At 38.9% G+C, this 72,089-nt stretch overlaps 2 protein-coding genes and 1 long non-coding RNA gene across 3 annotated transcripts in view; 1 reads left to right on the plus strand and 2 right to left on the minus strand.

The window, feature by feature from the left end:
* The window catches only part of LOC134679698 (uncharacterized), an 11,683-nt gene extending 5,009 nt beyond the window's left edge, over nucleotides 1-6,674 (plus strand). Inside the window, exons 3-4 of the long non-coding RNA XR_010100383.1 lie at nucleotides 3,225-3,341; nucleotides 6,366-6,674. This is a non-coding gene — a long non-coding RNA (uncharacterized LOC134679698). The remainder of the gene's footprint in view (nucleotides 1-3,224; nucleotides 3,342-6,365) is intronic.
* Nucleotides 6,675-26,372: 19,698 nt separating this feature from the next.
* LOC134679699 (serine protease inhibitor dipetalogastin-like) lies at nucleotides 26,373-37,886 on the minus strand. The gene is made up of 3 exons (XM_063538644.1): nucleotides 37,707-37,886; nucleotides 35,534-35,597; nucleotides 26,373-27,047 (listed from the first exon to the last, which is right to left on the minus strand). Exons 1-3 carry the CDS (start codon nucleotides 37,729-37,731, stop codon nucleotides 26,474-26,476), a joined length of 663 nt encoding a protein of 220 aa, XP_063394714.1. The 5' UTR covers nucleotides 37,732-37,886; the 3' UTR covers nucleotides 26,373-26,473.
* A 16,039-nt stretch (nucleotides 37,887-53,925) lies between these two features.
* Nucleotides 53,926-55,246, minus strand: LOC134672074 (uncharacterized). The gene is made up of 2 exons (XM_063529979.1): nucleotides 55,226-55,246; nucleotides 53,926-55,130 (listed from the first exon to the last, which is right to left on the minus strand). The coding sequence occupies exons 1-2, from the start codon at nucleotides 55,230-55,232 to the stop codon at nucleotides 53,926-53,928; spliced, it is 1,212 nt and encodes a 403-aa protein (XP_063386049.1). The 5' UTR covers nucleotides 55,233-55,246.
* Nucleotides 55,247-72,089: the final 16,843 nt, after the last annotated feature.

The following is a 72,089-nucleotide window of genomic DNA, read 5'->3' on the forward strand; positions in this document are numbered from 1 at the left end:
GGGACCCTATTACTAAGACTGCTGTCCGTCCGTCTGTCCGTCTGTCCGTCCGTCCGTCCTTCCGTCCATCCGTCCGTCCGTCCGTCCGTCTGTCACCAGGCTAGACAGTTGAAATTTTCACAGATGATGTATTTCTGTTGCCGCTATAACAACAAATACTAAAAACAGAATAAAATAAAGATTTAAGTGGGGCTCCTAATACAACAAACGTGATTTTTGACCGAAGTTAAGCAACGTCGGGCGGGGTCAGTACTTGGATGGGTGACCGTTTTTTTTTTGCCTTTTTTTGCATTATGGTACGGAACCCTTCGTGCGCGAGTCCGACTCGCACTTGCCCGGTTTTTGACAACCGGTCTGGCCTACTCCCTATCTATAGGTATTTAAATAAAAGTAAATAAATAAATTGCATTGTACATTTTCGGGTAGGTAGTTATAACATTTAGGTGAACAACCAAACAAATGGCCTGATGGCACAAAGTCCAGATGTATCAATACCCATTTGTGATGCCCTAAAGTCAGAATGTCTAGGTGTCGCCATGTTCAAAATGTAAAAAAGTCCACGTGTCATATTTCCCTTATGTTAAATAGTCATGGTGTCAAAATGTCCAGGTGTCATATTTCCCGTACTTATTTCAGGAATTCCCATGGTTTCAATAGCTTTTAGGGTTAAGGCAACGTTAGCAGAACTAATTGTCTATAAAATTGTATTTTTTTTTTCATTTAGATAATTTTAGATTTTCAAGCCACGCCTGGCAAATGTATAATGTATGAACCTACTTGCCAGTTATTTGGTCCGGGGGTCCAATTTAAGTAGTAATAAATTAAATATTTGTTCCATAGTTAAATTGGGAGCAGCGCCAGCGCCACCTTAAAGTGACATTCCATTTCCAACTGCAGCTGCAATACTGTTCATTTTACTATGGAATTTGACAATGACAGCGACGCGTTTCCATAGTAAAATGAACAGTATTGCAGCTGCAGTTGGAAATGGAATGTCACTCTTATTCATAAACAAATGAGCATTTCTCAAATTGTTTGTACATTTCGATCACATCTTAGATTTCTATAAATTATCCCGTATGAAATTGAAAAACCGGGCAAGTGCGAGTCGGACCCGCGCACGAAGGGTTCCGTACCATAATGCAAAAACAGGCAAAAAAAACGGTCACCCATCCAAGTATTGACCCCGCCCGACGTTGCTTAACTTCGGTCAAAAATCACGTTTGTTGTATGGGAGCCCCACTTAAATCTTTATTTTAATGCTGTTTTTAGTATTTGTTGTTATAGCGGCAACAGAAATACATCATCTGTGAAAATTTCAACTGTCTAGCTATCACGGTTCGTGAGATACAGCCTGGTGACAGACGAACGGACGGACGGACGGGACGGACGGACGGACAGCAGAATCTTAGTAATAGGGTCCCGTTTTACCGTTTGGGTACGGAACCCTAGAAATGGTATCCCGGTAAAGTACATGAAGCTGAACAACTTCCACTATATTTCCCAAAATGTCCCAAAAAGTTTGTATGAAACATTCCTTTTTTGTTATCAGATTTCCTTACACATTTCGCGATAGACCCGGTTATAAATATGTTGATTTAAATATTTTGACGCCAAAAACTTATAATATATAAAGTTGTTGGCCTATTTAGATCAGTCTTTTGTATTTTTTCACCACATCAACAGGCAAAGGCTCTCTTGATTGTTCAAAAACCGATAGCAAAGTTGCATTTTATTCACGTGTGAGGCAAAGTAATTAAATGCAAATTTTTAGTTGTTTTCTTATGTTTGCTGGTTGCATTGACTTTTAAATGACGATTTTTAATTCATTTGGATTTGATTTGGTTTGTTTTTGTTTGATATCTTACGGTTAATATTTTCTTCGGGTTGAAAAACTTTGTGTTTAACTCGGGGGCAAATTCTGTAAAACCCTCGCAACGCTCAATTCAATTTTGGAATCTTTCGCTTGCTCAGGTATCGATATTAGCACGTGCGGTTAAACAACAACTTTGATGGCCCCTTGTAAAACATATAACTATTTTCGCGTTAAAATGTCCTTCGTTTAATTTTCATTGGAAAAGAAAATATCTTTTTAATACAGTTGCTCAAAAAGTGCTACTTTACGTAGCTGTTTAGCGTGCGGAAAGTTGGTTATCTCGAACTAGTGCTTTTTACTTTTCCAATTTTTTTAAATTTATACTTGTTCCAATTCACGACTACTTATTGATGAGTGTTAATATTAGTTTCCTTTAAACGTCGTAATCAGCATAAAAACCTACCGTTAATGTAAGAATACGAAAAATATTACATATTTCATATTTAATTACTTACCTCTTCATCATTATAACACGTTTATTTTTTAATATTCAATATTGAAAATTCCGTTCTTAATAAGTTGACTGAATGGAACGGAATAGCTGCCAAACGCCCTTAGATATAATATACTTAAAGACGACGTCTAACCGAGCTGTCACTGTTACCACTTTTGTTTAGTGTACGATTAACAATGTTTTTCTTATTTTTTCGCAACTGTATTAAAAAACGTCGTTCGATACACGTGCGGAAATGTCATTCTTCACTCGTCCCGAGTCTTGCCACTCGCCTGCGGCTCGTGGCAAGATATCTCGGTACTCGTGAAGTAATGACATACCTTCCGCACTAGCATCGAAATATACTATTTTAATACAATTGCTCAAAAAGTGCTACTTTACGTAGCTGTTTAGCGTGCGGAAAGTTGGTTATCTCGAACTAGTGCTTTTTACTTTTCCAATTTTTTTAAATTTATACTTGTTCCAATTCACGACTACTTATTGATGAGTGTTAATATTAGTTTCCTTTAAACGTCGTAATCAGCATAAAAACCTACCGTTAATGTAAGAATACGAAAAATATTACATATTTCATATTTAATTACTTACCTCTTCATCATTATAACACGTTTAATTTTTAATATTCAATATTGAAAATTCCGTTCTTAATAAGTTGACTGAATGGAACGGAATAGCTGTCAAACGCCCATAGATATAATATACCTGTTACCACTTTTGTTTAGTGTACGATTAACAATGTTTTTCTTATTTTTTCGCAACTGTATTAAAAAACGTCGTTCGATACACGTGCGGAAATGTCATTCTTCACTCGTCCCGAGTCCGCACTAGCATCGAAATGTACTATTTTTTTTCGGCTATGTAGGTATCATAATAACATAGTTTTCTTTTCATTAGATAAAACCGTAAAATTGCTGCACATGGGTAATTGCTATTCTGTGTTGGACGACTATGATGATGAGAAGTAATGTAATATGACAAATAATCAAGATGTTAATATAATAATTTCTGATGGTAAGTAACCTAAGAGCCACAAAACGCTCGCTACGCCCGTGTGTATAATTATACGCTTGACGCTGACGCTGACGCTTTATAATTTTTGGGAGCCTTACGAAGGATCTATGTCTGAATCCCTAAAGTTATTTCTCCTATCTTTGCATTTCCTAATATTATTTGTCATAATGATCAGTTGTCCTAACACTAAAAACCCTAATTTTGGTTTCCTTAATTATTTATTACTTAACCTAATTAAGCATATTTTCTTTTTTGCGAGCGTCGCAGTTCTAACCCTAACCTAACCTACTTTTGTGGCAGCAAGTTCTAATACCTAACCATTTTTCAGAACCTTACATTATGGAAAATAATCGTTATGACAATTTGATCGTTAGGACAAAGCAGTTAGGGCAAGTGACTTTAGGACAAACGTTGTTAGGGATTCAGAATGACACCCCTTACGAGTCCTCGGATATCAAATTTTAACATGACCATACCAAAAATCAAGAAATTCAAGATGGTGGCCATTTTTTATAATTTTGACTATTCGTTGTCAATTATTAAGGTTCCTCTCGGATCCCCAGATATCAATTTTCATTATGATTAGAGCAAAAAAAAGAAATTAAAGATGGCGGCCGTTTTTTTACAGTTTTGACTTCAGTTTTCTTTTAAGGAGACTTTCGAATCCTGAGATATCAATATGACGGTTCATACAACAAAAAACATTAATTTTCATAAAAGTTAATTAAACAACCGTTAAATTTTAATGAGTAATTAAGGCTAAGTGCAAAAATAATTGCTAATTACAGCCCCTAATTTTAATCAATGCCAACTTTATTACATTTCATTCCCATAAGCATTGCCATTTCACTTTTATTAAAAATGTTCCACTTTTTTGGTAAGAATAGAAACTAACTAACTAGGAAAATTAATTTCTTCGCGTAGAGTCTGGCCAGCGAGTCGTGTCATAGGGTATTTTTTTAAATTCTTTATATGGCAACTTTTTTTCCTATCAAAATAAGCTGTCATTTAATTTCATAGTAATTTTATTGCCAGGTGCGGTTTTTATTGAAATTCCTGCGTTTTTTTGTGCCAGACTCGCTGGCCAGACTCTAGCTCTACATTGCGGGATAAATATACCGGGTGTGGCCTGTAACACGAGCAAATAATTAAAACATAGATTGTACTCCTCAAACGTTGAACTTTTGTTCAACAACTTTTTAAAATTATGAAGTATTCAGACTCTCTACTTTTCATACAAAATAAATTTATCTTCAATGGACGCCATAGCCACGCCATATCGTTGTGTTGTTAGTGACGTTGCTCGTCAAGCCTTAAACATAACAAATTTGCAATACATTGCGTCTTTGAATAACCTTTAAAGTGTATTAAAAATCAAACTACAAGTTATTTTCAAAAGTCGCTGAACAAATGTTGATCACTATGAGGAGTTACAGCCTACAGTTAATTTTTTTTCTCATATTACAGGCCACACCCGCTATATTACAGAATAGTAGATTCATACTAAGGCAGGCGTGTCTCACTCCGCGATTTCGTCGCTTTGCTACAGGTAGCTAAAAGCACATCCGTTCGGCCCCAATTTTGGGGTTTACCGTAACCCGCGCGTGGCGCTGTCGCCACCTAGCGGCCATATCTGTGCTGATCGTAACAGACGCGTTTTGTTAGAGAGTGAGTCTTCTGTACTTAGTTAGTACTATTATTTATTCTGTGACTAAGGGAATGAATGAATGATTTTACCAGCTGAGCATAGTTGAGGCAGTTTATGAACAAGGGACATCAGGCAAGCCCCGGCTCCGGTCCAGCATTACCGTGGCGGCATTATTGCTGCGGCCTTAAAGGGGCCCACTGATTATGAGTCCGCCGGCCGGTATTGGTCTGTCAGTTAGAACAAAATTTTGACAGTTCCGAACAACTGGCATGCCGATACCGTCCGGCGGACTGTTAATCAGTGGGCCCCTTAAGGCGGCCCGGTTCCGGTCCAGCATTACTGTGGCAACATTATTAAGAAGCTGGCGATGTTAAGGTGACATTCGAATGTCAACTGCATCTGCATTAATGTCGCGGCGTCGTTGTTGCCGCCGCTGTATCAATCAATGTTCTTGATAACATGATAATGAATTAACATCGTATAAATGATGTCTCACGTTAGACCGGGCCGTGTCCGGGCCGGAGCTTCCAGCGCATCGTTTTGTATGGAAACCTTCACGTGATCACCTGTCATGTCATAGAAAAGTAAGCGCCGGAGGCTCCGGCCCGGACACGGCCCGGTCTAACGTGAGTCATCCTTAACTGTCAATGTGTTTCATAAAATTTGTAATTATATTACTATCACGATACAGCGTGCAGCGGCGGCCGCAAACCTCAAAAATCCAAAAAGCAACATCGATTGACACTTGCGGGAGAGAGTGAGCACTATTAAGGTGACGTTCCATTTCCAACGGTTGCTCCAACTACCGTCGCGACGTTACTATCAATTGGGATTATAATTTTCCATATTTTTACTATTTCCATAGAGAAATTGACAATAACATCGACGTGTCGGAGCTGTGGTCAGAAATGGAATGTTACCTTAACACCAACGCGTTGCTACGGCAATGCAGCTGTCGTTGGAAACGGAACGTCACCTTTATATTTGCAAAGTGTGCGAGTATGTTTGCACACTGCACTAGTCACAGATTGACGCTGCCCGCCCCGTCCAACGCTCCGCTAAACGCTAATAACTCGGACTACCTCATCATCATCATATCAGCCAGAGGACGACCACTGCTGGACATAGGCCTCCACAAAGAGTGGCACAAAGAGTGCCACAATGACCGGCCTTGCGCCACCCGCATCCAGCGGACTCCCGCGACCTTTACCAGGTCGTCAGTCCACCTTGTGGGGGGTCTACCCATGCTGCGCCTTCCAGTAGGTACGTGGTCGCCACTCGAGAACCTTTCCGCCCCAACGGTCCCCAATGGTCCCCTCCCACTGCCGCTTAAGCACTTCTTCACACTAACTACCTACTATAATTTTTTTTTTCAGTGCTAACTCTTCTATTAGTAACTTTTCTCGAAACAGAAACAAAACCACTATCGAAATATTACAAAACACCATCTATAGAAACCTGGAAAGCCTCAGTCTTGAAATTCATTAAGGACGAAGCTCTGCCGATTCTGGGCGAACCATCAGCCTGTGAAGATTGCCCTAAAGTGTATCTACCAGTATGCGCAGTGAATGGAAGATCCTTCGCGAATAAATGCTTTATGGTGTGCGATAATTTCAAGAATAATGATGGTCAAGAAACTAGCGTTGACTATATGGGCGCATGCCATGACTATAGGCTTACCTGGGAGATGGATGAATAACACATCAGCCAAATAAAAGATATATTTAATTACATATATAACTTCATTGTTTTTAGAGTCTGTGCGGAAAGAGAAGAGTCGTGAAATGTATGAGATCTAATACATTCTACGACTCTAACTACTCTTTCCGCACGGACTATACCTTAAATTCCGACGTACGACGTCTTTCCGTGACTACAGAGCTGGTGCAACTCCGCTCAAACGTCGGAATTTAAGGTAAAAACAATGAAATTATATCGCGGTAGACCCGTTTGTGTAATTACATATGTGTACAAAACGCGAGAGTTTAATGTGTTAAATAAAGGATAGACATATCATATATCTTTACTATTTCATATCTAGTGAATCTCTAAATAATTTCCCGAATCGCCCCGAGTTTCTGTCGCGTCAGACAAGGGAGTTAAAAGGCTGGCCCAGCAAAGAGAAAAGTGGCGATTAATTTGTGTGACTTAGCAATCACAACCGACAATAGTATAGCTCTTAAATATTGATGATGACACCAAATAACATAATGAACTGCACTCACCTTTCAATGAACCACGTGTCTAGATTAAGGAATGTAGGTCACAAAACACACCGGAAATACACCACGCTCCCAGGTGGCTGTGTAAGCAATGCATGAAACTCTGCATCCCACTTGCTGATGTCGGAAATTATGAAATAGATGGTCCCAATGGCGGGTGGGCGCATGGGGGTAGTACCTCGATGTATTACTTCACAGCTAAATTAGCGACCAGTGCATGAAATAAATATTCAGACTCATTAACCATACTAGTGCCTACCATATTTTAGGACTCTTCTTCTTCTTCAACCTAGCGTTTTCCCGGCCTAGCGCCAGGGTCCGCTTTCCTGCTCAGTCTTCTCCACTTCCTCAGGTGTAAGATTCTTCTCTTGCATGTCCGCTTTCACGAAGTCCAGCCAACGCTTCTTAGGCCTACCGTGGCCGCGTGAGCAAGAGCCTTGGACAGTGAGATATTTTAGGACTAAACGATAAAAAGAACTAATTGCTATTTAGATTTCAAAGGATGGATTTGAGAATAAAAAGATCACATGAAACCGTTCAAATCTTTATTCAAGTCAAACTAGGTCGGCTCCAACCCTACACCTCTGACCTGAGAAGATTTAGCCCTATATGGGACCGGCAACAAACTCAGAGGGGCACATCTTTTCAAAACCACACATCCTTTCTTTATTTCACAAAAGTAAGCTTCTGATGAAACATAAGAAATTAAAGTACCACTTGAAATAAAAGACTGTGCTAATTGAGCTCTTTCAAATGATGTATAACACGTCATCATTACTTATTTTTATTTTTTTGGTTCGTGATTTTATGACCTCTAGAGGGCGCCGTGTTTATTATTTTGTGACGCTTTTAGCCTATAACCCGCGGACGATTAAGACGATTCGAATGACACATCGTTTTTTAAATTATAATAAGTACTTTAGAAGTTATGAGGGAACAGATGAACATACATACCCACATACATACCGGTCAAAATCATAACCCTCCTTTTGCGTTGCCGTAGTCGGGTAAAAATTAATTAGGTACGTAGACGTTAGCGTAGGTATTTATTCGACCAAAACATGTTTTTTGCCGAAAGTGAAATCGAAACTTTTGTAAACTTTTTAATATCGTTGAAAAGAAAAAATGGCATAAAACGAGGTGCTGTATGAGGATTCCCCTCATTAGGGGAATTGTGTTTTCTAGTAAACGAATAAATTAATAAGTAGGTACTTACATAAATCAGTATAATTATTAATATTGTTGTCCTACTTGTTTCCCAACTTCTGGTCGTTGACACACGTTCATAGTAGGTACGAAGTACCATTTCATTAGTTTCTTGGCCGAAGCCGAAACTACGGCCGAAACATGATTGTTTGGCCGAAACTGGCCGAATCTTCGGCCGGAAACCAGTATTTATATGTCAGTTTTGACACTGTCAGTGCCTCATGGTACGGGTATAGGAAGAGGTTCATATTACAGTTATAAACTTATAACTATACAAGATTTTAAGCACACATGATTAAGAGGAAAGGGGACGGCCGTTTGCCATACAAACGTAATTCCCACTTTCCTCTTTGGATATTATGGACATGGAAAATATTTTACATAATTTGATGTAGGTATACATATTAACCATAGCTATGCCCCTAGGCTTAACTTTTTTCGTTTATGTTAAAAAAAAATTTGATTATGATAAAAATTTGGAGCAAAAAGCAGATTTGATACAATCTACTATGATGATATACTACAACTACTACAAGTTGTGTGAAAATATTTTTAATAATGTTAATATGTTGAGAGGAAAATGAGGACCTCGTTTGTGCTAAAAGGCGATTTCGCGATTTCGCGCCATTTTTCTCTTAATATATAAATATACGAAATAACACCAAATAAAATTATATAAGTAGTTGTAAATGGCTGCACGTGTACAACTATCTAATTAAGGCTAAACATAGTTGTACATAGTAATTAGAAATTAAACACGAGTAATTAAGTAATTACGATTTCATGTACCTACATTAAAGTTACATTATTTTGCTATCGAAGGAAAATCACTAAACTAATTTAATAGTATAACCATAACCAATTTCAATTTAGTATATAATAGAAACTTACATTTGATTGCCATCTGGCATGTGCGTCCACCGTCATACAAGTTTGTTCCTAGGCCACGTCCCCTGGCAATGAATGCGTTAAAAGTTTGATTTTTAACAAGCTTTTATTAGGCCGACCTGTATGTAACTAACTATGTAATGGAATCTAAGTAACTAATTTAACCATCTTCCAAGGATCGTAGCGTCATGAAAATTAGCAGCTGTATGTAGTTCTGATGACAATACAATAATATTATGGTACTCTCGAACTGATCTGATGATGGAGACAGGAGGTGGCCATACGAACTCTCGACCTGTATGTACCTATGTAATAAGAATTGTCTCGATGAGTATTTAGTTGTCTGTCGTAAGAAAAGTACAGTCAGAGATAATTGCTTGTACCAAAAATTAAATTTTTGCCAAAAACTTATTTAACACCTTCAAAGGACTGAAGACTGAGTATATACATACATATATGTTTTAAATTTCAACTCGATTCCTCCACGCGTTCCCGAGATAAAGGGTGTTGACAGACAGCCAGACGTACAACAAAGTGGGTCCTTTAGGTTCCGTTTTTTACCTTTTGAGGTAAGTACAGAAAAAAAAAATTGAAAGATTAATTAATTTTCAGACTTGGTGCTATTTTTCATTGGGATATTTTCTCGAGAAGCATTCTTCCAGCAAGTAACGCCTCCCTCTAGAAGACAGGGAGTTAAGCCGTTTGAAGATAGATTACAAAGATATGATGACGAATACGTTAACTCTACTGTTAAAAAGATGAACATAATAAGGAAATACACGGCTTATACACACAAATTCGTGCAAGCTACTTTGCGTAATTTGAATGATTCGGTTCGTATTTCCGGCCCGATTTGAATAATACTTCTTATGGCTCCTCTACACGATGGGCCAGCGCCGGCCACTCCAAGGGACGCATTTATGCGTTAGAGGGAGCAAGTGATATTGCTATCTCATTCTACCACATGGCTGCGTCCCTTGGAGTGGCCGGCGCTGGCCCATCGTGTAGAGGAGCCATAAGATATATTTTTTAAAAAATGTACTTTTGACACTGGAGTGGCCGGCGTTGGCCCATCGTGTAGAGGAGCCACGACAGATCGGTATCGTACCCGCTGTGACTTCTTATAAGTGTTGTTCGAATCGGGCCGCTGTCTACAGATCAAACTTAAAGTACGATTCTCAGTATTCCCATCACCGAACGGGCGGAGTCGGAACGCATTTCACATTGTACAGTAGCAAGCCGGTCGGCTCCCCGCGGACGCGTACGGCTTCGGTCGGACGGACTCCGTCGCTTCTGCCATACAAAATGTATAGGTACCTACCATTGAAAATGCGCTCCGGCGCGGCCCGACTCGCCGGTACAGACCAATCTGAAGGTACCTACACTGGTATCAGAATTACATTCAAATATCATTTTGGTATCAGTTTAAATATGTTGAAATCGGCCTCATTTTAATAATTTAAGTCACAGGTTTATTGTAAACGTTTACCCCCTTATTCATAAACGCGCTATAAACCTCAATTAGGTAATTGAGGTCTTTATCTGTCATGTTGACTTACGTATTTGTAAGAAAGGGATAAAACATAACTTAACTAAATCAGGCCCGTAAAGTTTTATGAATAAGGGGGTTAGAGTCTAAGGGCTCACCGCGAACCACGTTCAACGTGTTGCCTCCCTGTCACACTTACGTACGAATTTACAAGTGCGACAGAGAGGCAACTGTGCGGAAAGAGAAGAGTCGTGAAATGTATCCCTTTCCGACCGGTTCGATATAATCCTGCAAATTACTTTTAAAAAATCCTGTCCGCAAGCAAATCGTCTTTTCGAGCTCAAACCTATTCCGGTCTAAACTGCAGATATTAGAGACACGTTTGAGTACTAAATGTAGGTCAATGGCATCAGTCGGTCGCAAGACAGTGGTGAAGATGGGGGCGTATTTTGGTGTGAGTACTTGAGTAAGTTCACACACACGTAAGTTCATAATTTTGGTATCGAAGTTGCTACTTATTACTTAATTATTACAGTAAAAGATTTAAACATTTTTTATACTTAACTCTTTATTCATAAACATTATTGGTAGGGACATTCAATGTCAATCTTAAAATCTAGTTAACAATTTACTAAACGATGTCAAAGATTACAATACAATACAATACAATTCAATGCAAATCCAAAAATCACTAATTACCTAACCTAAACTAACAACTAATAAAACTATCCACAATATTCGTTCCGAGACCCTCCAGATGCAAAGGAGCCCATCACGCTCGCCGCGTTGCCACGTTGAACCGCGATGGACAACCTTTGCATAAGGAACGACCCGGAGCGGGGGTCATGACCACCCTCCCAAAAAATCATGAAAAAGTCATGAAAGATTTAAATGAGTTTATTAAGCACAAATTAGAGCAAAAATATGTTACTTAGGGAAAACTACATGCTCGTAAAAAATAAGTGCACGAATTTGTGGGTTCGGCCGTAGCCCGTGAATCAATTGTCATAACTATTTGCAAGTTTGTGAGTATCCGGCTTTTGCGCAAAAACTTAAATCACAATAGATAGCATATGTTTGATCATTTTATAATATATTCCGTTTCTTAGGTTTGTATTTTTTAAGACGTCCATTAGGAGCCAGACAAATTCTTTGAATTTTGTGTTATGGTGATATAGGTATCAAATATTGAGAAATTGCATGACGACCTCATTCCCCTTATTCGCTTTTGGAATGGATTCACTACTTTTTTATCAGCAAGTGTATACCTATACCTACGTTGTATAAAATAAGAGTACTGATACATTGCGTGCTGATTTATTATGTAGTAAAAATTTAAAAACATACCGTAAAACACTATAACATTGCCCTTTATATGTAAAAGTAGTTACAGATACACTTTCTGAAGAAAGTGTGTCGGTAACTACTTTTAAGTTATTTCGCTTTTACTGAACTGTGACGCGGTGGGCAAAGTTATGTTGAAAGGGCAATGTTATAGTGTTTATATACGGTAACGTTTTGGTTGGTCAAGCATATAAAAGTTAATGCTTTTGGACCTATCTACCCATAGAATAATTATGTGGTCGTATCAAAACGCAAGTATTTAATTACCTACATTTTTGTCGCTTAACTTCAAACTCGGGTAAATCCATTCGACCCTCTCAGCAAACAGCAAATATCTACCCTATTACCTATTGTTAATACCAAAATCGCATAATCTGACAGATGGATTTACCCGAGTTTGAAGTTAAGCGACTCGTGCTATACAGGCTGTTACTGACCATGGGGCTTTAAATTCAGGGCTCGATTCTACGCGCTAAACTGAGCTACTTTTATTATGGCACCAACCCCGAAATCCCCAAAAATTGTTTTACTTTTTCATACATTTTGGCTGATCAGATGTCGACGTTTTCTATGGAATAGCCAAAAATTTTTCCTCGATTTTAGGGTTGGTCCCATAGTAAAAGTAACTCAGTTTAGCGAGTAAAATCAAGCCCTGGAATTAAAGCCCCATGGTCAGACACATACTGTATTTTTACAGATGCCGTGTAAGAAATGTCCAGATGTGTACCTTCCAGTTTGTACGGTATTACGTGGAACCTATACTACATATAAAAATAGGTGCATGTTTAGGTGCCGAAACGAGACGGATGCAGTAGAAGTGAGAAGGGGAATCTGCATTTACTGGTAGAGAAAGGAAAATCTTCCGAAACTCTCTGAAATAAAACATTTCAAGTGGATTTTATCGTGTATTAATTCTTTTAATTATGCAGTTTCTGTTCTCAATAAAATTGTAAAAAAAAGTGACATAATATTTTTGAACCAGTAAAATAGACATTTTTTTTTGTTGATAAGTGTTGCCGACAAGTACCGAGCGCTCGGGGTGAGGGCGCGCGGGGCAGGGACCCCACCAACCAGAGATCCGAATGCGAGTCATATCGAACGGACGTTAATTTGCTCATTTATTTTTCTTTTCGCTAATTATCCTAATATGTACTGTGTATTGTTCTATATAGTTTAAATAAAAAGTATAGTGCATAATTTGACCATTTTTATTGGAGAAAACCACCACAAACTACGACAAAGTGGTCTTCGAGCCGGATGTTCCATACACCAAAGCCAAAGATGGTCAACACACGTAGTACTACGAGACGTGAAATGGAAAGAAAAGAAGAAGAACGTAAACAGGCTTCAATCCAGCAGCCGCAGACACCTGTAAAAGATGAAGAACCAAAGAAACCGATCGACAAGACTATTATTTTAGAAACGGGTAGTCAGATAAAATCCGAACATTCCGAACAAAGAAAGATCGCGAAGCCGCTAAGTCATCGTTCTCGCAAAACTAGCTACCACGGTTCTAAAAGGTCATCATCGTCATCTATTGTGGCACAAAGGAAGAAGCTGGAGCTGGAAGCGGCTGAAGCAAAGGCTCGCATACAAATGGACTTGATAGATAAAAAACTACAAGTAGATCTCGCCAACCTTGATGAATACAGTCCATGTGAAGAATCTGAACCGTCAGAACAAGACCATGAGTCGGTTAAAAGTGATGTTGCCAGGTGGGTCGAGCGCAGCCAGCTGGAACTGGAGTCACAGCACGTCCCCGAAACTGGAAATAACCCGGGCGCGCTGTGTTCGTCGGCGGCAGTAGTCACCGGCACTGAGTTGCCAGTTCAGGAGTTGGCCAGCGCACTGAAGGAATTGGCCACCGTATCTGCATCCAACAATAACCAAAACGCAAGACTGCTGAGCCGCATCAGCACCCCGAAGGAATTGCCTTTGTTCTACGGTGAACCAATGGAGTGGTTACAATTCAAACAAGCTTTCGAGGAATCGACCAGAGTGTGTAGTTTCAGCGATATTGAAAATATGTGGCGTTTAAGAAAGTGCCTACGTGGACCCGCCAAAGAATCTGTAAACGCGCTGCTTATAAGTGGCACATCAACTGAAACTCTAATGTCAACTCTTGAGTTACAATTTGGAAATCCGGAATTAATAATATCGCGCATGTTAATAGAAATTAAAAAACTACACGCTCTGCCACCGGAATACCACAAAGAAATAGTTACGTTTTCCGTGAAGATAAAAAATTACGTCACAGCTGTTCGTGCCCTAGGTCGCGGAGAGTACCTGCAAGAAATGAGCATAGTCGGCATTATCTTATCTAAGCTACCTACGGTGTTGCTACCCAAGTGGAATGACTACAGTTACGCGCTAATTAAAGAAGGAACTAAATCTAAACTTGATATCCTCTCCGAGTTTCTTCACGAGGAAGCTATGAAAGTGTCAACCTGCAGTGCTTCTCTTATGCAAGTGCGATCAGACTATAAACGTAAAAACTATAGTGAAAACAGTGACTATAAACCCCAAACTATTTTAGTGCAAAGTGCGCAAACGGACAGTACTGATAAGTGCCGCTTTTGCCGCGTAGGAAATCATAAGTTACCAGAATGTAAAAAGTTTAAAAAATCACTACGCAAGGACCGTTGGCAGTATGTGAAGCGATTCGGTTTGTGTTATAAGTGCTTATTATCGCATCGTGATAGACAATCGTGCACGGCCGCGGCGTGTGACGTGGAGGGGTGCGGGCAGGCTCACCACCGGCTCCTGCATTACGTATCGGGTCAAAGTTCGCGCTCGACTCCTTATAACGTTGTAGAAGTGTCGGACACTAGTGCTCAAACAGAAACTGTTACGCATATAAACGTCAACCAGCGCGAAGTGCTATTAAAAGTCGTGCCGATATACCTTCATGGACCTAACGGTAAAATTAAAACGACCGGTATGCTTGATGATGGAAGCAGCGTGTCTTTCATAAGCACGGAACTCGCGGAGCGCGCGGGGTTGCGCGGGCGCCGTCAGTGTTTAAATGTGCGCGGCGCTTGGGTCAATTCAGAACTAAAGTGCGAAACACAGCTGATCGATTGCTCGATATCTACTAGTGCCGGGACAATGTTCAACTTAACCGCGCGTAGTACAAACAATCTGGACTTACCTGTACAAAACATAGGACTGGTTAAGTGCGGTAACTACAAGTACCTAGACCGTATAAAAAACTACTTGTGTGCTGAAAATCAGAAACCTGAAATTCTTATTGGACAAGACAACTACCACTTGCATGTACCACTAGAGGTCGTGGAGGGCGGCGAAAATGAACCCTATGCGACTCGTACCCCGCTGGGCTGGTGCGTGCATGGTCCGTGTCAACGTGCAGCTGTAATGAAACAAAGGGAAATACATACTTCATTACATCTTAGTCACAACTATGAGCAAGATATTGCAACTGAAAATAATCAAATTCTACGTGAACTGCAAGAAGACATGCGTCGATCTTTCTCCATCGATTCAATGGGCATATCAGCTAACCCTCGGCAGAACTCGGAGGACGTACTGGCCCAGGAGCACCTGGAACAAACCTCTGAACTTATCGATGGCCAATGGCAAGTTGGCTTACCTTGGAAGGATCCTCACTGTGTCACCGTCGACTCGTATCCAAATGCATTATCACGACTGAAAGGAGTTGAGCTAAAAATGAAAAGGAGTGAAGAGTATGCACGAAGGTATAAAGAACGCATACAACATTTGTTGGACAATAAATACGCTGAAAAACTGAAGAATCCAGTCACATCTACTAGAACTTGGTACTTACCTACTCATGGCGTGGATAATCCAAATAAGAAAAGCCTCCGTCTGGTATTTGATGGGTCAGCTAAAACAAAAGGGTTTAGTCTAAATAGCTACCTACATAAAGGTCCCGACCTACTAGTACCGTTAATAGGAATCATGTGGCGATTCCGCGAAAACAAGGTCGCGATCTCTGGCGATATCAAGGATATGTTCCTCAGAGTTAAAATAAAACCCGAAGATCAGCAAGCCCTACGCTTTCTATACCGAGATAAGCCCGAAGACCCTATAGACACCTACCTGATGACGTCACTCATATTCGGAGCCAATTGTGCGCCGTTCATAGCACAATTCATCAAAAATAAAAATGTGCGACGCTTCGAATCTGCATATCCGGAGGCGGCTAATGCTATATATACGCAACACTACGTCGACGACTACATCGACAGCTTACCTGATGAAGAAACTGCAATGAAGCTAGTCCGTGACGTCACCTATATACATGCGCAAGGCGATTTTCATATACGCAATTGGAATAGCAACAGTCAAACCGTCATCAACAGCATTCCAAAAGAGACTCTCGGTAATAGTGCAGTAACGTTCAAAGTCGGACAACAGTATGAAGGCGAGCGAACACTTGGATTGTTGTGGAATCCTAATGAAGATACGCTCGGGTTCGATGTCTCACTGAAAAAGTTATCTGAAAATATAATCCACGGTAAAGAAAGGCCTACGAAAAGAGACATTTTACGAGTAGTAATGTCGATTTTTGACGTGTATGGATTTCTAGCGCCTTTCACCATAAATGGAAGATTAATTGTTCAATTAACGTGGCATCTAGGCGTTACTTGGGATGAACAAGTACCTGACACCGTCTACGAAAAATGGCTAAAATGGATTAATCAATTAGAATTGATGCGCAAGATACGTCTACCTAGATATTATCATCACGCCGCTACGAGTGCGAACGAGATAGTCACAGAGTCTCCAAGTCCGAGCGAGATGGCAACGGCGTCTACTAGTGAGAGCGAGACAGCCACAGATACCGCGAGAGCGAGCGGGACGCGGCTAGTACCTGTTATCAGTGCAGCGGGCGGCGATGCGCCTGCACAAAAACAAGATTTAATAACTATGAATAGTTATAAAGATCTACAACTTCATTTATTTTGCGACTCGTCAATGAAAGTTATGTGCGCAGTAGCATACTGGCGCTGGCAAGAAAACAACACAGTTCGCACGGCATTTATAGTCAGTAAATGTCGTATTGCAGGCCTAAAGAAATCGACTGTGCCTCGATTAGAATTGAATTCGGCAGTTATGGCAGCTCGATTAGCCGAAACAATAATTAAGGAACACAGAATAAAACCAGATCGTCGTATATTTTGGTGTGATGCCTCAGTGGTTCTGTACTGGATACGAAACAATGCGCGTACATACAAACCTTACATCGCGAACCGGCTTGGTGAAATAGATGATTTATCACACGCGAGCGAGTGGAGATATGTACCTACGCACCTGAATGTCGCCGATATACCTACCAGAGAATCATACGACCGTTGTGTGTTGCCTACCGAGTGGATCCAGGGACCTGCATTTTTACAAAAAAGTGAGTACGAGTGGCCGCATAACATTTTGAATGCCGACGTAAACAATGACGACTTAGAATGTGTTATGACGATGACGTCGTGCAATAAGGAAAACATACCTATACCTGAGCCTACAAGGTTTTCATCGTGGTTACGATTACTCAGGGCTACTTTTATAATGCTAAAGTTTATAAACAAATGTAAACATATAAATGAAGAGGACGGCGCTGTTATGGAGAAGGCTGAAAGGTTACTTATAAAATATTCTCAAGCAGAGACGTTCTCCGAAGAAATCCTGAAACTGAAAAATAGATTATACTTACCTAAAACAAGTAGATTACTTACCTTATCGCCGTACCTAGACGAACACGAAGTCCTACGCCTCGGGGGCCGCATCGACGCCGCTGCTGAAGTCGGACCTGAAATAAAACGACCTTCGATCTTGGACGGACGAGACTACATAGCGAGGCTGCTAGTGAAGCATCACCACGTTCTCGCAGCCCACGGGAACCAGGAAACTGTTGTCAATAACCTAAAACAAAGGCATTGGATATTAAGATTACGACCGACAGTTAAAAATGTTACAAAAAAATGCATGCTATGTAGAATAAGGAAATGTAAACAAGAAATCCCAAGAATGGGAGACTTACCGCCTGCCCGCGTTGCTCATCATCAGCGCGCCTTTACCTACACTGGCGCTGACCTCTTTGGGCCTCTAGAAGTTACTGTGGGAAGAGGTAGACAAAAGAGGTACGGAGTTTTGTTTACATGTTTAACTGTCAGGGCAGTGCACATCGAATTAGTGAACTCACTTACCTCAGACTCATTTATAATGGCTCTCAGACGAATGGGAGCACGACGCGGCTGGCCGCAGTACCTATACTCTGATAATGGTACCAATCTTCGAGGAGCTGATGCAGAACTACGAAAGTCAATTCAGGAGTTGGACCAGGAGTACCTTAAGCGTGAGTCATTGAACTATGGGACTAAATGGACATTTATCCCACCCGGAAGTCCACATTGGGGTGGAGCGTGGGAAAGGCAGATCAGAACTGTTAAAGAATGCATGAAGATCGTGCTGAAAGAGAGAGCCCCTCGAGAAGAGACCCTGTGTACATTTTTGGCAGAGGTCGAAAGCATAGTAAACAGCCGGCCACTCACGCACGTCTCCGTAGAACCTGGAAGCACAGAAACTTTAACGCCTAACCATTTTCTTCTTGGCTCTTCTTCTGTCTTACCCCACCTAGGCGCTTACAACGACTCTGAATATTTTCTGAAAAAGCAGTGGAGAATCGCCCAACGACTGGCCGACTTATACTGGAGAAGATGGGTGAAAGAAATTCTCCCAGACCTGCTACCACGTAAAAAATGGACACAAGAAGTGAGGCCCTTACAAGTGGGAGACCTCGTCCTGATTGTAGACCCAGATGGACCTCGCTGCGCCTGGCCAAAAGGATTAGTAGAACAGCTGTTGCCAGGCAAAGACGGCCGAGTAAGAGCCGTTAGGATTAAAACCAAGAGTGGTGTACTTACCCGATCGGCTGCACGCGTAGCCCGTATACCAATAGATGGTGAGTGCTGCTAAGCAGCACTGGGGTGGAGGATGTTGCCGACAAGTACCGAGCGCTCGGGGTGAGGGCGCGCGGGGCAGGGACCCCACCAACCAGAGATCCGAATGCGAGTCATATCGAACGGACGTTAATTTGCTCATTTATTTTTCTTTTCGCTAATTATCCTAATATGTACTGTGTATTGTTCTATATAGTTTAAATAAAAAGTATAGTGCATAATTTGACCATTTTTATTGGAGAAAACCACCACAAACTAACAATAAGTTTATATTTTCATTCGATGAAACTAAGCTCGTTAAGTGTTTCAAAGAGCTTAAAGAAAAAGATTCCATAATAACCCATGACCCATCATAACTCTCCAAGTATGTCAACAATGCCGACCCATGAAGGGACGCCCACAAATCAAGGTAAGCTCCAAGTCAAAAATATGTCAACATCTTTGCACCTTACTTCTTTGTAATAAGGCGATAAATGTATAGTTATTCTTGACGTACGTTGAACAAAGTTAGCGTAATTCGTTTAGCGAACCGCCAACAATTTAGAGGATAGTTCCAGACATTACTGGTGTGGAGTGTTAATAAAGGAAACCACAAAAAAAATATTACAGAAGCATAATAGTAGAATCATTTTGTTGTACACAATATTACCCTTTTTATCAAAAATAGTAGAAAAATCGGTTAGTTTTCAGTTAACAGAGTATCTAGAGGCGAATGAAATTCTGCCGAAGAAACATTCAGGGTTCAGAAAGTCTCGTAGTACCACCACTGCCTTACTAGACGTAGTAGATAACATCTTAGCGGATCGAGACAGCGGTAAAAATGTCATGCTGATGCTGTTAGATTTTTCTAGGGCATTTGATACCATTAATACTACGATCTTACTTTCCAAAATGGCATTTTATGGATTTGATATACGTTCTCTTAACTGGTTACGACAGATAACACCATAATGAAACATATTAAAATAAAACATAAAAAGATAGAGTCTGGCTACTGAAATTTTACTTAAATGTTAGGCGGGAAATTCAAAAAATCTTGGGCTGGTCACACTTTGTGTAGTAGGAATTATAGTTTAGATACTAGAAAATATTTTTGATTTTCTATGCACACGCAAGGTACCTAAGGATATTTTTTTTTTATGAATGGGCTTACTCATGGCCACAGACTAGCCGAGGCGTAGACGTGGCCTACGATGGAGCGATGTATATAAGTTAAATATACGTTGACATGCACTCAAAAGTCAGCTCACATAATTTCTACCACTCTGTAAAGTACAGTCAACAACAAACACTTTCTCATCATATACCATTGTAACAAGGCGAAAAATAAAATGTAGTGTAAATAAGACCTTGCTCGATAATACCGTAATATTAATCTATCACCAAATAAAATACATAACTACTATGCCAAATATGGTAAATGCTAAGTATCAAAATATTTATAGAGCACCAACCTCCTAATTTGTTTACATTTGTTACGGAGTTGTAAACATTGCAGTTTTTCGTTATATAGGTAACGCTACACGTCGACTTCGCACATTGACGTAATTATCTACGATCTTAAATAACACTTTGCGAACCTCACTCAGTATAGACATTATAAATATTATGTAAAATATATCCCATGAAAACCGAAAACAATTTGAATGAATGACATAAATTTGACAACTGACTTTTAGCTTTTTTTTAAATCATAGACAATTGGTGATAATTTTTGGCTAGCCAGACTCTAAACAAAATTAATAATTAAGAAAACAGAGAATACAAAAAATATACAAGAAAAATAATTAAGAAAACAAACAAAACAAAAATAAACATAGACAAAAAATTTAAGTAAAATTATGAACGCGACCATAAGTACCGTACGTCAACGCTTGCCTTTCAGCCCAGTCTTTTAATGCTGTATGGGGATTACTTAAAAACCGGCCAAGTGCGAGTCGGACTCGCGTTCCAAGGGTTCCGTACATTAAGTCCGACTCACGCTTGACTGCACATTTCTAATAGGTTTTCCTGTCATCTATAGGTAAAGACTAAAGAAATATTTTGTGTATTTTATTCAAAAAATTTGACCCAGTAGTTTTGGAGACAAAGGGCGGAATGGTATTTTTTTTGGCTATTTACTTAAATAACTTCAATAACTATACATTTTAAAATTATAAAAAAATATATATTTAAAATTCTCAAAATGAGCTCTTTCATTTGACTTAAAGCACGATATAGTTTAAAAAACTTTATTTTTTAATTTTCTTATTTAGCCCCCAAAAGTGGCCCCCATGTTTAAAATCTATTTATTTACGTTACAAGTCCGTCTTTGGGTCACTAATTTACATATGTGTACCAAATTTCAACTTAATTGATCTAGTAGTTTCCGAGATACAGGCTGTGACAGACGGACAGACAGACAGAAACTCGAGTGATCCTATAAGGGTTCCGTTTTTCCTTTTGAGGTACGGAACCCTAAAAATGGACACGTTTCTACAGGTGCGTAACGTATCACCCCTGGAGCTGTAGGCGTTTATGTTGAAGTTCGGGCACGGAACCCTAAAAAACAAGGTGGACCGAATATCACGAAAATTTGAATGACACTATTAAGGCCTGTGCACACCGGCTGCGTGTGCGTGACGTGCACGTGCGCGTGCGGAGTTGTAGTATACAGATCCTTATGAGAGACGGCACACCGCTTGCGTGACGTGTGCGTGTGCGGCTCCAACATTTTAGCGGGCACGGGCCTTTATTCGATTGTTGTGGGGATCCTTGGGGGATGTATGGACCAAACGGACTCCAAAGTTACGTGATAACCCATCTACTTCTGTCGTGTAACGAGGAGTTATGTAACGAACCAAATGAGGTTATTCGGCTGATCTCTGCGATGCAACCCTTTAAGGCTTAAGGGTGCGGCTCAAGTCATGAAAAGTGCCATATTGATGGGTGAAAGTATGACTCACGTTAGACCGGGCCGTTCCCGGGCCGGAGCTTCCGGTGCACCGTTTTCTATGGAAAGCATCACGTGATCGCCTGTCATGTCATAGTAAAGTAAGCGCCGGAAGCTCCGGCCCGGCCACGTGACTTATCGACATTACGTGAGTCATCCTTTATGCTGGGGGAGACCGAGGTGAGTTGTGACAGAGGAGAGTTGAGACATCATCGATTTTTTGGAATCTATTAACTAGAAACTAGGTCGCAATAGTGCGCGTTTGTTAGTTCAAGTTACGAGCTAACAAACTCACACTGTTGGGACCTAGTTTCTAGTTAAAAGATTCCAAAAAATCGACGATGTCACAACTCTCCTCTGTCACAACTCACCTCGGACTCCCGTACCATAGGTACTAGGTGAAATATAAGGTACCGTTTTGATTCAGACTGCACCAGCATCATTGCAGCGCGACATTACTGCCGACTGCATTTACTGCCGCAAATGTCAAAATTGATGTTTTTACCCGGATGTGCAGTAACAATGTCTCATCGTAACTGCAGTAGGTACCTACCTAATATGGGGCATTATCTATGAAAAGGGACCTTATTGTCGATGGCGCTTACGCCGCGCTGCATCGCGCGGCATTGTTTTTATATCGGAGCATCGTTAATAATGTCGTAAGCGCCATCGACAATAAGGTCCCTTTTCATAGATAACATCACATATTGGTGTAGTCTGAATCTGGATGGTACCTCAACACTACGAGTACCTACTAAGCAGTGAATTTTGCATCAACGAGTAGGTATGTAAGATTTTAAAATCTGAATGGTTAAATATCGCATCCAATTATACCAATACAACAACGCAATTTCCATCAGCCATCTTCACCATTTAGATGGTTGGCAGTCCTGTGCGTTTCTTCAGAATCTCCTACCTCGCACAGCTAAAACTGTGGGATGTTCCGTCGCCCCCGGTAATTTACGACGTTTAAACCTCCTAGGACATACTATTGGAAGAGGGGAAACAAATAACGCAACCATCGCTTTCGGTTGGGAACCGACGGACAGAAGCCGTGGCCTCGGGCGCCCTGTACACTTGGCAGCCGGGGCCAGGTCCGTCACAAATGAGCTACGAGCGGTCGGGTTGAGCTGGAGCGAGGCCAGAGCGGTCGCTGAAGATAGGAAGGCGTGGCGCGAGCTTGTGAAGGCCCTTTGTGCCTCTGGGGTGCCTTAGGACAACAACAATAAACCTCCTAGAAAAGAGCGCACTCCTATCTGAAAAGGCTGGCAACGGACTTGCAACCCTTCTAGTGTTCCATGGGCAGCGGTAGTTGCTTACTATGAGTAAATTCGTCTGCTCGTTTGTCTCATGAAGAAAATCGGTCAAGTGCGAGTCGGACTCGCGTTCCAAGGGTTCGGTACATCTGCACATTTCTATTAGGTTTTCCTGTCAGGTAAAGTACTATTTTGTGTATTTTTTTTTCAAAATTTTAGACCCAGTAGTTTCAGAGATAAAGGGGGGGAGGGAGGAATGGTCGGACAGACAGACAGATGCACAAGTGATCCTATAAGGGTTCCGTTTTTACAAGCTTTTGTTTACTTTCACCTGACCGTTGTCTGTCGGTCTGTAACCAAATCTTGCAAGTTAAATTTGATCCATTTCCCGGTTTCCGATTGAGCTGAAATTTTGCATACATATGTAAGTCGGGTGACAATGCAATATTATGGTGTCATCGAGCTGATCAGATGATGGAGACCGGAGGTGGCCATAGGAACTCTGTGATAAAACAACGAAACCTTATTGTGTTTGGGGTTCTTAGAATTGTCTCGATGAGTATTAGTTGTAAAAAACAGTCGGCGATAAAAGCTTGTACCAAAAATGAAATTTTTGCCAAAAACTTATTTCCTTTTGAGGTACGGTAGGTACCCTAAAAACGCAACTCTCATGACTTGTCCCACCCGGCGCTACCCATGGATTTGCGTTATTATTTCCACAGTAGTGTTCGTGTTGCCCGTAATTAAATGTGGTCTGATTCAGTTCGCGGGGATATTGCCAACTTACATTGTTATTACTGCGGACTCTGTCTTAGCATACAGCAAAAATAATAGATAGTATATAAGGGCCCTGTCATTGTGAATTTTGTAGTCACAGTAAATTTACTGCCATCTATCGACACACGACTAAAACTCAAAATGAAAACGTATAAAATTATCAAAAAATTATAAATGATTTTGATCCATGTTCATTCACTCATATCTATATATACTGCGTGTATCGGAGGAGTTACGAGGTTTGCGACTATAAGTATTGTTGTCTAAGGTAGCAATTACTAATTTTCTTGAAATGGAGTTACGAGGTTTGCGACTTAGGCCGACGACTTTCTTCTGAATATAAGTAATTTCGCTTTTATTGAACTGACACTGTTGACAAAGTTATGTTAACCTTTTCGACGCCGTGTCAAACACAAAAGCTGTCACTTAGACGTCACTTCACCGAAGTGTCAAAATTGAAATTGAACTTTATGCTTATGCACGTAGGTCTATGTTGCTCTGTGGTCTGTAACCGATTAATCGGTCTTTGGCGGCGATCCTGCTGTGCGGATATATCGGTCATTGGCATCCAAAAGGTTAAAGGGCGAAGTTTTATACAATATAATAACAGATAGACATAGTTGTTGGAAGTGTAACGCTGGCCATCACATAATTTGAATTTGAAAATATGTCAAGGCCTGCCGGCGTATTATGGATCGCTTTATCCATCTTTATCCACGTGATAAAATAACTGTCACTTTTTAACACCGTGGGATAGAAAGTGACGGACACCGTTTTATCACGCTGTCACGTAGACAAGAACGACCATCCTATCCGTACTGTTGGCCTTCGTTTTCTTCCTGTCACTCGACAATAAATTTTTCCTTGTGATATGATAAAGTGTAACTTTATAATAATATACCTATTAAATGTTTCACTTCTCACTGCGTGTATCACTGTAGCTACATACAAAAATAGCAATGCTACATACAAACAAAAGCGATTTTAAATATAAAACCATCATTTCATCAACATGACAGAAAATACACATTTGTATCGGTATTAAAGTTGTTAAATTGATCTTTACCTATTTTAACATGAATCCATGAATGAACTAGTATTTATGTATAAATTGTATACCTAAATAATTACCATTGTATCAATGAAATTAGCATAAGTTTTAAATGAATAAATATTATCTTATCTTATTTACCAATCGCCTCGTGCTTGACCGATTTTTAAAAGTGCAGCAACTTCGTCGGCTCATTTCCTCCGCTGTAACTTCGCGCAAACTGCGGCAAACTTGGGGGCACTTCTTAGAACGAGATAACTATGTAGCCTATGTAGGGTAAGTCGGTCGGGGACGTCGGAATTTCAACTCGCTGTTTGGAGCCAATTGCAGAACGCATTTACCTTACTCACGATTGAAGTCAAGTAATTCTTCTCTTCTTCTCGAGGCAGAGGTGTAGGGTTGGAGCCGGTGTAGCTTTATTTGACGTTCATAAGCGCATTGTAATATGCCTACTTGAATAATAGACTATAGCTTTATCTTATCTTAGTTGGATGGTTCTCAAATTATGACTGCGGTCTGCCTCAATTCCGTCAAACTTTTCATACATTTAGTACTGAGATTTAGTATGATTTGATGGAGTTTAGACGCAGGAACGAATCTGGAGAATGACTGAGTTAAGTATGATTCACGCTAGACCGGGTTGTGCCCGGGCCATGGCGTCCGACATGTCATTTTTTATGACGGTTGATTGGTAATCACGTGGTGCTTTCCATAGAAAACGAAGCTCCGGAAGCTCCGGTCCGACCACGGCCCGGTCTAACGTGAGTCATCCTTTATAGGTGCTCGGGACAAAGTGTGAGGATTGAGATCGATGTATTGATGTAATATTAATAATGTAATATTAAAATTTCCTGCAAAATTCATAGTTCGGCCATACTAGTTTAAATGATAAGTTATGTAATTATTTAAACATTTATTCATCATGACAGTTTTATAGCGATATGTTTATACCTACCTAATTTACCATGAAATAAAAAAAAAAAAAGCAATAAGTATTTTAAAAATACAGTCATAGTCACCTTGAGTTGAGGTTGGGTTACCCTGTTTAAATGTGAACATGTTATAGTCTGTCAAGCCATTTCTGTCAGTCGAAAAAAGCAGCAAATTTACGAAATGTAGGCGCGATGGGTAATCGTCCCATTGAAAATTTGAATTTCGCGCCATGTTCTACTGACAAGCTTGTTTGACCGGCTATATTTTCCTAGCCATAGTTGTCATTCCAGAGCGACGGTTGGAAGGCTATACCTATGTATCATATAGGTATAGATTATAAACAAAATAGATCTGTGGCGAAAAATTATTTAATTTTATAAATAGTAAATGTTTATATATCAGTATCTTCCACATCGACCGTTAATACAAAATCTCCTGTCAAAGGAGTCTGCTACAGAAACTTAATACACTTTCCATGATAAAGAATTGTCTCCGTCCTTTTAGAAGTGCCAAGAATACATTCCATCATACAAGTGTTATAATACCACTTGCCACTGCTCATACACACGGGGTCATACACCTTTGTACAATTCGTACAATTGGTTCTGTAATGTTCTTCATATTCCAATGGAGGCAGAGATACTGAGCAAGCATTATTATCAGGGGCAGGTTCAACATTATCGCATTTCATTAAGCAGTCGTTATTATACCATTTGTGGTTCTTTCCGCATACCGGTTCGTAATAGCCCGGGCATAAATTCACACACTTTATTTTTGGTGGTACCGTTGTCGTCGTCGTCGTCGTTGTTGTTTCATCGATTCGGTTTTGCATGTGTTCGGGTCTGCATACGCCTTCGTACAATATGCCGACGTTGCTGTCGTCGCCGACCTCGCAAGCCATGAAGCAGGGGTTGTGGTACCAGTTGCCGTTTGAAGCGCATACCGGCTTGTAGTGCCTGGGGCACATTGTGCAGTTTTTGAGTTGTGCTGTGGGGAAGGCACCTTCCGTAGTAACTACCTCTGGTCTGAAAATGGAAGGAGAGGAAATACCAGTTGAACAATTCAGATTTGAGAATTTTTGGTAAATATCTCCGTCGCGGTGACGGAGGCGGCTCCTAAAGTTAGTTGCGTTAACGACTACTGCGACTTAATACACTTATAGGGCGAAAAATCTTGCGTAAAAATATATCAGACATCGAGGTTTCGTTCTCGACATTTTCCTGATCCAAAACTTAATCAGTCGTAGCGAAATTTTGGGAACGAAATGAGAAAGAAATTATCTGTGTCAAACCGTTTTGATTTTGCGTTTATTTATTGTTGCCGATTTTGTGTTTGTGGGGCATTTATTTAGCCATTTATTAGCGCTTTTCAAAGTAACCTAGCTCTTATAAAAACTATAATATCAAAAAAAACAAAACGTATAGATACATACGTACTGGTAATATTTAGCCGAACAGTTTTTAGATACAGTCAGTAGGAGGAAGCTGCTAAGCGGGCGAGGTGTTCAAAATGAAGTCAACACAACTTTATTTTTAAGACAATAAGAATGTGTGAAGATCATTTTGACCACTTCAGCAGCTTAACTACTTCTACGGCTGACACGGAGCAAGGAATATAAGTTATTATGCGACGCATGCGTTAATAAGGAATAACAAAATGATGTACCGTCTCCATCAGATATATCGGAGCTGCCAAGGTTCTCAAAAATTTATGAACACGCACTCGACAATAGAGGCGAGTTCGGATATTTGTCAGCACCTTGGCCGCTGAGATATATCTGATGGCGAATGTACTATGGAGCGAACTGAGTGTGCGTTATTACATAAATCCCATGAAATATTGAAACCTCAACTCATTTTACTACAATAAGCTTGAGTTCAATGCAATTAGGTACCTATATTAACTCTGGTTAAAATCGAAAATGTGCTCTGTAATCCGCTTAATGAGGTTTTGCTGCTGAGTTTAATATGTAATCAGGAAAATACTTTATTGATAGAAACAAAGAAATAAATTAACAAACATAATAAAACTTACAAAAACTATAGGTAAAAAATTTGCCCCAGATCGCCGTCAACGGGCAAGGTGCCCAGAAGGCTGGCCGTATTTCCCCGCTGTATAGCGATGCTAATACGCTGGGCGAAATAGTGGCCAGCCCTCTGGTCACCAGAAGCCTCTATTAAGCGCGCCGACAAGTCTTTGTACAGTCGACGCGCACTTGGCCCCCACGGCCCCAAAGTTTCGACACCAAACGCCGCAAATATGTAGCTGCTTCCCAGAGCGGCATATTTGCGGCGCTTGAGGCTTTCGGCTGAGGAAGCCGCAGCGCCAGCAGAATCCTTGGTGCTTGGAACATGGGACGGTGCCAGGGTATCAACGCAGGTAGCGTCCCAAACTAGCGGCCGACCCATGCTCCAAGGCACCAGTGTCATTCCGTCGGGCCTCTTGCCGTCATCCCTGGCCAGACCACTGGGCTCGAGGACTGCAGGTACTTTGGCACTAACAAGAGCCCGACGGAGGACATCATTTATACTGGCATGGCGGGGGATATGTAATCTCAGTTAACTTTCGACTCATTAATTGGTAATAATCTTCAATTTTTTTTAAATTAGTGCTAGGCCGTTACTGGGACTTTTAAGATGATTTTTACATTGACGAACGCTAATTGCAAAGTAAAATTGGATCGGAATGACAGATACTATGATAAGTGACGTTTATACATAAAGGGGCCCACTGACAGTCCCCCGGACGGTATCGGCCTGTCATTAGTTCGGAACTGTCAAAATTTTGTTCTAACTGACAGGCGGATACCGTTCGGCGGACTGTTAATCAGTGGATCCCTTTAGGCAGCAAACTTTTGGTCTAATTTGAGTCCATTTTTGTAAAAAATATTTTCCACACGGCTGTTTGTGTTCTAAACTAACAAAAAAAAACTGAAAAATATTTTGTCCCTATCTACTTGACATTAAAGTTGGTTAGAGAGGGACAAAACTTATCAAAGGTTTGCTTTATGAGTGGGTTATGTAGGTATGTTTTATTCTAGACATCGCGCCGAAATCAAGCAATCGTTACATAATTTATTTGCCTAGTAGGTCAGGAAATGAATGCACAAAAAACGTTGTAGAGGGAAATGCTCGGAACACAATTTTTGACTCCGTAACTTTGTTTGGACTAGTTGGTAGGAAAACATATCAAAAGTTCCCGGCTGTAGCCCCGGTGCTGGGGGGTAGAGGGGGTAAGAAGGTCTTATTTTTCAGTTTTTCGCTGATATCTTGGAAAATTTGCATCTTAGCGACATGACTACTAAGGCAAACAAAAAGCTGATAAAATTTGTTACAAGTTTTATTCAGTCAAGTTTTTCGATATATTGAATAGTTTTTGAGATATCCGCTCTTGAAAGTTTATTTAGGGTTTATTTGGGATTACAGAATCACCTTTGATTTCCGTGGACCTCAACTGAACACATTTAGTATTCGAATGTACGTAGTTAGAGTACACCACAGTATATTCCTTGAATCGGTTTGCTAGAATATTCTATGAGAACGGAGTGCATAGACCTAATGGGTAAAGGAAGGGCCCGAACAATTATTTTGCCACGTAACTTTTGCCTTTGGCTTCGTATCAAGTTACCCGATTAAATATTCATGAGCTTTTTGCGGATCTTTTTTGCAGGACAATTTTATTGTACAGTCACCATCAGAGGGCCTTTTGGGCCACGTTTGAACATAATGGTTATGATTTTTGGCAAAGTTTAATCCTTTTGCACAATCGATATCTCAGCAATTAGAACTATTAGAAGTCATAGGGCAGTGGGTGTCAGCACAAAAGATGTAGTTTCATGAAAGAACCTTTTACTGGCAAAATTTGTAATTTGGACAAACTCGAGTTAAACCCTTTTACACCGGTGGCAAACAAGCAAACGATAATTAGCCTGATGGTAAGCAGTCACCGTATCCTATGTATATATCATTTTACTTGAGAGACTGGCCAGAAAAAGCACTAAACACAGACGAATGGAAAAAAGGGGGAGGCTTTTGCCCAGCAGTGGGACACAGTGTGCTCTGAATAATAATAATATGCTATATAAGAACGACGCGATTGATCAGAATCCATTACTTTTCATGCTGACTGTACGTATATTGCTAAGTGGGTTGTTTTTTTGTGATTTTAGACAAATAAATAAATAATAAATAAATAAATATTATAGGACAATTTTTACACAGATCGACCTAGTCCCACAGTAAGCTCAATAAGGCTTGTGTTGTGGGTACTAGACGACGATATATATAATATACTTATATACTTACATAGAAAACATCCATAACTCAGGAACAAATATTTGTGATGAACACACAAATAAATAAATAAATGCCCTTACCAGGATTCGAACCCGCGCGGGACCTCCTGCTTCGTAGGCAGGGTCACTACCGACTAGGCTAGGAGGCCGTTAAATGCAAACAGATATAATAAAAATAATTTGGCCAAGTCCGAGATAGCTCGAGGCATTTAGTGTTCCGTACGGCTACCATCAGTTTGGCATTGACATAAACGATATCGTGAACGTAATTTACTTCCTATAGGTATATCTCTTTCGCACTAATATGTCAGTACGAGCGAGATGCATAGAAAGTAAATTACGTTCACGCCCACGGTAGCGTTTATGTCAATGCCAAACTGATGGTAGCCGTACCGCTCGCATCGTTACATTTTACAGAGGTTGTTTGCCTGTTTTTAGGATACCGTATTCAACTACACACACAGAACAATAGTACAAAGTGTCTAAGTGCGAAGGCCGAAGGCCGAGCTTTAGCAAAATGTCATCGCTTTAGCACAGAGCAATAGTACAAGTATCTAAATGTGAAGGCCAAAGGCCGACCTCCGCGTAGCCCGAAGGCCCGAAGCGTCCAGGATGTCAGTGCTTTAACACAGAACAATAGTACAAGTGTCTAAATGCGAAAGCCGAAGGCCGAGCTCCGCGTGGGGCCGAAGGCCCGAAGCGTCCAGGATGTTAGTACTTAAACACAGAACAATAGTATAAGTATCTAAATGCGAAGGCCGAAGGCCGAGCTCCGCGTAGGGCCGAAGGCCCGAAGCGTCCAGGCTGTCAGTTCTGTGTTTAACCACTGACATATTGCAGGCGTCGGGCCTTCGGCCCTACGCAGAGCTCGGCTTCCGGCCTTTGCATTTAGACACTTGTATTAATTACCTGTGTTTAGAACTGACCTCCTGGATGCTTCGGGCTTTCGGCCCAATGCGACTTCAGCCTTTGGATCTTGCGACTTACACACTTGTACTTAAAAATACTTGGAAAAGTTACGGGAGGCGCGCGTCTGTCGGACGCTTCGGATCTTCGAATCGCTCCTTCGGCCTTTGCATTTAGTTAGATTCTTGTACTATTGCTTTGTGTTTGAATACCGAAGTCGAGCATCTCGCGAATGCTTGATGTATTATAATAATTTAGAGTAAGGCCAAGCGCGCACCACGATTTTTTGTACTGCGATAATTTTGTCGCAGAAATGCAAAGTGTGTTTATATGTTAGTGCGCGCATATGCGACAAAAAAATCGCAGCGATTTTTAAATTGTGATTTGTCACATTTTTCCGCGATTGTTCGCGACGCGATTGTCGCAAAGTGAATTGCAGCATGCGGAGTTGTATGGCCCCGCGCGCACTATGATAATAAAATCGCACCCCGGCCGGACCTCAGTCGGCATTTCGCTCTCCAAACCCCAACATCTCGGCACCTGCATCTCCAATGGAGTCTCAAAATGAGACGCTAGATGTTGACCATTTAATTATGGAATCACCTTTGTGTTATAAATGCTCAAAGTCATACAGCAATCGCATATTAAAGACACGTTTCATGACAAGCGACTGGTCGACTTTTTCATTTTCATCGCAGTGCGCGCAGTGAATTTTCTGCGATATATTACAGCGCGATTCTAAAATCGTGTCGCAAAAATTAATATCGTGGTGCGCGCTTGGCCTATAATACCTTAAAATATGTTCCTTCAATTTGAATTTAGAACTCATTATTATTTTTTATTTGATTTTGTTTCTAGTTCTATGCCATATATATAGACTTTAATATTATTTAGAACTGCTAAAAAACAAGATCGGCTTACTTTAATTTAAATATTTCGTCAATTTTACCTTTGTTTCTAAAAACTGTGATATTTAACTGTCATATACATACCTACTATTAATGTCTTCCAAAATTATTTTCTCGTAACAGGACTGAGGGGCTACCGCGTAAACCGAAATTCGCAATTTGCGGGGATCTTTCTCTTTTACTCCAATGAAGGCGTAATTAGAGTGACAGAGAAAAATGCTCGCAATTTGCGAACTTCTATTTTCGCGGTTATAGCCCTGAATCTTGTTGCTCACCGATCCGTTCAAAAATATACATAAGTACTGAATATAATTAATAGATATTATAATTATACAATTAATACAGAAATGTAATGGTACTTAATGAAAAGGAATATTGTGTATATTGTTTCGACGAATCAGATACTCTCAATAAAATCTATACATGAGGCCAAAGCTGTTCATAAAATATTAAATGACTTTATTATCTCTATACGCCTTACTAACTCTATGTGTCCTATTGTGGAAAAAAAAACACAACGACAGTCAAGAACGGAATTCTAAATTTGAATTTTTCAGATTTTTGAGATGCCTAGTCCATTGCTTGGAAAGCCCGTTCGAAATTGAAACTTATTTGCAATATAATAAGGTCGTATTTTGTAGATCTCTCTCATACTTATAGTAGGCTATTGAGATAAAGTTAAATATCCCACAAAAATAAGCAAGCAGAATTAAACTTTGTGTCAAAGACATAAGTCATAAATTTAAATGCCAAAGTTTTAACTAAGGATGTTTCTCGCCTAATATGAATTGACCAGTGTAAGCATCAGTTAGCTAGCCCTAAGCAACCAAAGGTCAAGCTGCAGTTGAAAAACTAATAAAGATAAAGTTAAGCTGATAATTTTCCCGCCGTCTCCATGCTTCTTTAAGTTGGGTATTGACTGGTCAGCTGCCTGTTAGCTATAGTTTTCGCGAAAATCGCCAGGACAGAGGTGAAAATTTTTGTATGAAAACTTGCAACTTTAAATGCATTTTTTGACGAAACTATTGCAGTCTAAAATGAAGTCAAAATCAGTCCATCGACTCAATTTTTTGCAAGCTTTCTAATGGTACCCCACACGATTCTTACAAATGAAAAAAGTTTCAGCCTACCCCTCTCAACCCCCTAAACTTCCCCCTTTAATAAGAAATAAGCAGTTTTGACTTATATTCACAATATGAGTGGTGGTAATTGCTATAACTGTTCCAAATTTTAGGTATCTATGTCAAACGGTCTCTGAGAAAAACGTATTTAACTGATTTGCAAGACCGAAGTGATCCCATAAGTGTTCCGTAAACAAAGTTTTGTACGGAACACTAAAAACCGAGCAACTGCGAGTAGGACTCGCGCACGAAGGGTTCCGTACCATAATGCAAAAAAAAAACAGAAAAAAAGCAAAAAACAAAACAGTCACCCATCCAAGTACTGACCACTCCCGACGTTGCTTAACTTTGGTCAAAAATCACGTTTGTTGTATGGGAGCCCCATTTAAATCTTTATTTTATTCTGTTTTTAGTATTTGTTGTTATAGCGGCAACAGAAATACATCATCTGTGAAAATTTCAACTGTCTAGCTATCACGGTTCGTGAGATACAGCCTGGTGACAGACGGACGGACGGACGGACGGACAGCGAAGTCTTAGTAATAGGGTTCCATTTTACCCTTTGGGTACGGAACCCTAAAAAAGGTAATCATAGGACCCACAATAAAATAAACCCCGCAATTCTTTGCTTGTTTTTCGAAAACTAATTAAATATAAAATTGGAATCTGCCGCTGGACATCCTGTACAAATCAAGTAGATATTTTAATTAAACCTAATTTCGGTGCCTATGTTAGATGTGACAGAGATGTGGAGTCAAAAATATAGCGCCCTTCGAATTAAAATAGGGTTTTTAAAAGCTGGCAGCTTTCTCTCGCAGCGCATCAGTATTGCGATTCAGCGAGGGAATGCTGCCAGCATCTTTGGCACAATACCGCGGGAGCCTTTTTTAGATTTATTTTAATATAGATTTGTTTAGTTTTTAATTTTACATAGTATACAGGGTGGAAAAATAAGTCGGGCTCTGGAGGGAAACTACCCTAAATCCTTAAGTTGGCTCATTTTACTTTAAGGAGACATTCCTTTATTTTTAAAAAGAAGTACTACTACTGTTGTACCCTAATATGTAGTTTACAATTTTGTTTAATTAATTTTAAAATTGAATACCTATTCCATACAAAATGCGCTCTGTGTCCTGGTTATCCAAGCAAATCAGTTCACATAACATATTCACTCGACACGGTACCGCGAACATCTCCTGAGGGCGTACCGCGAACTACGTTCGACATGTTGCCTCCCTGTCACACTTATGTACGAATTTACAATTGCGACAGAGAGGCAACACGTCGAACGTGGTCCGCGGTAGGCTATCTGTAGTGAACTGTTTAACCACTAATTAATTTATGTACTTCTTGGTAACATACAACAATTACTATTTAAGTTATTTATTGACAGTGATCGGCGTTTTGGTTGCCAACCGGGGTGAATGGCCTCAATATTTAAATGTTTATTTAATTTAGTTTATTTTAAATAAGTTTGCCTCCATTTAAATGGCATTTTCTTCGAGCAGTTTAATAAGTATATTCGGTTAAACTAACATTACTATTTATTGCATATAATAAAAATAATACAGGAGAACAATTCAGATTTAACAACTTGATACCTTTTTGATCTTATTTTGATACGACTTGAAAATCACTCAAGCTGATTGGTGCATTTAAAATTAAGTGAAAATCGTCCTTACGATACGCGAAAATTACCAAGGTGGTAAGATCGTAGTGTAAAAATATGGGTGCACAAATCATCTCAAAAATATGTCCCACAGCCCACAGCTCTTATGTCAGTGAATTATACCGGGTGTGGCCTGTAACACGAGCAAATAATTAAAACATAGATTGTAATACTCCTCAAACCGTGACACTTTTGTTCAACAACTTTTAATAATTATGAAGTATTTAGACTCCCTATTTTTCATACATAATAAATATTATCTTCAATGGACGCCATCGCCACGCCATATCATTGTGTTTGACGTTGCTTGTCATGCCTTAAACATAGCAAAATTCGCAATACATTGCGTCTTAGAATAAAGTTTAAAGTGTATTAAAAATCCAACCACAAGTTATTTTTAAAAGTCGCTGAAAAAATGTTGGTCAGTATGAGGAGTACAGCCTACAGTTTAATTTTTTGCTCATGTTACAGGCGACACCCGGTATGAGTGAACTTTGGGATATATGTATTTTTGTGTAAGTTGTCTACATCCATATTTTTGACTGTATACTGACTGTACCAAAACTCTAACAAATAGTTCAATTCGAAGCGATGTACTTGAAAATCTCCTTACCCTTGCCTCAAACTGAGCTTCCGACCAGTTGTGAAATGAAAAGTGACCACCAGAGAAGAAATACCTGGAAATAAATACAAAATATCTATGATGGCTCCTCTACACGATGGGCCAACGCCGGCCACTCCAAGGGACGCATTTATGCGTCAGAGGGAGCAAGTGATATTGCTATCTCATTCTACCGCATGGCTGCGTCCCTTGGAGTGGCCGGCGTTGGCCGATCTTGTAGAGGAGTCATTAGATTAACATTAAAGCTAGACGTCCACACGCCCGAATCGCACGCATCGCACGCATCGGACGCATCGCACGCAACGGATCAGAGGGCCTACCGCGAACCACGTTCGAAGTCTTGCCTCTCTGTCGCACTTGTAAATTCGTACGTAAGTGTGACAAGGAGGCAACACGTCGAACGTGGTTCGCGGTAGGCTCTCAGGTGGACGCACGTTATATTGTCGAATTGACGTCACACTAATTTAGTGATGACATTGCTATTTAATTGTCACACTTTGCCATTGCAAATACCATGCAGAACAGAACTCTGCGAGATAACTAACTTGGTACAAGCAGGTGCTATCTATACAATTAAGCACATTAAACATGTAGGAACTTATTTGTTACTTAGAAGCATAAAAATATCAAATGCTCCTCTTTTGAAACATGCGAAATGTACAAATGACTCACGATAGACGGGCCCGGGGCGGGGCCGCAGCTTCCGGCGCTTCGTTTTCTATAGAAAGCACCACGTGATCACCGATCAGCCGTCCTAGAAAATGACATGACGGACGCCTCGGTTTGGGCCCGGCCCGGTGTAGTGTGAGTCATCCTTAAGTTCATAACGACCCCTATTCGACAAGCGACGTTTGACGTATCGTGTTGATCTCCCGTTGATGTGGGAAAAATCATAAGTTCTCGAATACGTACAATGTCAAAATTTGACATTAACAATCCACAGTTAGGGTGACAAGCAAACCAAACTGAACCACACTTAGTTTAGAGTTGAGTTTTGGTTGTACCAAATGATATTATCCACCGTTGATGGAATCAACACTCAGTATGCAATAAAATCAACTGTTGATTTGACGTGGATGCGAAATCTGACAGTTGTACATGTCGAATTTGGCCCCAGAGTACGGACAATAGGTATATCGTAAAAATAAATATTGTATGGAACATGATACAATTTTTTTTTACAATTTTGAATTGTTTATACGACAACGGTTAAACTCACTTGAATTTTTAGTTGCTATTAAAATATATATGTCTATATAGTAATTAAAATATGTCTCACGAAAGTTTAATATCGAACAATTTTGAACTTGCAGTTTTTTAGTATAATCTGAAAATTTTATGAAGATACCGTGTACATAATATAAGTTTAATAAATCTTGTCCTATTTTGAGATATAAATGATTTTTCATGGTTTTGCGATGATTTGTCCGATCACTGTTCATAACATGCATCGATGTTCAAACATCAATGAAATATTTCCTCTCTCTAAACCCTAGCTACGTTCGTATGGAGTATTCGCAATTTCACATACCTCTGAACACATCACGAAAATAGTTGTCATATTTTCAATAAAATTGAAACGAGATCCAGTAGCAGTGTAATTTTTTTTCATCAGATTTCTATAAAATTTTGTGTATACATAGAGTTCTTTACTTCGTACAATATAAGCGTCATTTCACCCTATGTCCAAAAGAAACTTCGCCTGAGTTACGAAAACATGTCCAATTTCCTTAACTCAACGAAAAAATTACATAAGTACATATTCTTTGTTCCAAACTGAAATTTCATGTTTATTCCGCCAGAATGCCGTATTCTAACTTCAAGATATTCACAAGAGACGAGACGTACTAGATTCATTTTAGATACGTTATATTTTAGATATCAACTAGTTCTCTTTTGCAGCGCAATTCGCAACCAATGTCACTTTTACGTTAGATAGAGTAGGATATCTATTAGATGTGAATTAGATCTCTAAGTCATATCCTGTGGAAATCGTTCAAGAGTATCTCCAGAATCGCGCAAATGTTAAATTTGACAGGTTAGATCTTAAATATATCGTTATCGTATCTTGGTGATGTCTAAAAGATATCTAATACCAAATCTTATCAAAATCTATCAAAGAAACCAACACCAAAATAAGAATAGACTAAAAAAAAACACTCACAAATAAAAAACAAAATTCGCTCCATGACACCGCTCGTAGCTTCAACTAAGTGGGCGAAACGGAATCGGAAATTAATTGGTTTCAATGGTTCTGTGAGCGGCTAAATTGATTTTGTTCCATAATTGGCGCGCAGTAAATAAATTGAAGAGCGATGGAGCCTGAATGTACGACTTGAGAATGGCTTGGATGAGGTTGTGTTTATTTTATAGCATAATAGATAATACATCTTCGTTTAGTTTTATGTTGGGAACTACAAATAAAATTGTGGCCATGTTCCAATTATAATTATGAATGAAAGGAAGTAATTTTTTTTATAAAGTAAAGTACCTATATGTGACGGTATCTATGAAAAGGGACCTTATTGTCGATGGCGCTTACGCCATTATTAACGATGCTCCGATATAAATACAATGCCGCGCGACGCTGTGCGGCGTAACCGCCATCGACAATAAGGTCCCTTTTCATATATAATGCCCCATATAAAGTAAGCAAGTAAATGAAAAGTGTAAACGTACGTTAAATGTACAACATTTTCTCAGATAAATGCAAAATAATGGTTTTTTATACTCAAAAACTCCGCCGTCCGTCTGTCTGTCACCAGGCTGTATCTCATGAACTGATAGCGAGGCAGTTCAAATTTTCACAGATATATTTCTGTTATCGCTATACTGACTTACCAACAAACACTAAAAACAGAATATAATAATTATCTATATAAGTGGGGCGCCCATGCAACAAACGTGATTTTTGCCGATTTTTGCGTAATGGTACGGAACCCTTCGTGCGCGAGTCCGACTCACACTTGGCTTTTTATTTTTTCACTTACAGCAGAAATTTTAAGTAGCTATCTACCAAGGGAAATTTAACTACCATCTCTATCACTATAATTTCGCGACTTAAACTGTCAACCCTGCTACTGCCCATTTAAAAATTTAACCCAATTCTCTGTAAACGTCAAGTAAACAGACGGCGCCGTTTCAGACGAGACAAATCTATTCCGGATACTGCACCTGGTCTGCTTCTGTTGCCAGTAAACATTGTTATTGTCATAGAATATATACTAGCGACCCGCCCCGGTTTCGCACGGGTTAACATATTATACGTAGGGATGTAACGATACCGATACCGATACGATATATCGGCCGATATAATCGGCAGACCGATATATCGGCATCGCCGATTTAAATTCAGCCGATATTACAGTTTGAAAAGCGCGCGAAACGTATGACGCTGCTAATAATTTGAATACACTTTGTTTCCATAACAAATAACCCTCCTTTTGCGTTGCCGTAGTCGGGTAAAAACTACCTAAGGTGAACTATAATTACTGAATTGGATTTATTTTTGCATTGATTGCTTGGTGGTTACCTAAATAAATGTTCTCTTTGATTTTGATTTGGCATTTTTCTTTATTAGTTTTACAGTTTTCCACACTTCACAAAATCGAGTGTCTATTAATACATATGTATGTTTTATGCATAATAAGTATATAATTCCTTATTTGTTATATCTATTAGCTAACTACTGTGCCATTGGTATCGGTATCTGTATCGGTATCGCCGATTATTTACTTCAAATATCGGTATCGGTATCGTATCGGCAAAATCATGTATCGTTACATCCCTAATTATACGCCTAAACCTTGGTATAGTTTTTATTGCTAAAAAATTTCGTACATATTTTTTTATAGAGCGAGAGGTAGAAGTTTAGTATGTAATTTCTAGTTGCACACATTCGCTCAAACCAGAGCAAAAAATATACAGTATGTGTCTGACCATGGGGCTTTAATTCCAGGGCTTGATTTTACTCGCTAAACTGAGCTACTTTTACTATGGGACCAACCCTAAAATCGGGGATTTTTTTTTTGACTTTTCCATAAAAAACGTCGACATCTGATCAGCCACAATGTATAAAAAAGTAAAAAATTTTTCGGGGTTTCGAGGTTGGTGTCATAATAAAAGTAGCTCAGTTTAGCGAGTAGAATCGAACCCTGGATTTAAAGCCCCATGGCCAGTAACACCCGATATAAAAAACATTACTAGAATTTATGTATGTTTTAACACCTACAATTTATCTTTAGTTAAAGTTAACAGCACATTCTAAATTATAAGATCTTTAGTCACCTAAAATACGAGGCCGATTTATCATTTTTAATTTCTTGCCGAAATTGCTTTAATAATCTCAAGTTTATTATGCGCCGATGGCGTCCATCCATCCTTCTAAAGACCTATGCTCATCATTCAATCACTCATCTCATTCATTCACTCATCTCATTCATTCACTCATCTCATTATTCATTCATTCTCATCGTTTACTCGCTTTATTACGCAGCATTAATCATCTGGAATCTCAATTACTGAACGCGTCATCTATCAGATATTTACCAACAGTTAAGATGACAACAGATGAATTTTGGGAAGATTGGAATATTTTTGTTACATATTTTGTTATTATTTGTTGATGAAATTTTCTGCATGTTACAAGAATGGACAGAAACCACAGACATACTAGATTACGCATTAGCAAAGAGAATATTATAGAGGGCTATTGCCAAAGTAAATTATGTAGTTACGGTACATTTACTGCCATCTATCGACACACGATTAAAACTTAAAATAAAATTGAAAATGTATAAATCAATCAAAATATGTTTACGGATAAATGATTTATAATTTTTATTGTTCCATACTGACCCATGTTCTTGTGTGTTAAAATTGTTAAATATCAAACGGTGTCGTCAACGCCATCTAGCCTAGCAGGTATATGGTGCCATCTATTCGAGAATGACTTTTTCTTGATTTCCGAGGCATGTTTTTTTCTTAGACTTTATTTATCTTATACGGAGTTATCTCTGGCATTAGGAAGCATTCACTGAGAATTGCGGTCATGAAACAAGGTAAGCCACTTGGCTTACCACTTGGTAGAACGCGGTAATGTAGCTACAGCTAAATTTGACACCTGAATGTCACCTTTAAAGTGACAGTCCATTTCCAACGATAGCAGCACTACCATTCATTTTACTATGGAAATTGACGATAACACCGACGCGTTTCGTACTAGTAGTGCAGCTGCGGTCAGAAATGGAATGTTACCCTTACTGTTGCGGCGTTACTGCTTTAATGAGAGAAGTATGGACGGTCTTATCACGGCAACGAACTTAACGCAATTTGCTAGGACATTCACAATGATATCGACCGTCCGTGGCAAAGCTGCAGCAGAAACGTTAACTACAGAAACGCTACTCATCCGAATGTCACGTATAGATTTACGAGTATCACACAATATTTACGGATTTGACTACCTAGCCACATGGGTGTGTATATTTTTTGCTTTTGTAAACAATAATGCCTACCACAGCCTTAGAGGATATAACCAACGGAGACGCCATGTCTATAATTTTCGGTACAAAATAGTCTGCCGTTTTTTGCGGGGGAGGGGCACATCAAATGTATAGGTACGTCATGTCAGATAAACGTCAGTCCATACATGTGGTTGACATGTGGTTGACCATTGGCCGCCTATTTTCGATAGAGGGGAACGCCTGTTAATGACCACTCCGTTTGGTTATATTCTCTAAGACCACAGCCATTAGTTGCTGTCTGTGTGTAGGTACTGTAGGTGTTTCAATTGTACCTACATTATTTAAGCTTAGAATAAATTTAAAAATGTTAAAATTGCTGGCTTGGGTGAGACTTTGATCGATACACCAGCGCTCTGCCATCTGACAGTGTCACCCAAGACAGTAATTTTTCCACTTTTAAATTTATTCTAGGTTTAATAGCACCAACTGTACTTATTTGTTGTAAATTTATAGGTAATTACATCATTTAAGGTTCTGTTTGCATCTTCTATTGACGATTATCGCTTGGTTGGTTCCCTGATTAACATGTCTTAAAAAAACTGAAACCGTAGACACAAATGGGCGGAATAAGTAAAAGAGCGTTATAACGGCCGGAGTCTGTCGAGAAGAAAACTTTTTAATTGATACTTTCACAAACTTTCCTTTGATCATTGCCTTTGCCATTAAGTTTTTTACTTCGCTACTTTCGAAGTATTATCATGCTATGTTAGCATTTTTAATTGGGAAAGAAAAAAAGCATTATTCTTAAATACAGTGAAACCTGGTTAATTGGCACCTGGATAAATGGAAAACCTCAATAATTGCAACCAAAAGTCCGGTCCCGGTCCCTTGAGACCAAAAGGCCTCTATAATTGAAATTTTGGAACCTCTATAATTGCAATTTAGATTTTAGTGCTTTTCGTAATTTTGCCTCTGTAATTGACCACATCGCAACTAAGACCTCTATAATTGACACTGTGTTAAAAAAATCCGTTATTTCTGCTCTTTTTTTACCTCTATTATTGAAACGAGTCTTACTTATTACCTCTGTAATTGAAATAATGTATTTGCAGACAGCAGAAACAATATTATAATAGCAATGATCATTTTATTTATGTCTTCATCCAGAATGCTATTTATTTATTGGGTATCTATCACAGCCTGTAGTAGGTGAAATAGTTTTGTTAAAACCAAAAACAAAGTATGCTTTTTACATTCTAATAAAACTTTCTTCTACAATTCAATGGAATTTTTTAAACCCACATGATTAATAAGAAAATAATGTTGTAATTAATGTAGTGTAAAAGTGCAAATATTGACAGAAGCTATATATAGCTTTTTTATAGACTAGAAACCCAGAACGTAAGCGTGTCTACTTTCAATGGTTATTTGCACCTCTATAAAAGAAATTTGTCAGATACGCAACCTCTATTAATGAAAACCTCTATTTCATTAATAGAGGTTGCGTACCTCTATTAATGAAAACCTCTATAATTGACACAACGATTTTTTGAACCTCGTTAATTGACACGACCTGCTTAAATGAAAAACCTGGTTAATTGACAAAAAATGACCGGTCCCTTGAGATTGCAATTATCCAGGTTCCACTGTAATCTCCTTAATTGAACAAAAGTACAAAAGACATAACTACCTACATAATAATGAAAACAAAACATTTTCAACTTAAAAGTTTTACAAGAAAGTAAGATTTAAATTACAGATAGAAAACATAGCCTTTTGACGGCCACAGACGGCTGTTGCCTAGGGCGGATCATTTTTCTAAACTTAAGAAATCCTTTAATGATGGGTGTGGATTTGGTGCTCTATAGGGTGCAAATGCCTTAAAAAATAATAAAAAAAATATCAAATAATGGGAAGTGCCTCCACAACGCTATCGAAAAATAAAAAAACGAACGATTTTCGCACCTGAAGCTATGATTAAAAAAATGAAAATTAAACGCTCAAAATAACAGTTTATTTTTTTTATATTTTAGAATAAGATTCAATGTTCAAATATAGCACATAATAACTCAGAAAACTTTTATATTAGTTTTGGAAAAAAAAGTAAAATATTGTGAAAAATTACTAAAATTATACCAATTTAAAGTCTGCTTTGCTCTCGAACTGAGGCATAATTTTTCGACTTTTCAAGCGATTTCTTATATACCCGTCTCTTCTTAATGGACTACATACTGAGGCCAACGCTTCGGTTACAATTTTCACGCATCTTTCGACGGCTTGAGTGTGGCATGGGATTTTATTTATCTTGGATATCACAACCTCTTCTACCATCTCTGGATTATTTATTAACGTGTTTATTTCATTTTCATCAAGAAATTTTAGCATCGGGTTGATATATCTTGAATTGGAACCATATCAATATAATCTTGGGCTGAAAAATTAAATTGGGGCAATTTAAATGTTCTTACTGCAGCAGATGGCTGTGACAGTGCCTTTAATAGTTTTCTTGGAGCCTATATTTTTACATGTTGGCGATCATCAGCCAGCATGGCTAAAATAATATTTTCGGGATGGCCAAAAAATCCATTTATCTGGATTACAGGATCAGTAATGGATTTAAGAGGATCTGGTAAGTAGCGTGAGATCAGGATGGTCTTGAATAAATGGTTGGCACCGTAGATGCAAGATGGTTTAGTTTTTATGGTAAACTACATGGGAGCATACACTGTTAAAATAAACTTCACCAATGTTTGTAAATTTTCAGACGAATTTTCAGTTGCAACATACAATCTCAGTATTCGATTGGCCGTAGTAAGACTAGTCTAAGACCACAGCCATTAGTTGCTGTCTGTGTGTAGGTGCTGTAGGTGTTTCCATTGTACCTACATTATTTAAGCTTAGAATAAATTTAAAAATGTTAAAATTGCTGGCTTGGGTGAGACTTTGATCGATACACCAGCGCTCTGCCATCTGACAGTGTCACCCAAGACAGTAATTTTTCCACTTTTAAATTTATTCTAGGCTTAATAGCATCAACTGTACTTGTTGTAAATTTAATTACATTATTTAAGGTTCTGTTTGCATCTTCTATTGACGATTATCGCTTGGTTGGTTCCCTGATTAACATGTCTTAAAAAAAACTCAAACCGTAGACACAAATGGGAGGAATAAGTAAAAGAGCGTTATAATGGCCAGAGCCTGTCGAGAAGAAAACTTTTTAATTGATACTTTCACAAACTTTCCTTTGATCATTGCCTTTGCCATTAAGTTTTTTACTTCGCTACTTTCGAAGTATTATCATGCTATGTTAGCATTTTTAATTGGGAAAGAAAAAAAGCATTATTCTTAAATAATCTCCTTAATTGCACAAAAGTACAAAAGACAAAAGACTACATAATTATGAAAACATAACATTTTCAACTTAAAAGTTTTACAAGAAAGTAAGATTTAAATTACAGATAGAAAACATAGCCTTTTGACGGCCACAGACGGCTGTTGCCGTCATCGGAAAGTCTGGCCAAGGATACCAACGACGTCCACAGCCGTCAGTTACGCCAATGCAATACAGACTTACGCGAGACTCCGTAAAGTTCAATTTCGAGAATCGCGAATTCCTAGCGTCCGGGCCACGTAATATTCTTTCGCCAGTCTCGTATAAAAATATATATAAACAAAATCGGCCTCTGATTCTGACGAGTCAACTACCGCACGAACAACATACGTGACTAAGACAATCGACCAATGAGGTGTAACATTTTATTTCAAGGTAGGTATCTGGTTTTTTTTTATTAAAATTCTTCTTCTTGATCGGGTCACTCTTGACAGAGCGGTCGTGATCATCATTGGAAGTTTCCCTTTGTGACACGTTTGACGGCTCGCCTCCACTCCTCCCTGACGGCTGCGCGTTTAGCGCATTCGTGCAAGGGGCCGTCCATTATTATTAAAATTACCAAGACCTGAATAGAATAATAATAATTCACTACCAATTTGAAAACGATTTCCAATCCTTACTCCTTAGAATAACATAATAAACTCAAAAGTCCATCGACGATCTTGTTACCGATTACTTTTAGAATCCGGTGACAAATCGACCGCTATTATACCCAAAGGGCCCGAGTTTCAGGCACTTCCAGTTAATCCTCTCGCTCCACTTTAAATATTCATCCATTATCAAGATAATTATCCGCTGATGCTTTTCTTTTTAACTGGTGATTAAACGTTTTAGGTTGTTTAATCTAACCATCAATTTTGGTGATAGCGATCGAGCCTTTTACGGAGTGTGAAAGGGGCATAAATTACAATTATACGTGTGGATACAACTTGTTTTCAATCAACTCTATATTACTTTTACAATTAAGATACTATATTTATAGTTAAACATTTATTTATATAAGAGATATATACAGTGGTATATACAGTCATCGCAGTCGATGTAGGCTGTAGACTACCTCCTCAGAATACCTTCTTTAGTCGCTGCAACTATCATCTGCAACAGGGGACTCTCGCGCGGGCAGCTTTCTCGCGCAAAGGATTGCTATCGCTATACAGCGCGGGAATGCTGCCTGCGCGATGGGCACCTTGCCGAGGGGCCTAGGCTTAGAAGGTAGGTTTTAGGGATTTTTATTTTTTTGTTAGGTTTAGTTTTAGTTAATTTATTTTTTAGGCACTTGTATTAAGTTTGTTATATAATTATGATAATAAATATACTGTATCTGCAAAGATGTTGTGGTCAATAGTGGTAGGTACTACTAAATTAAATAAAAAATTAGCTTAAATCTAAAATAGACCCTTGAGTCATTGTACCAAGGATGCTGGCATTTTCTCTTTATATCGCAATACTGATACGTGTTGACTAATGTCTAGATTATGCCAAAATTATGCCAAAGATTTTTGAAACACCTATGCTAAAAAAATGCTAAAATATCACTTGAAATTAGACACTTGAAACACATACTTTTTTCAAATTTACCGCCTTTTTCTACTGACAAGATCTGCTTGACCAACTTGATATAGTCCGTTGACGTCCATCCGTACACAAAAGTCAAAATTCATATGAACAACATAAGGCGATGGCGCATATTGTTGCTGCCAAGTTGGTGCAAACTTGGCTTAGACTAAATTATTTTAAAAAATATGCCAGATGCTAAATGGAAAATTTTGGTGCCAAAGCGAGTGAAAATATGCCAGATCTGGCATCATTTATGCCAAGTTGGCAACACTGCTTCGGTCACCTGCAAATCCTGCAATTACGTCGTTCGCGATTTCTGCAAACACATTGGGCGCGCGGGGGTCTTGGACCTAGAGTTTCAACTTCAAATGGTACAAAACGGTACTCTCTACCGAAGCTATTAGTTTACAATATTAAATATTTTTTAACTTAAAAAGCAATAGTTTTGTTTTTTTGGTTACGCTATTCATATATTAGCTTGGCTAAAAGGTGTTCTCTACAGGTTCATCTATCACAAGAATCCTCGTTCAATTTCTGTCTTTCTTATATTTTGCGATCCTGAGCAGACCGTCAGTAGGTACAACTTGTAGGAGGTATGTCCAAGGCTCTATTTCTCGTACAGTCGCTATCAGATATATCGGAGCGTCTAAGGTGTTCAGAATATCTGAACACGCACTCTAACCTAACGCCTTGACAATAGAGGCGTGCTCAGATATTTGTGAGCACCTTGGCCGGACCGATATATCAGATGGCGATTGTACGTAGTCGCCAGTTAAGAACCTATCCTGTGTTCAGCGTCTTTACGAGAACGTGCCCTGTTTATAATTCTCTAAATTTGCAATAATATTAGATTATAGTTCCCCATGGCTCCACCATTAAAAACAAAACAAAAACTGAATTATAATAAAATCCTTTAAGTATAGAACTTGGCCATGAAATTACACGAGAATCAGTTGAGATCGACCTGTAGAGGAAAACACCAGTCCACCACCATACGATAACGATCAAACGGTTAATTATATGAACAAAAGTTTTTACACCCTGAATAGGTATTTTGGTAAAATAGACATAAAACATATGGTAAATATTGACTGTTGGTTTCTTTTTTTCTGTATTTCTTTCACTAATAAAGTGCCGACTAATCGGCCATTTTTGCCGACTAGTCGCCGACTAATCGCCGACTACAAATGTGGCCGGATAGTCGGCTTTCCCGACTAGTCGGCGACTAGTCGGTACATCCCTACAATATTTCCTTTTTATATTTACTCAAAATTGTAGTCCATTTCGTCACGCTTTAAGAATACTCTAAATGGACTGACTTAAAATACTAAAATACTGAGTTATTCTAATTTAGACTTATTATTATTACCCAAGGTAATGTAAGGTTAAACTAAACTTTATCGCAGGCAGACACATCAGTCTGCCACTCTCAAAACGCCAGCAAAATAATAAAAGTAAATTCATGCAATAAAGTCTCGTTTTAGTAATTTTAATAGTGTAATTAAAATTCATTAATATTCGAGTTCAGCACAAACAACAACATTTATTGGACACAGCGGTCAACGCGTTTATTACGCGTTCCTGCAATGGAATAACGTCATACTTACTCGTAGATACGTACTGTCAGCAAAGGTAATTTACGTATCTATGACTAATACAAACGTAATGCAGGGGTGCCAAACTAATAGCTTTACTGACTGTAGGTACATTGATATATTTTACGCTCGACACCGTTAGCGTCGTCGGGCGAATTCACTCGAAGCGTTTTCTTTTGTGACTAGGGTTTGCAATCCGGATCCGAAATGTATGAAATTATCCGGATCTGGATCCGGATCCGCGGATCTTCCCATACATTTCGGATCCGTCGTGCAAACCCTATTTGTGACCGAAAGATAAAAGCGCCTAATGCGTGCATTCAAAAACGCTTTAACTTAAGAAGCTCTTTTAAGGAACTCAACATTATTACCACGCTTGCTTACAAATTTCAAAAAATCTCTCGCCATCTTTACTTTTATAAATGTCTGCATCGCCCGTGAAAAGAAGGCGAGGACAATTTATCACGGACATAACTTAGGGGATTTTGCCCGGGGGTGGTTTTTTTACAAAGGAATCTGCCGCCCCGGAAATCTTGTTTGGGCGATTGTAGTCATACATAAGACGAATGGGGTCCTATTCTTTCACTTACTGATAAGTGGGGTCTATGTATGCTTATGTTTTAAATCCGTAAGTGAAATACTGGCTGCAAATCTTTGTATCTTAATATACAGGATGGTGTCGGAGACGTGAACGAAACTCGATTTTCTGACCATATGACCAAACCGTACATTAATGCAATGCAATCATTGCATAGATAGAACAACAATTTGTTCTATGAAAAGTGACTAACCACGTTTTTTTTTATAAGTTTTATTTAATTATAGTCGTCCATGTACGGTCACGCTTTGTGATTGTTGAGCCATTTAGGGTCCTCGCTAGATTGGTTGTTCAATACTTAATTTCCAATTTAGCTAAAACCCTAAGTAAATGACTCAATAACCACGGAGCCTGACTATTAAATTGTATCTGAAAAGTGACGTAAGATCGCCACGAAGCTATAAATATGTATGTATTATGTTATTACCTAACTAGTTCTAAGTTTTCCAAACAAATAAAACAAAATAAATACATATACACGATCCAATAATTAACATTTACACTTGAAACTAAAATAGCTGTACGTATATCTGTACCTATATTATTCTGTTACAGCTATGATTACCTAATATATATTCAGATATGCATTTTTTTTCTTTCAATTGGTTCTCCAATTCTCCCTGTATATCTGTTAAGCCCGTGAGTGAATTATTGGAGAATGCAGATACAGTAGCTACGTAATAAACAAAATGGATTTTCTACCTATACCTAGTATTTATACATTGAAAAATTTTGGGTAGAAAAGAGGTTTCAATCGATGTGTGGAAGGCGGCACCGTCGTCAAAGCCAAGCCAAGAGTAAATGAAGGCTACTAAATATTTAACATTCAAAACCATTACTTAAAAGTCGATTCCACCAGCCAACATGAGAAAACTGCTCACATTTATTTTTACATTTTTACTCAGCTACTCTTGTGGGCAAAATTCAACTTTCTCATTAGTTTTTGAATCATAAAGGGCCTTTACGAGCTGGGTCGGCGAATGAATATTAAAATACGTCGAGCACTATTTATTTAGTAAAGTAAGTACTACGTCTATTAGTACACCTGTAGTACGGATACTTTGAAAGGCTCTCAAACGACAAACGACACACAGACTACTCCCTGGTGCAAAGAACACAATCTCTCAACTTTCTGACAAATGTAAGAACTAGGTTTCATTCCGATTGCCTACCTAGCGTATATGTAAGGGACAGTACAGATGTAGTACATAATTGTTTTCGTTCATATTTTCACGGTAACGTATGAACGTGTTTTGCTATTTCAGTCGGTCTAAGGTACAGGTAGGTAAGGTAAGGTCTAACCTACAAAAAATACTAAGGTTGACTAAAGTAGTATGACAAATACGAACGCTTCCGAGAAAATACGAAGGAAAACAATTACGTACTACATCTGTAAACCCGTCATCAATAGTAGCGGATATAAATATGCACCAAAATATCTGTACCTATATCCAAGATGACAACGTCAAACGAAAAGTAAAAAAAAAATTATTAACCGCTGCAACTTTACACTCAGACCGGTAATAGTCAGGTCTAGTTCAAATGGAACTATTTGATTGGAACTATTTTCAAATCTTATTATGCGTATTTGAAATCCTCTCATTTTTCTGTCACGCTACCTGGTCCGCACGAGAACTCAACTCACCCACGTTCGCTTCTACAATGTTAACGTGTACCTGGCAACACTAAAGGCAACAACTGCTGTATTTTTACACACAGACCGGTAATAGACAGGTCTAGTTTAAATGGAACTATTTGACTGGCACTATATTCAAATCTTATTACTTACTCACTTACTCCGTTGGCTCAGCCACCCAAAATAAGACTTGGCCTCCGACACAAGACAGCGCCACTTTTCTCGGTCCTGTGCGACCTCTCGCCAATTGTTGACTCGAAGTTCGCGCAGATCCGCCTCCACCATTTTAATCTTATTACGCGTATTTAAAATACTCTCATTTTTCTTACGTTACCTGGTCCGCACAACTCAACTCGCCTACGTTCGTGTCAGCAATGGTAACCGGTACCTGGCAGCACTGAAGACAACCGCTGCAACTTTACACTCAGACCGGTAATAGTCAGGTCTAGTTCAAATAGAATTATTTGATTGAACTCTTTATTAAAGTTCGGAGTTGAAAACTTAAACATGTGATAGTGAGACAAAGTTCAGCTTTCAAGATGACTCTTAGGGTTCCGTACTCAAAAGGTAAAAACGGGACTCTATTACTAAGACTCCATTACCGGTCTGTCCGTTGGTCTCTCTGTCACCAGGCCATCTCATGAACCGTGATGACTAGACAGTTGGAATTTTCAAAGATGATGTATTTCTGTTACGCATTTTGCATAAACAGCCGGCCTAGCCAAGGTTCTTGTCCTTGCCAAAATCTTGGCTACGCGGCCTGGCCCCGTAGCCAACAAGCCAATCGCTAACGCTCCGTAGCGAACGAAATGCAACTGTCACTGTCACACTAATATGGAAGAGTGATAGAGAGACACAAAGCGATTCGATGGCGAAGCGCAAGCGCTAGGCTAGGCCGTCTGCACCTCAGATATATCGGAGCGGTTAAGGTGCTCACAAATATCTAAACACGCACTCAAACGACTTGACGATAGAGGCGTGTCCAATTTTTTTCCGCGCTTTCGGAGTTGGTCAGTAAAAGTTGCTCAGTATAACCTAAACATTAACGGGTTTGAGTAATTGCTTTTCGTTCAGTTACATACTGTAGATAAATTTGAATAAAGGTCAGGTCTCATCAGATCTCAGCACGCTGGCATTCTATTGCTTAATTAGGACGAACGGTCGGGCAAATAGCACGTCCTCTAAATCCAAGCGGATTGGGAACGAAACAAGCAACAAGTCTATCTAGTTCAATTTACGTCGCTAAATACTGAGATGAGAATTTTAGATTCGTTATTTCGTAAGGTTTAAAAAAATTGTGGTATTATTTTATGTTAAACTGCACATTAATACACACTGACCCGTTGTATCATAAAAAAAACGAGAAAAAAACCTAAAAAAATAATATTGTATGGAGGGTACCCACATTTTCAAAATTCGGTAGCAACCCCTAAAACGTACCTAATTGTAAATTCTGAAATAAATCCACATTTCTTTTTTAGTGAAAGAGAACAATTTAAGGGGGTCATCATCATCATCATCATTTCGTCCTATATACGTCCCACTGCTGAGCACAGGCCTCCTCTCATGCGCGAGAGGGCTTGGGCTATAGTCCCCACGCTAGCCCAATGCGGATTGGGGACTTAATTAAGGGGGTGAGACATAGAAAATTTCAATTTCGACGAAATAAGCAACACCCTAGTATAGCGCCTGGACAATTCTAATAGCAATCATTCAATTCGCGTATAGCTTACTTCAATTATTGGCAATGTATTAACTCTTTTAATTTCAACCCCCTTTGCACACTCTTCAGTGATGATTTCCGACATAAAAACTATCCTAGGTATGTCTTTCCCCGGGACTCTAACTATCTCTATACCAAATTTCAACTATGTTAATCGGTTCAGCGGCTTAAGCGTGAAGAGGTAACAGACCGACAGGCAGACACACTTTCGCCTTTATAATATTAGTATGGATAATACACGCCCATAATAAGTGCCGAGTCTCCTGTTTTCACTTCATCTACCACCTAGCAAAATCCGTGATCATTTAATGTCCGACAGACATTTTGAAAGCCCTAATTGAGAGAAATTCAATTACAAGAATTGTGTTTCCTTCACATTTCTGTCGTCAAGGAAATTATTTAATACAGAAATTATATTAGAGATTTTCAAGATTTTATCTTCATTTATCTTGAGTTCTTAAATAATTCATAATTCTTTCTTTTATTTGCTAGAACACTGTACAATAAATTGTCATGTCGATGTGGTATAAAATTATAGTACATATTTAGGTTACATGTACTGTCGCCATCAGATATATCGGAGCGGCCAAGGTGCTTACAAATATCTGACCACGCCTCTATTGTCAAGGCGTTAGAGTGCGTGCTCAGATATTGTGAACACCTTGGACGCTCCGATATATCTGATGGCGACTGTACCATCACGCTCCGTGATTGTTGCGCCATCTAGGGTCCTAGCTAAATTGGTAGCTCAATACTTAGGCTACAGAATGTCCAATTTAGCAAGAACCCTAAATGGCATAAAAATTGGTGTGTCGTGTGGTGACCGTAAATTTCCAGCACAGGATGGTATGAAAACTAGAGATGCACCGGATATCCGGTTACTAACTGATATCCGGTCTATCCGGCCATTGTTTTACTATCCGGCCGGATACCGGATAGTGACCTTCTATCCAGCCGGATACCGGATATTAATATTGCTTGATTTCGGAGTAAATAAATTGGATTTAAGAAACAGACACGGACATAATCGTACTTGTTTATTATTTTAAAACAATTTAATCATTCCATTGACTTGCACGCGCACTCATTTCGAACCTAGAAATGAGTCCGCGCGAACGTTTACTAGGAGACAGATCAAACCTGCAGAATGCGCACCTGAAAAACCGAAATGTAGGTAGAGTTTGACCAGCGAGTGGCTGCACAAAAAAAAAGCGGCAAATTCAAAAAATCTTTAACTGGTAACACGAAGCATAGTGCAAAAAAAGTAATTTGATACTTGGTAATTCATACGTAATTAATTTTTGTTTTGATTAGTGACTGACTGAAGTCTGCAACGTAGCAGACTGTAAATTTAATACAGTAAACAGACTGAGGATATCGTTGCAATGCAATTATAACCCCTGGCTTCTAATTTAGCCCACTTAAAAATTAAAAATATGATTGAATAGTTATCATTATTATCAGAGATACTAAAAAACGAAGGAACGAATTGTTAGTAGACTAATCAGTCAATCATTACAAAAATATGTAGTAAACATAAATATCTTTACTTCAACTGTACAAAAAGTAAGTTATTATATTATCCTAAGATTCCTAAGTTATAGAAAATGATACTTTGTTGTTACAAATAAATTTCAGGACTGACCATTAAACGGCACCCTTTAAATCTCATTTCTTTGGTCGTTGAAGTCAACAACCAAGGCATATGTCATAATCATACGTCGGACTCCAGCGGGCATTTTCGTGGCATGTCAGAATGATAGGTAAGGTTGGCAAATCAATCAATTCACTTTCGAGTATTTGTACTTAGTATTTGGTACCTAGTATTTATAATGTGAAATTCCAAATATCATAGCAACTAACTGCGTTATTTATAAACGTACTGTCAAAATGGCGAAAAAGTTCGTTTGGCTTTATCCGTCACTCAGACAATTGCAGCTGTGAGAAAGGAACAAAACAAATGAGTTAACTGGGCATGTCAAGTTCTATGAACACGGCTATGTTACAAATACTAGGTACATTATGATACTCGTAAGTTAAGATTTTTTTGTAAACCTTACCTTGCCCTCAAACTGCCCCCTATAGTCCGACGTATGGTCATAATATTGAACTTGGTTCTCATATGACATTTATATTTTTGATAGGATTAAAAATTACTTTATTTGTGTTTTATTTTGAAGTTTTGAACTCGGGTTAATTACAGGCGATTATTTATTAAGCATAAATATTTCCCTTGTGCTATTAAAGTAAACCTTCACAAGGGAAATATTTATGCTTCCCGTTGTACTTATAAAGTTAGTAATAATAAAAAGTCACATATTGTATAATGGAGCTGAACTGAAGGTAGGTGAAAGAAAACACAATTTAGTTTCAATCTACTTTTAATATTGTTAGTTTATAAAGAAGGTGCCTATTTATTTAAGAATCATAATCGAAATCGGATTCAAGAAATTCAATTCCTGACGGAGAACTATCACTGTCATTGTCACTTTCCCGAACTTCTATTATGAATGGAGCTAGTTCAGTGTCTGTAATGTTGTCCTTAGACTTGTATTTTCGTTCCACATTTATTACATGGTCTGTACTTTTTTTCCAATCTTCCGGGGTAATCATTGCAAAACATTCTCGGATCAAGTTTTCCGTATCTGAACCCGGTAGCCCCACATTTCTGCTGGCTATTTTTCGCTTTGTGAGGCTCCATATCAACTCAATAGCGTTTAGATCGCAATGGTATGGAGGCAATTTAAGGACCTCATGCCCATGCTGCTTCAATAACTCCTCTGCTGCATATATGGGACCAATTTTATTTTCCTCAACGAAGCACATCAATTCCTCCTTTTTGAAACACTCTTCATATGGGATATTATTTTCCCTTAGCCATTTTTGAATATCAGCCTTTAAGCTGTGCATGGTTGGAGGCTTATTTATTTGTGTTACATGGTAACTGGCATTGTCCATAACAATTACACTGGGCTCAGTCAAATTTGGGATTAACATTTCTCGTAGCCACTTTAAAAAATTAGAACTGTTCATGTCATCATGATAGTCAGCTGCTTTGGATTTTGTGCTAAAAACAAGCAAAGCATTGGGCACAAATCCTTGCTCTGATCCAGCATGCACTATAATATGCCGCTTACCCGAGGAAATTTTTTCAACTAAACCGGAAGTTGAAGGCCCTTGCCATGACTTCTTCGGTCTGTAATTTTGATGGACATATGTCTCATCAAGATACACAATATTTTTTCCTTCTTCCCGTTTTTTATGTATAGCTCTAAGAAACCTTTGCCTCCACCCAGATATTTCAAACTTTTCCATGAGGATGGAGCGCTCTTCTTTATTTTTTTTAAACTCAAATCCGTTCTCGTGTAGTATTTTCCTCAGTGTTTCACAACATCCTGAGAATCCTATAGATTCTTTCAAATCCGCATGTAAGGCTCTTAGAGTAGGTACCTGCTTTTTGACGCAATAAAACTCATTAATTTTATTACGGATGGCTGACACATCAAAATTGTCTAAATTTGACACAGTTGGTGGCCGGGGTCGTTTTTTCCCTGGCGTATTCCATTGGCCTTGGTTAATAGAACCCTCTTTTTTAATTGTGCGTAGTGTACGAATGCTTGCACCTGAAAAAAAAACAGTTTTAACAATAGGAATTTTAACAAAAGAACACTAAAATATTAATAAACCTAGATGTGAAAATATAGATTATTTATATTACCTGTCATAGTAGACACTTTCTCTAAATACTAAACTTGATTCTGATGCGTTATTATCAATAACATTCTTCAGTTCGCTTGCTAGCTTTTGAATAGTTTCTCTAACATTTTCGTCATCTACGCCCGCTGTAATATAAATAAATCATAAGTTTAGTAATACAAACAAATGTTCCTATCTCGTAAATTAAATTTGGTACAAGAAGCATCAACATTGTTTGATAATGACTTACCGGTCGCCTGAATGATTTCGTCCAATATTCGCTTCTTTTCTAGTAATCTCTCATTTTCGTCGTGTTGAACTTGATTATAGTTACAGATTATCGTAAATAACATGCTCCTCACACTGCTTCTAATCGGTTTAGCCATTATAATACGATATAAACTATAAACTTCCGTAACGAATGAACTAACATGAGAATTTGAGAATCTAGGTTATGTGTAAACTCGTTTGACAATATTTTTGACACTTTTGACAGCTAAAATTATTGCCATATATAGAATTCTCTAAAAACGCTTGTGCAGCGACTCGCTGGTCAAACATATGTTTGCAAATAAAAACTCACATAAATGTGACACAAATATCAATATTGTTTGGTAACAGAAGCTGTCAACATTTTGACAGTTGTTTGACACTTTTGACAGATAAAATTGTTGCCATATGAAGAATTCTGTAAAAATGCTTGTGCAGCGACTCGCTGGTCAGACTCTATAGTTCCGCCGGCCGAATATTCGGCGGCCGGATACCGGATATTCGGCTAGTGTCCAGGCCGGATATCCGGTATTCGGTATCCGGCCAAACAACTATCCGTTGCATCTCTAATGAAAACCTTTAAGGGGCCCACTGATTAACAGTCCGCTGGACGGTATCGGCCTGCCAGTTGTTCGGAACTGTCAAAATTTTGTTCTAACTGACAGGCCGATACCGTCTGGCGGACTGTTAATCAGTGGGCCCCTTTATAATAATACTTAAAATTATCTAGCTAATGCAAGTTATAATGACCTAGTGTAATTCATCCCGTTACCTTGTCATTACAAACATAGAAACATACAAATGCTGTAGATACTCGTACATACAAAAATGTACCTAAGTAGCGGCAAATGCGGCAAATACATGTAGGTACCTACTTACGTATTAAAATGTATCTTAGTTTCCGAGTAAAATGACTAACATAACAGACCGACGCATGTACATGGCGAAACTATAAGGTCCACTTGCAACATTCCGCTAACCCGGGGCTAACCGGTTAAACCTGGAGTCACTATGGTTACAATTTGACACTGGGTTGACGTTTTAACCGCTTAATCCCGGGTTAGAGGGTTGGTGCAAGCCTCAGTTTCGTTTTTGCCGTTTCGCAACGGAATCCTAACAATGATAAAAATAAAAATGCCGAAAACCAAACCATCAGCCACATATTGGCAGGTACTTACAGTGTCGTGCCGTGTCCAGAACTTGGCAACACGGCCAAGTTCCAGCTCAGATTTAACTAATAAAAAAAAAGCACAACGGCACAGTTTCGGCAACTTCGCAACCGCTGCGGTGGCGAGGGCGTTATTCTGAGGGTGTTTTAGCTGATGGCGTTTTTGTTGAAGTTTTAGGTTATTTTTGCTGTTAAAACTTCATGTAGGTACTGGTAAAGCAAATCTGGATCCCGATTATGATTTACCCTTCGTTGCACTATTTTTTTTCTTTTTGCCCGAAATGAATATATGTGTCACGTAATTGTTTGCCGACTCTGGAAAAACTAGTTAAAAAAAATATAACATCGATTTTTACTGCTAAATCAATGTAAGAAGTTGCATAGGCTAAATCATATTTATGTAAATATAATTTTTAGTAAAAGATAGGTATATGAAAAGTCTTACTACCATCAGAAAGATACACTATTTGTGATATATACCTATGACAAAGTTTTTAACCTCAAAAGTACCTTTAATTCATAGGACAATGATATGATGGAAATTTCCATAACCATGCAAAGAACGGTAGCGATTGGCATGTTGACTACGGGGCCTGGGCCGGCTTCCCAACATTTCGACTGGCCACCCTGCTTCCTTTTATGGCTCCTCTACACGATGGGCCAACGCCGGCCACTCCAAGGGGCGCATGTATGCGTTAGAGGGAGCAAGTGATATTACTATCTCATTCTACCGCATGGCTGCGTCCCTTGGAGTGGCCGGCGCTGGCCCATCGTGTAGAGGAGCCATTACAACCTATTGGGTACCTACTATTAACGTCTGCCACCTATCATCCTAGTCCGATTCTAATTTTTTTCTCTTAGCGTAGGGCATAGTTTCGTCTCCTCGTATAGACAGAATACGGACGCCATGCTGAAAATATTACCAAGTAGTTATTGGTAAATTTTGAAGTAGCCCAGTTTGCTAGACGTAAACTCCAAGCGGATTCTCCGCTAACTGAATATAAATAACCATTCTCGATAGCTCGGGAGTGCTCGAAAATTGATAGACATCTTGCAACTTTATGGAAAGTATGGAAGTATCTCCACGCTACTCAACTTTGCTAACCACATATTAATACGAAAGTTGCTCTGTCTGTCTTGTCTGATACGCGGATTAAGGGCCAGTTGCACCAACCACAGTTAACAGACTATTTTTTAACATTACGCAGCCGATATTTATGAAATTTCCCATACAATAAAATTTAGCGGTTTGGTGCAATTGGCCCTTAGTGAAAAACTTTTAATGAAAGGGGTAGGCACTTACCTATCAAAATTGTAAGTTTAATGTCAACATTATATTTTACAGATGAGTTTTACGCGGACGAAGACGAAGGAGGAAGACTAGTATGAAAAAGAAAATACGACAGTCACGTATCTCTGTGGCAACTTTGGCGTTTGATATGTTTTATATGACTTTTATTGCAGTTGAAGTTGAAATAATCCATGAAGTATGTTTCCCGCATTCAAGCTTCAGCACGTTTATTTTCTTGGGTGTAAAGTCAAAGATTACGCCATTCACCATAGAATGTGATAGAATTTGACGTCTTAAAGTGACATTCCATTTCCAACTGCAGCTGCAAAGAGCGCGGCGCGCTCATTCTTTCTTCCGTGAGCTGCAATACTGTTAATTTGACTATGAAAATTGACAATGACAGCGACGCGTTTCCATAGTAAAATGAACAGTATTGCAGCTGCAGTTGGAAATGGAATGTCACTCTTAAACCTTATAGTATTAAGGTTGATACTACTGCCCTTAAAATTTTGTATGAAATTACGAGGAAATATCAACCTTCTTGAATTAGGTATTGAATCCTTAGTCCGATAATGAGGCATATTTTAAAGACTATGAGCTCAAATACTATGTTCTAGAAATAAAGTAGAATTTTACCTATGCTGTAATGCCGTAATTTTATAATGTTTACTCGTAATTATCGTGAAAGTTTAAATCCGTGTTATGCCGTAATTTATTAATTAATAGTATTAATTTACAATTTGCACGTAACAGTTTAATATCACACATCTAATAAATGTATAAAGTGAAATTACAAAAGCATTGCTCAATTAATCAGCTGGAGGTATCCTTTTGTGGGCGGTGGGTATTTGTTTTAATAAATTCGGGTCAGACATAGTTGGGATGAGTGGCTGTAGCGGTATTTTAAGTATATATAAGTATATATATATATATATAGTTATTTGTTTTACAAAGGGACAAAGTTGTTGTTTAACCCCTTTTATTATTATACCCGAGCAGGCGAAAATTTCCGAAATTGTACCATTAGGGTATGGAAAAAAGTCTAAAACACGTCGGGGTCACCATAAATTGTAGGATAATTCGGTGCTCTTCAATGAAGTAGACGGTTTGCAGTATATATAAGTATAATCAGCTTCCACAAGTGAGTATATATAACATAATTTTATAGTTTTAATATTTTAAGTGCAAGGCAGCTTGATCGTGCCGTAGATGGATTGGTAATAATTCAAAAATGTCGTATGTCCTCCTCCCGCGCGTCTGCCCCTCTCTCGTCCAGCAGCTAGGTAAGGGTGAGTGTAGACATCTTCCCCCCTCGGAAACTGTGGGTTTTCGAGTAGCTTCTTCGCGCTCATCGTTAGGTAGCGGGCAGAGATTTGTGACGGCGCGCCGGATGATACCCTTGGACGTGTTCACGTCTGCAACGCGTGCTATCCCATCGGCTCCTGGGTACAGTTGATGAATGCGGCCCATGCGCCATTTGAGTGGTGGCAAGTTAGCCTCCTTGAGGACCACCATATCGCCTTCAGCGAGTTTTCCTTGGTCGATGCGCCACTTTGATCGTTGCTGTAGCTCGTTCAAATATTCAGTGCGCCATCTCTCCCAAAACTGTTGTCGGATCTGCTCAATGTGCTCATATTTTCTAAGACGATTTGGGTTGATTTCGGTAAGTGTGGGCGATGGCATTGAAGTGAGCGGTTTGCCGATCAGGAAGTGCCCGGGACACAAAGGGTAAAGATCTGTAGGATCGGCTGATAGGGGAGTTATAGGCCTGGAATTAAGAATTGCCTCGACCTGTGCAAATAGAGACGATAATTGCTCAAAGGTGAGGTTAGTGTTCCCTATCATACGCGTTAAATGATGCTTGGCAGCCTTTACGCCAGCTTCGCTAAGTCCGTTAAAATGCGGTGAATAAGCAGGTGAGAACTTGAAATTTATGAATTCACCGGCAGCATATGACGAGATGGATTCACCGCAAGATTCTAAGAATCTTTTAAATTCATTATTTGCGCCTACAAAATTTCGGCCATTATCGCAATGGATTACGCTGGGCTTTCCTCTGCGAGAGATAAAACGATTTAAACACATGATAAATGCCTCTGCACTCAAGTCTGATGCAATTTCCAAATGAATTGCTTTGGTTGCAAAACAGACGAATATACATAAATAACTTTTAATTATTTTGCAACCACGTCCCTTTCGATCGCGAGTCGGGAATGGACCAGCGAAGTCGATACCGGTAACCTCGAAAGCGAAGCTAGGATTGACTCGAGCGGAGGGTAAGTTTCCCATTATTGGTATGACAGATTTAGCTTTAAGGATTTTACAAATTTTACAATTGTTTACAGTAGATTTGGCTAATCTTCTTCCAGCAACAGGCCAGTACAATTGCCTGACGTTAGTCAGTAAAAGCTGAGCACCTCCATGGCATAATTTTTTGTGTTCTTGGATGAAAAGTAATTTGGTGAAACGATTTTTAGAATCCAAGATAATCGGATGCTTTTTACTAAATATTTCAGATGAATTTTGAATACGTCCGCCTACACGGAGGATACTCTTCTCATCCACGAAGGGTCTGAGAGAAAGGATTCGCGATTTTGAAGGTAAGCATTTTTTATTATTTAGTAGATGTAGTTCATGCTCGAAACACTCCTCTTGGTGTTGCTTAACAAGATGATGTAATGATAATTGTAGTTCGTCTGTAGTTAGATGGCCAGTTGTTTTATTACTTGAGTGTCGTACGTTGTGGATAAAACGCAATGCATAAGCCAAGCTTCGTAATAGTATTGTGAATTTAGAGAACCTTTCGAAATTTATTAATTTGTCATAGGTTATAGGTATAGTTGTAGTGCATGTTATAGGTATAGTAGTTTTAGGTTTAGTATTAGTTTTGCAGGTTTTCATTTCAGGTATGTTGGCACTAGGTTTAATGACTTCTGGCCAGGCTGATGGCCCTTCTAATAGAAAGGAGGGGCCATGCCACCATAGGTTAGCATCAGCTACTTGTGATGGACTTACACCACGTGATGCTAAGTCCGCAGGGTTTTGAACACCTGGGACGTGTCTCCAGGATCCATTTGCTGTAAGCTGTTGAATCTCTGCGACACGGTTTGATACAAACGTTTTCAGATTATGCGAGGGTGAACAGATCCATCCTAGAGTTACGGATGAGTCTGTCCAATGATAGATGTTGGTGACTGTAAGTCGTAAAGCTTCGATTACTTTCGAGCTTAATCGTGCAGCTAATAAAGCTCCGCATAATTCAAGACGCGGTATTGTCTGAGCTTTCACGGGACTGACCTTTGTTTTAGCGCACAATAAATTTACTGATATGCTACCTGAGCTACAAATCGAGCGCAAGTAGACGCATGCTGCGTACGCATCTTGCGATGCATCGCAAAATGTATGCAATTCAACGATCGCATCGGGATCGTCAGCGAGAGCAAATCTAGGTATTTGAAAGTTGGTTAGGCTCTTAAGGCCTAGCACAAAATTGAACCACGATTTTGATAAATCTGTAGGAATAGGATCATCCCAGTCTAACTTAGTGAGCCATAAATTTTTTAGAATTATTTTTGGCACAATTGTACATAAGCTTAACAACCCTAGAGGGTCGAACAATCTAGCAGAATTCGATAAGATCGATCGCTTGGTAGCTACTGACGAATGTTTAATATCGACAGGAAAGTTGAATGTATCAGTGCTTGGATCCCATTTAAGTCCTAAAGCACTTGATTGTGAACTGAAATCTAGGTCTTTAGGTATCAACGCATTAGAATTGTCTTGAAGGACGGAACCTATGTTAGAACGGAATTTACGCAATGGTAAGTGCGCTGAATGAAGAACTTCCGTTATTGAATTTATTATGTAGCACAAGTCCTCCTTTGAACTGCTCCCTGTAATGACGTCATCTACATAGAAGTCGTGCTTTATTACATTAGCAACTCTTACATCACTGCACTCATTAGCGAGCTGAACTAGACACCGTGTACTTAGGAATGGCGCAGATGATGTACCATATGTAATTGTATTGAGTTGATATATTTTAATTGGTTGATCAGATTGCTCACGCCATAAAATCATCTGTAGATGACGTTGTTCGGGCTTTACTAAAATTTGACGATACATCTTCTCCACATCGGCTGTCACTACATATTTGTGTTGCCTGAAACGCAACAATATGGAGAAGAGGTCGTCCTGGACGACAGGTCCGACATGTTGAATGTCATTAAATGATACGCCTGATGACGTTTTTGCTGACGCGTCGTAGACCACGCGCAAGCGCGTAGTTTCGCTAGATTCACGTATCACAGCGTGATGAGGTAGGTAGCATCCTCGCTCGGGCTTAGGTACTTCACTCATATGTCCTAGGCGCTCGTACTCTTGCATAAATTTAGAATATTCATTTTTAAATTCAGGTTTTTGTTTCATTTTACGTTCCATTTGATGTAGTCGCCGTTCGGCTATTTTAAATGAGTCGCCTAAGACATCTGGTGAATCGCACAGAGGTATTTGAACACAAAATCTACCATTCTCTTCACGCTGCGTTGTTTCTTGAAAAAGGGTTTCACAGTATTCGTCGCTATTTGACGTAGGTTGGGTTTTAGGAACTTCTTCTATTTCCCAGAACTTTACAAGTTGCTGTTGTATATCTTGACTGAAATGGCAATAAGGTTTGCTAGGACGCTTTGTACCATTCCCCGTATTGCGGCCACCGAGGATCCATCCAAACTCAGTTTCGTGGAGGACTGGTTTATTTGGTCCGAGTTTTATTTGAGAAGTACCCAGAACGTCCCAGAAGACTTCCAAACTTAGAAGAATATCGATGTCTCCAGGGCGATAGAAGTCTGGATCAGCTAATTGTATGTGGCCGGGGATGGCTAGTTCGTCAACTCGTATCTCAAGTTGAGGAACAACGTCAGTTATGACTGGTAGGACGTAGCATTTAACATTTGTAGTGAATGAGTTATAAGTAGACCTTATTTGTACGTTGCAGTGTTCGGCAGTGCCTACGATGGCATTTTGAAGACCAGACACGCACTTGAATTTTTTAATTGTAGGGCATCCTATCTTAGCTCGAGCCGCCTCCGTTATGAAAGAAGTTTGCGAACCATTATCTAGAAGAGCGCGCAATTTTATTATGTTGCCATTGTTTGACACCTCGACTACAGCTGTTGAATGAAGACCGAAGCCTGAGGAGCCAGCAGACAGTGTAGTTACCGGACGCGGGCCAGAAGATGCGTTATCAGTAGCATTGGTAGGTACTTCATGGTTAGAAGTTGAATTGGTAGGTAAGGATGTAGACGCAGACGATTCTACGTTATTTTGTATCTCTTGTCGCGATGATGATGATGATGATTGTGTTTGATGCGGTTGGGAACCGCTGGGTAAGTTGTTTGTTTTATGAAGTAAAGTATTATGCCTTCTTTTACAGATGCGGCAACCAGCGACGAGCCGGCATTGGTACGATTGGTGATCATTACGTAAACAATTACTACATAATTTCCATTGAAAGACCTTTGCATTTCGTTCTTGCACAGACATCGATTTAAATTTGTTGCACTCATATAATTTATGATCTTGTTTACATGCCAAACAACTGCCACGGGGGTGTGAATCGAGCGAAGAAGAAATGAATGATTTCGACCTATTAAAGTTGTGACGATTTTCAACTTTATTAATATTATTGCTTTGATTATTTGAAGTTTTGGCGGCGTAGACTGTTTCTAATACAGTTGCCCTTTGACGAAGAAAGTTGAAAAAATCGTCCAAAGTATGGGTGTCTAATTTGCTTCGATGTTCCTCCCAATTTCTCGCAGTTACCGAGTCCAACTTCGATGAGCCTATATAAATAATAAGCGTGCCCCAACTATCAGTTGGCTCGCCTAACAATTTCAAAGCACTTAAATTTTTTGAAATTGCATCAACTAAGTTGCGCAGGCCCCGGTCGGACTCCTTAGAGAGCGCCTCAATCGAAAATAGACATTTAATGTGTTCGTTAATTAATAGACGCTTATTATTGTACCTGTCACAGAGCAACGACCAAGCAATTTGATAATTATCTGCCGAAACGCTGACCGAATTAATGACTGCCAGAGCGGAACCCTCCAAATATGATTTTAAATAATGGAATTTACTTATGTTGTCCAAATTATCATTATTGTGAATGAGAGATAAGTACATGTCTCTGAACTGAAGCCATTTATTTGTATCACCGCTAAAAGGAGGAATTTTCAGGGGTGGCAGTTTAACGTGATTTGTAACTGATGTGGAACTGCCACGACATGAAGACTCGTCTCCTTGTTTTGTTTTGCTATCGTTAAACGCATCTAAAAACTCTTGAGCGGTGCCAATCAGCTGGAAGAACTGGTTTTCCGTTTGCTCCCTTTCTTCCATCTGTTTTGACGTATCGGAGTCTAATTCCTCAATTTTATTTTGAATTTCGTCGAAAGTGTAACTTAACTCTTGAAATTTGGATAATCTTAAGCTTAATTCGTTGTTTATTAATTTATTACGCTCAGTTACACTATCGAGACTCATTAAAGGCGTTAAAAACTTTTCAAATAATGTTACGCGGCCTCTTATAGTGGCCCGTTGTTTTAAAAGTTCCTTTAATTCGGTCATTATGCAGGCGAAAATAACAAAGAAGTTAGTTATAAAGTAATTAAAGTGAATCCAACCTCGTAAATGATGAGTAGAACAGCTGATCGCTGATAACAGATGTGCACAATAGGTAGGTACCGGCCGGTCAACGCAAAGCGACACGGTGTTACTCGGCGCCGCTGCTGGAAACCGCTGTGCAGTGTAGTTGACCAAATCACTAGTTCTCACCAGCTTATATCCCGTTAATTTCCTGAAATAGTCGGCAATTATGTTTAACTACCTATAAGTACTTGTTTTTAATCGGGACTAATCTATTTACGAAAAAACTAGAAACTTTAAAGTACGAAAGTTGGACACTGTGGAACACTGTGTTAACACACAATTTTTAAGTCGAACTTTATAGAAGATTTAATTGTTTTACGGTAACAACACGTATGTATTATTTACTTTAGAACTATAAAGAAGCTATTTAAATGCTATTGATGCATAAGGAATGAAGAATTACGAAGTTTTATTAATAATTTTGCAAACGGTGGTACCTACATAGACTAACTCACAAACCGCACTAATTGCACTAGAATTATCGAACTAAATTAACACAAGTCGAGAACAATAACTTTTAAAATAGGAAATGATGAACACTAAAAGGAACGGGCGTACTTCCTTCGAATCCAGTATACGTAATTAGTGTAATTACGTATGCACTTATTCCGGGATATCTTCGCCTTCCAGTTGCGTCATCCAGATCACGTCGGGGTCACCATAAATTGTAGGATAATTCGGTGCTCTTCAATGAAGTAGACGGTTTGCAGTATATATAAGTATAATCAGCTTCCACAAGTGAGTATATATAACATAATTTTATAGTTTTAATATTTTAAGTGCAAGGCAGCTTGATCGTGCCGTAGATGGATTGGTAATAATTCAAAAATGTCGTATGTCCTCCTCCCGCGCGTCTGCCCCTCTCTCGTCCAGCAGCTAGGTAAGGGTGAGTGTAGACAGTGAAATCTTCATCGTTCCTTTGTCTGTAAATGTAGATTAAACCCGACAGATGAAAAACCGATTTTTTTTTCATAAAAATAAACAAAATAGTTTATTGATATAGTGAATCTTATAATTCTACCATCCACCGATGACCTCAGTCATGAGGGAGCGACCACAGGGAGAGAATCTTATAATTAAAACAAGGTTAAGTAAACTAATTCCAGTTAAACACTGCTGGATCTTATTGCAAGATGTAGAAATTGCCCGTGACACCTGCACTGGGCTTGCTTGTCTCTCAGGATGGTAGGTTTTCCTAGTTTTCCAGTTTTTTTTGCTGTTGCTATGTCGGTTTTTATTAATACTTTGAATAGCTCTTCCTTCTGGGCACAATAAACACAGCAATCCAATTCGGGACACAATTTCCCATAGAGTTATGGACATGGAACTCTATTTACGAGTATGTATTTCAACAATTTTTTTCAAAATCTGGCAAAAAAAATCGGCCCTGAAAAGGTTAAGGAGTAGGCAACTCATAGAAAAAGATCATTTCATTTATTTACTTAGTTCATAATTAACAGCGGAAAGACGCTAAATTCATTCGGCGAACTTAATTTTTTTCTCAGAACTGCTCCCAAATCTGACTCGAAAATGGAACGTAGGAACGGTAAACAAGACGACGTTAATATAAAATTAAATAAATACATTCCAGGGGTCATCAATCTTTGGTATGAAACTGTAGCGTGGAAATATCGCCAGTATCAACGCCCCGTTCACTTTTCCTTCATATTTCTTCAATTCGACATACAGACGCTTTGTTTGCCAAACATATTATGCTAAATACATAATATTATAATGTATATGTATAATAGATACAATATTATAGTATCAAAATAAAGGTTTTATTTGAATCATGACTGCACCAGCGCTGCAGTGTTAAGGTACCTACCCTTCACCCAGAAATTCTGCGCGACATTACTGCTGACTGCATTGTTGCTCCAAATGTCAAAAATCCGGGCAGTAACATTGATCTTTAGAAATTATCACGTGATAGCCGATAACCCGTCATAGAAAACGAAGTGTCGGAAGCATCGGCCCGGGCCCGGACCGTTTTAGTGTGAGTCATCTTTAAGAGCCAACAGGAGTGGTCATTTCTCCATACAAACGTACTCGACTGTTTCCTCCGTGGGTTTTGATGCTAGAGCAATGATTTGTTCAACACAGATTAATAATGTCAATATCTGTGTCGGACCGTTTTACTTTTTTTGATATTTTTGTTTTTTAAGACGAAACAGTAGCTGAGTTTTAAATATTTTAGGTAAATCCCGTCTCACTAACGGAAGCGGCTCCTAAAACTAGTGCGATAAGGACAAGGCGAAAATTCCCGCGTAAAAATCGCAAAAATCGGGGTTTCGTACTCGACTGTTTCCTCCTCCAAAACTTAACCAATCCTAACCAAACATGGAAATCTAAATGATTATGAAATTATCTGTGTCGGACCGTTTTGCTTTTTTGGCTAATTGATATCAGTTTTGAATACTACGCCTCTCATTGCGGCATAGTCAATTAGGCCATTATGGCCATTTTTGAACGGTTCTTGTGCCTTAGTGCCTAGTGTTAAAGTTTTTTTATTAAAATAAATATTTCTTTCTTTTAATACCAAATATATAAGTTTGCTATATTACCCGCCAAAATGTCCCAGTTGTTACCAAAATACGGTTCCGTTTTTATTATAAATCGCCCCCTCTCCCGATCGATCAAGCTCCACTAGACTCCCTCAATGGATTGAGATAAATGGCGGCTTTATTCATCGCTGGATATAATCTATGGAACTTGTTAAGAGACTGCGTTTTAACTTGAAGAAGATAAGCTCACTTAACTTCCTCGTTTTAGCGTTACCGATAAGTTTAAATAACTAACTATGAATATGAACACGATTGTCGTACGCAATTTCATATAGAGTTAAACCACAGAAAAGTCTGCAGCGATTTTGATAGCCCACTCAGTGCAAGTGTTATTTAAACGTCAAACTTCTATGAAACAAGTACCTACGGCTACCATCAGTTTGACATTGACATAAACAGTATCGTGAACGTAATTTACTTTATATAATAAGTATATTATAGTTCTTTCGCACTAATATGTCAGTACGAGCGAGATGCATAGAAAGTAAATTACGTTCACGATAGCGTTTATGTCAATGCCAAACTGATGGTAGCCGTACAGGCAAAATAGAAAGTAAATTACGTAGACGTTAGCGTACATACGAGTATATGTCAGTTTTGACTCTGAGTCATGCTATTCCTGAATTCAGTAACTCCAATGACACTTCACATCATTGTGATTTTGGTCGCACTTTTGATATTGGTAGGCAATCTTGTACATTGCCGGTGGAGACACTCCTCCTTTCGGACATTCTCAGCTCCGCATTAGCTCCGAGCAATTATTAAGGTAGAGCACAACTTGACGTCCCTTTGCGTGTACGACCACAGATAAGATAATTACTTACTTGAATTTTGCTCACCCTATAGTCGCACCAATAAAAGTCTGCAGCGGACTTGATAGCCCACGCCACGCAGTGGAAGTGTTATTTATACGTCATAATTTCATAGAAGTTTGACGTTCAAAATGACACTTGCACTGCGTGGGCTATCAAAATCGCTGCAGATTTTTTACGGTCTAACTATATGAATATAGCCGAAACGGAAAGCGCCATACATAATATTAGAAACGGACAGCATGATTCGTCACTGAAACGCTGTCAAACTTCAGTTTTGTAGCTCCTTTCTGTACAGTAGTACAGTCGCCATCATATATATCGGAGCGGCCAAGGTGTTCACAATATCTGAACAAGCACTCTAACGCCTTGACAATACAGGCGTGCTCAGATATTTGTGAGCACCTTGGCCGCTCCGATATATATGACGGCGACTGTACAGTCAGCAGCAGAAGTTGCTATGCGGGCCAGGTGTTCAAAAATGATCTTGAGGCGACTTCATTGTTAAGAGACTAAGAGCGTGTCAAGGTAATTTTGAACACCTAGCCCGCTTAGCAACTTCTGCTGCTGACTGTAACATTATTTATTATGTGAAATTGTAGATCTGTGAAATGGCGTTCAATCTCAAAACATTTCACCTGTCACAACCTGTCAAAAACAAACTAGGATCGCTTTCGATGTCAGCGGCTGACACAAATCCAAAGCTGGCTTTGTTTCGCGACGGAAATTGATTTGGCAATGACAGGTGGCCATGATCCTAAAAGGTTTGCTTAAGAGGACAAGGAAATTCCCATACCCTAGTAACAAAAGGGAATATTAATATAATTGGCTTACTTAAATTTCAACCGTTTGTTAAAGTTGACAAGATTTGGTTCATGGTTGTGAGAATATGTAAGATATGATGTTTTAGATACTTATACGTACCTATCTATTGCTTTTTAGGGTTCCGTAGCCAAATGGCAAAAAAACGGAACCCTTATGGATTCGTAATGTCTGTCTGTGGGCCCGATTCGGATTTTGAAATAAATATCTATTAGATATCTTTTAGACATCACCAAGATACGATAACGATATGTTTAAGATCTAACCTGTCAAATTTGACATTTGGGCGATTCTGGAGACACTCTTGAACGATTTCCACAGGATATGACTTAGAGATCCGATTCACATCTAATGGATATCTTACTCTATCTAACGTAAAAGTGGCATTGGTTGCCTGAATTGCGCTGCAAAAAAAATATATGATGTACATTACCATGCAAACTTCCACCGAAAATTGGTTTGAACGAGATCTAGTAAGTAGTTTATTTTTAATACGTCATAGATCGTAAACAGCAATTTTATTATATTACTTGCTACTACGGAACCCTTCATGGGCGAGTACGACTCGCACTTGGCCGATTTTTGTAATTGTATCCAATACATGGCAGGTGTCGAAAGTAGGGTGATATCAATTAAAGACCAATTAAATATTAACAGGGCAGTTGCGCACTGAGATTGAAGCTTATAAATCAGGGTTTATTCGTTTAAACTTTATTGCTAAAAAGAAAACTTATCATAAAAAAGGCGGTCGTAATGCCAAAAAGTATTCTCTACCAATCAACCTAAAGGCAAATCAGAGAGATTATGGGCGGTGCATCTAATCACTAAAGCTAATCTGATAGTACATAAGCAACACCAAACATAATTAATATAATACATACAATTAACATAATATACTTAATACACATAATACATACAATAAATAATTTATATAAACTAAATTGAACACTATTAGGAATCCTTCATTCTACCAGCAAATAAGACCGTACAGATTTATTGAACGCAAATTTATTTGGGGCATTTTTGATATCTTATTTATTTTATCTTTATTTTCTTCTTCTTGTCTCGTCTCAATTTTAGTTTTATTTTGGTTGACATATTTCATCATCATCATCATCATCATCATATCAGCCCTTTTATCGCCCACTGCTGAGCATAGACCTCTCTTCTAGTACGCCACTTGTCCCGGTCCTGAGCTAATCTCATCCAGCAGTGACCCGCAATTTTCCGGATGTCGTCCACCCAACAAGCCAACGGACGCCAGGCGCTTCTTTCATTTGAAAGCGGCCACCATTCTGTTAACATTTTAGTCCACCTGCCATCGCTCTGCCTAGCAACATATCCCGACATATTTACAATAAATAAATATTACCTAAATGCGCAATGTAAATTAACAATAGTTGATTGTTAACCAAGGGTTGAAATGATGCCTTTCACACAAGTTTCTACTTTTCATTTCGAATACTTACGAGGAAAGTAAAATGCATGTGTTTTTTTTAAACATGACTAAGTATAAATTTTAATAGTATTTTGAGGGTACTTTCAATTAACAATTTAGGCAAAAGTATCGTTATTTTAATGGAGGGGCAGTCGAATACCAGAATGAAAATTGTATAACAAATTAATTTATATCCAAATTTCAATTGCTTATCGTAAATAAATGAATAAAGTCGTAGTTGGTACCTAAAATTTAAGTGCAGAAACGTATAATTTTCTGCACACCTTTTAGAACAACAATGACCCTCTTTCAGAGAGAAATGAAAAATAAGCTCTTCACTACCAGCGTGCACTCAGCTTTACGACGAAAATTCAGCGTTTCATCAAATCCTCAACCTTATGCAACAGGGCCCAACAATTTCATATTTAATTCCCAAGAGTTAATTAATCAAAGCGTGTTTCGCGGATGTGCCGAGAAGTGCCGAGGAGTGCCAGTAAGTGCCGTATTAGGGCCTCAGACATAGTGCAGGGGGCAGATTCCAGTTTAATTCTTACAAATTGTGGAGAAGACAAGCCGTTTCGCTTCCGCATTGCGGCAGTGTGCGTTAGCTCGGCGGGGCTTGAATTATTTTGAGTTTTGGATTTCACTGGCTTAATGAAAGGGAGCCATTAATTAGAAGATAAACAAAGTTGTGGAGTTGTTTAATTGCATTATTACTGAAATATTAATTTTGTCCCGTAACTCTGGTAAATAAACAACTAAGGTACTGTTTCAATTCTCATCTGACAAAGCTTAGGTGTTACCGTAAACTTGCATGGTGAGGAATCGTTATTTGTTTTAGTGACCTATTTCAAAAATCGTAACGAATTTTTATATTGAACGTATAAATTAAGTAGGTAACTAACGTGAAGGGAAACCTTACTCTTATAAGGTAGAATGCGTCTAACGTCTAAGCTAATTCTGCAGCGACGTTGTCGAGACAATTCGTGGAAGTGTACTTACTATAACTTAGGTACTTCATATTTTCATTCACGAATGTCACCATAAATTGGACATGTATACCTAAGTAGTGATTTGGTGATATATTCACGTGCTGTTATAAAGTCTATGCACATTTAACATGGTCCGGCTCAAATAGAAATCAGAGCACACATAGAAAATATAATGAAATTAAAAATCTATCTAACCCTGCTAGAGAAACGCACATTCGTGGCAATACGACTGAAGAAGGATTTATTGTGCCACTCGAATTGTGCCAGTTAAGAATTGTTCGACACCATATTGATATAAGACTGGCTGGCGTTAAACAATTAAAAACTCATCTCCACTTGCACCATCCCACTAACCCGGGGTTAACCGGTTAAACCTGGAGTTCCCATGGTTACCAGTACAATGTGACAATGGGTTAACGGCTTAACCGGTTAAACCCGGGTTAGTGGGATAGTGCAAGTGGCGCTTATTAGAATAAGTGGCGCTTAACCCTTTGACCGCCGTTGTCCGGTATACAAGACAACGAGAAAACGATACGCTGGCGCCGTCGTCTTGTATACAAGACACAAATTCAACCACTCCGTTAATGTGAAAATAATATCAATTGCAAATTCTTTTACACTCTTGTTCATATTTTAGGTCTTTGTTTTTTCATTTATTTGCATTTTAAACAAATATGTAAATCCATTCTTTTATAATAAGGCATTTAAAAAACTTGCTCCAAATTTCAACGTTTTTTATGTCCCTCGACGCCGCTGTCTTGTATACAAGACAGCTAGGGATGGGAATGTTAACTCGATATGGGAATTTTCAAAGTAAAATAAAGTCA

Source organism: Cydia fagiglandana, chromosome 2 (genome assembly GCF_963556715.1).
Source record: "Cydia fagiglandana chromosome 2, ilCydFagi1.1, whole genome shotgun sequence".
Taxonomy (NCBI): Eukaryota; Metazoa; Arthropoda; class Insecta; order Lepidoptera; family Tortricidae; genus Cydia; species Cydia fagiglandana.

Excerpts from the sequence above, each read along its gene's own strand:
- LOC134679699 (XM_063538644.1), bottom strand. The coding sequence starts at position 37,731 with ATGGAGCGAATTTTGTTTTTTATTT. Across the intron at positions 35,598-37,706 it reads GCGAATTTTGTTTTTTATTT|GTATTTCTTCTCTGGTGGTC; the intron begins GTGAGTGTTTTT and ends ATTTATTTCCAG. Across the intron at positions 27,048-35,533 it reads AAGCTCAGTTTGAGGCAAGG|ACCAGAGGTAGTTACTACGG; the intron begins GTAAGGAGATTT and ends TTCCATTTTCAG.